Source organism: Antechinus flavipes, chromosome 6, assembly GCF_016432865.1.
Source record: "Antechinus flavipes isolate AdamAnt ecotype Samford, QLD, Australia chromosome 6, AdamAnt_v2, whole genome shotgun sequence".
Lineage (NCBI taxonomy): Eukaryota > Metazoa > Chordata > Mammalia > Dasyuromorphia > Dasyuridae > Antechinus > Antechinus flavipes.
This window is the reverse complement of record NC_067403.1, coordinates 258747227-258817352: the sequence shown is the minus strand read 5'-3', so window position 1 is coordinate 258817352 and position 70126 is coordinate 258747227. Positions and strand designations below refer to the sequence as shown.

Sequence of the window (70126 nt, the reverse complement as noted above, 5' to 3'; positions counted from 1 at the left end):
AGCTTTGGAGGCCCAGAGAGCGTCCTTAGCCCCCCGGCTGGTACAAGCTGGAGCCAAGGCCTCCCCGAAGAAGCCAACGCAAGCCCGGATCCACGTGGCCGCCCGGAGGCCCGTGCCCACTTACAAGGCCAGGGCCGAGGGGCCGCGAGCCCCGGGAGCCCGCCCCCACCATGCCCCGGGGCTGGAGCGGACAGAGGTGCATTCTGGGGTGGCTTTGGAAGAATCCGAAATAAGAGGTCCCAAACGCGGACTGTCGGGGTCAAGGATGGCGGCTGCCCTTTCCAGAGTGGAAATGACCTCAGAGAGGAGCCGGCAAACTGAGGGGGGAACTTAAGGGGATGCCGCATGGGGAAGCCTGGGGAACCTCAGAAACATCGGCCACACCCGCCACCCCGTTCTCCTCCTCATTAGTATTATGGGAGCCCCCAAATCGGGACCCCCCTCACTGTTTTATGCAAACAGGCCGGGGATGCTTTATTTGACTAGAAAAATGGGCTCTTCTGATCATCCCATCCGAAAATGGGGGGCCTTCCCCTCCCCTCTCCCCCACCCCACTCTCTCCCACCCCATGTTTCTCTCCACTCCTTCCCCCCACTCTCCCCTCCCCCTGCTCCTTTCCTTCTCTCCACCCCCACTTCATTCTCCCTCCTTTTCCCCTTCCCCTTCCCCCTTTCTCCCCCTCCTCTCCTCACCCCATCCATGTCTACCTTGAGCCCCCTCCCCCTTTCCCTCTCCACGCTCCCACTCCCCACACCATCTTCTCCCTCTTTACCGCCCCCCCCCCCAGCCCTTCAGCTTTTTCCCATCTGGCATTTCTGCCCTCTGGAGGGTGAGAGCCGGGCGGGGAGAGGAGCAGCGGGGCCGGGTCCCGACAGAGCCGCCAGCTGCCAGGCCCCGGGTCCCTGCTCTGGGGAGGGGCAGGACTTGGGGTCCCCTCTCGCTGCCCTGTGACCCTGAACTCCCTCAGCAGCCCCTCGTGGAGAACTCCAGGTTGGCCCAGGGAGCCCCTTCCTCTTGGGGCCAGAGTTCTGTGGGGCTTCGGGGTCCTTCTTGCTCCCGGGACAGCCGAGTGGACCGGGACCCACATTTAAATGGAAAGGCAGCTTTGGGGGCCGGCTTATCCGAATCCGCATTTTACAGAGAGGGAAATCGAGGCCCTGAAAGGGAAAGGTCTTCCTAGAGCTCCTACAGAAGGTCAAGAGAGCTGAATTTGAACTTAGACCCTAATTCTAAAGATAGTGCGCTTTCCACTGCCCCACACTGCCCCAGCCAAGGGCCCGGAGGGGAGCTGGGAGCTGAGCCCCGGAAAGCCCGTCAGCCCCAGCCCACCGCCCTCTCCCAGCACCCCCCCCCCCCAGCAGCCCCGAGCCTGCAGATGGCACTTTGCTGCCATCTCCTGGACATTGCTGGGTACTGCTGGTCAGCTGGTCGGCCGGCCAGACAAATATTCCCCCTTCAGGGGATCCAAGAATGGGAGCCGGAAGTTCACCCGGGCTCAGTGCTTTCGGCCTACGGGCCAGGAAACAGAGGCCCTGAGAGGGCAAGTGATCTCCCCAAAGTCACACAGCCAGTGAGGGTCTGGCCCAGTCTGCTCTCTGCCCAATGGGAAAGAAAGGGGTTCCCCTTAAAGACCCAGGGCTGGGCTGGGAGGGGAGGGGAGGGAGGGGGGAGATACTGGGATGGAAAAGAGCATTAAGGGATTCTGGTGCTTTGGGATGGGATGGGAGGGGAGGGGAGGGGAGGGGAGGACAGGGACGAGGATGGGACTGCATGGAGGGGAATGGGATGGAGGGGGATGGGATACTAGAAGCTGGGATGGAAAAGGGCATTTCGGGATTGTGTGCGTGGGGCTTTGTCCCCTCGATAAGCCAGAGGGACCCGCTTTTCCGTGCGCTTCCCACCGAAACCTCCGGCCGGGCGATCGGCGGTTCCAAGCTGCAGTTGTGCCCATTGCCAAGGCCAGATCTCTGCTCCCGGCAGCCTTTCTTCTCCCCAGGGACCTGACCAAAGCCCGGCCATTTCCTGTGCTCCCAGACCCCCGGGCCCGCCATTGTGAGCACACATCTTCCTGTCTCCAGTGTTCTCTCTCTCCAGTTCTGCATCTGTTCTTCTTTCCAAGTTGTCTATAGTATATGCTGATGATAAAGTTGTTCCTGTGTCTCTCCATTGAGGTTTACGCAAATGTTCCTATTCTGCATCGCCCTGAAAGTTCCTAGCTGGCCTATGTGATCATCAGGAGAAAGAGCCAGCCATCCCCCCCCCCCAGCCCCTTACATTGTTCCACTCAATCTCGGTAATACTTTTCCTTTCTCTTTCCTTTCCTTTCCCTTTCCCTTTCCCTTTCCCTTTCCCTTTTCCTTTTCTTTCCTTTCCTTTCCATCCCTTCCCTTTCTTTCCTTTTCCTTTCCTTTCCCTTTCCCTTTTCTTTTCCTTTCCTTCCTTTTCCTTTCTTTCCTTTTCCTTTTCCTTTCCTTTTCCTTTTCCTTTCCTTTCCTTTCCTTTCCTTTCCTTTCCTTTCCTTTCCTTTCCATCCCTTCCCTTCCTTTCCTTTCCCTTTTCCTTTCCCTTTCCCTTTCCCTTTTCTTTCCTTTTCCTTTCCTTTCCTTTCCTTTCCTTTCTTTCCTTTCCTTTCCTTTCCTTTCCTTTCCTTTCCTTTCTTTCCTTTCCTTCCTTTTCCTTTCTTTCCTTTCCTTTCCCTTTTCTTTTCCTTTCCTTTTCCTTTCTTTCCATCCCTTCCCTTTCTTTCCTTTTCCTTTTCCTTTCACTTTCCCTTTTCTTTTCCTTTCTTTTCTTTTTCTTTTTTTGTGGGGCAGCTGTGGTTAATCTATGAAGTATGAAATGCCTGAGGACAGATTTGAATTCAGGCCCTCCAGCTCCAGGGCTGGTGCTTTATCCACTGCACGGTCTGGCTGTCCCTAGGTAATACTTCCCTGACTTGGCACCTCTTACTTGTTGCCTAACTTTGCAAATTTGTAGCTGGATATTTGAGGACAAACATTCAGCTTTCCTGGATTTTGTCCTTGTGAGCTTCTGAGTGTCCCGGTTCTTCCTCCTTACAAAGGGCCCTTCTCTCTCCTTCACAAGGCTGCTGGCTCCCTCCAAGACTACCCTCAATTTACCCCATGAGTCTCTTGCTCGTTTATATCTGCCTGTTGTCTACCCTATTGGAAAAGAAGCTCCTCGATAGAAGGGACTGTTTTTTTTTTTTTCCTTCATATCCCCAGTGCTCAGTTCGCTACCTAACACACAGTAAGCACTTAATAAATGTTTATTGGTATAAACACATAGTAGACAGTTAATACATGCTTGTTGATGTCACTTGACAACATTGTGGTTTCTCTCTATAACTCTTCTATTTGTGTCTCCTTGGCTTTCGCTTGGAAACACTATCTACCAGGTTCACTTTGTTGGGATTGGGGGAGTGTGGGACATTGCTTTTAAGGTTTTTATTAATTCTGAAAATCCTCCTCCTCCTCCTCCTCTCCTCTTCTTCCTCTTCCTCCTCCTGCTCTTCCTCCTCCTCCTTCTTTGTCTTCTTATCTGGGGACTGCCACTTGTTCATTGCCCTAGTTCCAGCTGCTCATGTGCCCCATCGGTGTGTTTACTTTTACTAGTCAGCCAGGGGATACAACGAGTTCAAAACAAAGGCACTGAGTGAACCAGCCCGGGCCTCCTGTGTACAAGCATTTCTGGACGCTCCGCCTGCAGTGGGAAAGAACTGGAACCTAAGGGAAGTGCCTGGTGTTTGGGGAATGGCTTAATAAATCAGTGTGATTGGGGGGGACTCTATTGTGCTGCGGAAAATGCTGAGAGGGACTGAAAAACCTGAGAAAACTTGCAAGGACTGATATGGATCAACTTTCTGGGCTATTTCCATCCGGGCCTGAGGGAAGATGGGGGTCGAGGTGCTTAATTCGTCCTCTTGGCGCCCAGGGCCCTGTCTCTCCCTCAGGGTTCCTGACTGGCTGCCTGTCTTGCAGAGGTACTTATTAGTGGAGATGACGGGCCCTTCTCCCCGGGACTTGTTTCCCGGGATTGTAGCTGTCAGTATTCAGCTAGAAACAGGACTGGGAGTCTGGAGAGGTGACGAGGAGATGCTAATGCTTATCTGCTTGTTTGAGGCAGGTTTTTATTTTTATTTATTTATATATACATTTATTTGTTTGTTTATTGTTATTACTATAGCAATTATTGCTCATGGTAAGGAGGAAAATGGGCCCTTTGTCTACAAACACTTTTTCCTCAATGTTGGCCAGGCTGGAAGCAGGTGGTTTGGGGGACAATGATATTTCCACGTTTCTTCGGATTCAAGGTCTTGGGATGTCCCAGGATAGTACTGACTTAGGGTTAAAAGCTCACCTTCTGCTCATGTCCCTCTCCTGAACCATCACAAAAGCTGCCCTTTCAATGAGATTCTGTTTTCCACCACTCCCATCTCCACCCCCCAGCTCTGCTAGTCTCCCACGCAAATAAAAGGATATGGTCTAACAGATTGTTAGGCATTAAAGTTAAGTCTCACGGCCTATGATTTGCCCACCCTGTTCTCTTCCCCCCACCCCTTTTTTTTAAACCTGGGACATTTTCAATTCAATTTAATAAACATTTATTAAGCACCTACTATATTCCAGGCACTGTACTAAGGATTAGAGTTACAAATAAAAAAATGGACAAAGAGCTTCCATTCTAATGGAGGAAACTCCATGTAAGCAGCTAGGAAAACACAAGATACATAGACAGTAGAAACAGAAAGGGAAAGCCTGAGGAAAAGCATTAGGAGCTGTGTGTTCCATGGACCAGGAAGGTGCTTTGTTCCCTGGGCAAGGTTTTGTACCTTTTTTGTCACATTGTTAGTTCCTTTTTTAATTCTTTCTTAGATAGCTTTTATTTCTTCTCCCTCTCTCTGTCTCTCTGTCTCTCCCTCTCTCTGTCTCCGTCTCAAACATTCTAATTCCCTTAAAGATAATAGATTTCCCAGTGAGTAAACTCCATTATTACAAATGGGTATCTCTCCTACAAACTAGTACCTTAGAGAGTTTCCTAGAACATTGAAGAGTTCAAGATCTTTTTCAGGGTTACACAGCAAGTCCGAAATCAGGCTTGACCAGTCAGGTCTTCCCGACTCCAAGGCTAGTTCTCTGTCCAATAAATCTTGGGGACTCTCACCTTGAACATCAGTTAGCAAGCATTTATTAAGTCAGTACCAGCTGCCTGGACACGAAGGTACTTAAGAAATGTTTCATTGGGTCATAAAGCACAATAACATGGGGTTTTTGAGCTATTATCATGCATGATATATCGTGCCAGCCCCAGTCGGGCTCCTGCCATGAACGCCATCTCCTCTGGGGCCCAGGGCCGGCCAGCAAGTGTTTTATTTATTGGGATGGGCACAGAGCGGCTTCAGTGCTAATGTCAAGGAGCAGGGACACGATGAGGGTGTGTGAGCACATGGTCCAGGGATGGGCCCAGTGGCCCACAGAGCAAATAAGATATTTGCTCAGCATTTCTGAGCATGACTAGGGAGGAAGAAGAAGGGCCTGGCCAGGTCACAGGAAGCCAAGGGAAAAGATAGCATGGTGGACTGATAATCCATGCACACAAGCTCACATATGAGCATACAGTTATATGTACATAGGCATGCACAAATATAGCATCATGGAGACTTTCCTTCCTTCCTCCCTCCCCACTTCCTTCCTTCCTTGCTTTCTTCCTTCCTTCTCTCCTCTCTTTCCTCTTTCTTTTCTTCTTTGCTTTCTTTCTTCATTCTTTCCTTCCTTTTTTCTTCTTTCTTCATTCTTTTCTTCCTTCCATCCTTCCTTCTTTGCTTCTGCGATGTGATATCGCAGAACTCCCTCATCATTATGGGTCATAAAGAGAGTCTAACATGCCTTGCATTCACCCCCATATTAGCCCATTTATAAGTCCATAATCAAATTTTAAAGAAAATGTCCCCAAAGGCTACATGGATCCACATTAATTCAAATCTAATTCTAGGGGTCTGAGAACAAATTCAACAGAGGTGGAGTTAGGGAAGAGAGAGAGCAAAAGATAAATAAAAGCCCTTCTTAAAAACAGTATTTCAAATCAAAAAAGTTGATGTGGAAAACAGATCAAGAAGAGATAACTTAGGAATCACAGAATTATCTACAACCCACGATCATAAAAGAACCTGGGTATAATTTTTCAAGACATCATTTTAAAATTGTCCAGAAATATTAGAACAAGAGGACAAAGTAAAAATAGAAATAACCCACTGCTCATCTCCTAAAAGAAAGCCCCCAGTGAAAATTCTGGGGAAGCTTCCAAGCAAAATAAATAGCATCACCAACAGATGGGAAGAGCTCAAATGCCATGAGACCACAATAAGATCACACAAGATTTAACAACGTTGCTCTTTAAAGAAAAGGAGAACATGGAACAAGATATTCCAAAAGGGAAAAGATAGAATTCATTAACCAAGAATAAGCTGTTTTGGAGACACCAAAGAAAGTTTTCCAGGGTATCAAAGCTAGAATACATCAGGAAGCCAGCCCTATAGACCAGCCCCAACATTGCCTCTTGAACATTGTCTAGCTCATATTTATAGTATAACTGAGTAATGTCTATGAAATGTTAACATCTCGCCATATTCACTGACTCCTTCTCTAGCAGCAGTCAGATCTTCTGGGCTCATGGGCCAATTTTCAGGCTGGCCCATAGCATTCTCACTCTCTGTGTTGTTGTTCTCTTGCATTTTGTTTTCTTACTCATTTACTTTCTTTTTTTGATCTGGCTTCTCTTTTGCAGCAAGAGAATCGTGTAAATATGTTTATACATGTTGGATTTAATATATATTTTACATGTTTAACATCTATTAGACTACTTGCCATCTAGGGGAGGGGACGGGAGGGAAGGAGAATGGCACAAGGCTATGCAAGGGTCAATGTAGTCGAATTATCCATGCATATATTTTGAAAAGAAAAAGCTTTATAAAAAAAATAAAAAAGAATCTGAATTGGAGAGGCTGAGGGAGAAGAAAGCATTAAAGCTGGCTCTGAAGTCTCTGGACTGGTTCCTAGAATGACAGAGGTGCCCTCCCAAGAAAAAAGGAAACTCAGCGAAGGGGATGTTTGAAGGAGATTGGACCAGGCAAAGGCACGTCAGGTTTGAGATGGGATGGAATAGCCAAGTGGAGGCAGCCAGTGGGGCCATTGGCCATGTGGTCCAGGAGCTCAGAGAGAGGTGAGGGAAGCAAGGAAAAATGCAGGAGCTGTCATCTACCAGAACGGATGAGATTGTGGATTCTGTCCAAGAAAGGGTCCCCTTTTTAGGTCTCAGTTGTCATAACCATGAGAAGCAGCATGGGATGATGGGTTAAATCTGGACTTGGAGAAGTAAGCTAAAACATCACCTCAGACACTGACTAGATGTGCAATCATGGGAGCATCCCTTCCCCTCTTAGTGTCTCAGTACTTTCATCTGTAAAATGGGAACAATAAGATGTAGGGCACGTTATAATAATACACCTAAGTGTATTATTAGAACCAAGGGACCCTCGGAACTTCTCAACAATCGCTGATATGCCGACAGGAGAAAGGGAACACAGAAAGAAGTCTCTGGTGACCCAGGTCATCCGGCTTCTAGGAACCTCTGACATAAAGCACACTCGCAAGATCTTCCTTTTTCATTTCCAAAGTAAATCCATGTCACACACGACATCAGAGTGTGAGGTCCTTGAGGGCAAGTGAGATGTCTTCTATTCCCGCTCTCTCCAAGAGCATCGGGCTCATTGCTGGGTCCCTAGAAGTCACTGCCGGGTGTGTGAAATAATGATAATAACTGAGGTTTAAGCAGGTTTGCATCTCGTTCGGAGGGTGCCCAGGTCCTATCTGGGAAGTAAGAAGTTTGGACTGGAGAGCTTCCCGGGTGTCCTGAAGAAAGGTCCTACCCAAGTCTGCGCACTCATCCTTTTCAAAGAGCCCTTGGGCACCTTCAGAGGGGACATTACACAGATGAGCTCACATTAAATTGTCCACGACCCTCAGCTTCACCAAGGAGGAATGACCCTGTTTCAGAAAAGTGCCCGATGACAACGTAATACCCACAATCCTCCAGTGGGCAAAGCCCCCAATAAGACCGGGAGCTACCTCCCCCCAAGCCCTTCCCCTGGCTCCGGCCCCCTTGTCCAAGCATCCCAAAGGCACAATCTTGACTATTCACTGCCAAAGACAGCATCCGATGAGGGGCTGAACCCAGCAATAGCTGGCCGTGTCCCGGCCAATGTTTGCATGGAAGCCTCCATCATAGGACCAGCCCATCAGCCATCAGCCCAGGGTGACAGAGGGAGACAGAAGGGCCTGCCCCTTTCCCTGGATGCTGCCACAGAGGGTGGCTAAAGGCCGCAAGCTTCGGGCTCCCTTCCTTTCAAGCCAACTTCTTTCAGTGAATAATTTCAGGTAACAATAAGACAATCTGTTCCAAGAGCGTAGAAAGAGCTCAGAGGTCGGGAGTCTAAAGCTCTCTCGTTTTAGAGAGAAGGAAACTGAGGCAGGGGTGGAAGGTCCTGCATGTCCGCAGGAAGATTGGCTTCTGGGCCAGCGTTCCTCCCATACCACCTACATTAAAGTATCCTTGTTAATCGTTCCATCCTCGACTTAAAATGTTGTTAAATTGGCAATTTCTTTGTTTTTTTATTAAAGCCTTTTATTTTCCAAAACATCTGCGGGGACAATTCTGCAACTTTTGCCCTGTGTTCCAATTCTCCCCCTTCCCTCACGCCCTCCCCTAGATGGCAAGCAATCCAATGTATGTTAAACATGTAGAGATCTGTGTTAAACCCAAGCTGCGCCTACATCCAGCTGGCCGTGTCTGAAGGCTCGCAGCCTCCCGCAGCTCCGGGACTGGGGGGCCTCCACCAAGGCCCCTCTCATGCTGGGGTGGGAAGTCACTCGCTCCACGGGCCCTGGTGATTCAACTTTTACCGTCCATTAGGCGCTGGGCCTGCCGGGCCCCGGGGACACGAGAGCCAGGCTGGCGCCAGCCCCGCAATTTGGCCCAGGCTGAGCTCCCCCAACATTCGGCAGCGGGTGAGGGGCTCGGGCGCTTCGGGCAGCAAAGACAAGGTGGCTGCCCTCGGCATGCCCAAGGGCCCCAGAGCTCAGCCCGAGGCAGTGCAGGGAGGGGAGTCCGGGGGGGCACAGGGAGCGGGGCCTGGGGGGCACAGGGAGGGGGGCCCGGGTAGCGCAGGGAGCAGGGTCCGGGGGCACAGGGAGGGGGGCCCAGGGGCAGGGCCCGGGGGTGCAGGGAGCGGGCCCAGGGGAGACACGGGACAGCTGGCCAGGCGGGTGAGGCCATTTAGCAGGCTCAGCCCAGAGCCGGATTGTGTGTCCAGGAACATGGATGAAGACTCTGAACATCTGGCAGAGAATGTCGGAGCTGGGAGGGGGTCTTAGAGCAGAGAACATCAGAGCTGGGAAAGAACAGGGAACACAGGATGTCAGAGCTAGGAAAGGGCTTGGAACAGAGGGAGTAGCGTGCTGTGCTCTAGAGGTTCGCCGGAGCAGAGAACGTCAGGTTTCAGGGCCCCATCGGCCCCGAGAACGTCCGGGGTCTCACTTTTCTGAGACAGGGAGCAGCTTCTGTGTTCCCTGGGGGCCTAGGCAGGAGCCAAGGGCACGTGAGCAATGAGCCCCCGCCTCCCATCAGTCCTTCCCTCCTGGGGGCCCCCGGGCCTCTTAGCAACCGCGATCCCAAGGGGCCGGAGGCTTTTGCCAAGAAAACGGGGCCTGGCTCTTCCCGTCCCCGGCCGGCCTTTGCTCGCCACGGACATTTCTTTCGCTCGAGTTTCCTTTTTCGCTTTTCCCCTTTAAGAAGCGGGAGCCCCCGGCAGCCGTCCCACTGGAGACAGCAATAAAGTGACGCGCTCACCTGGGTGACAGGTGTTGCTGGGGCCTGGCCGGGCCCTTGGATTAGCCAACTGCTGCCGGAACCCAGCGTCCCGCCACCAGCAGAGCCGGGCTGGCAGGTGCGCTCGCCCCCAGCCCGCCCAGGGCCCCCCGATCGAGTTACCTCCTGACAGAAGAGCCCCATTTTCTTGAAACCCGAGGAGGGCCGGAGCCGGGCGGTGGCCCATCCCAGGAGGTGGCCGGCGCGGAGGCCGATCTGCCGGGCGGCCGGACCATCTGACGCTGGCCACTTTGATCTGAGGGCCACACCTCCGCCTTTCAATCCCCAGCTCTGCGGCTTGGGTTCTCTTCACACGCCCCCCGGCCCCCTTTTCATTTTTACAGCCTGGGATTGTTCTAGCCTCTTACTGGAACCAGCAATTATCATCCATGGGGGAAACCGAATACAGGTGAAAGGGAAGATTATTCTCTGCTGCGTGTGAAGGGTCACGGGCCACATGAAAGACTCGCGATTGACCTGGCAGAGACGGGTCGGAGGGCACAGCCGACAGCTGGGCCCGGAGGGTCGGAGTGGGCCGAGAACAGCCCAGGCAGCTAGGCCCGAGGTGCCCCCCAGCCCTCCCACTGGGGGCTCCCCTGCCCGAGCCCTGCTGGGACACTCCGAGCCCGCCCCCGGTTCTCTGAGGACTCGGACGGACCACCCTCCATGACCGTCCTCCCCCTGGGATCCTCCCTCCTGATGCCAGTAGGCACAGCCCCCGCCTCTCTCATCCCAGGGCTGACAGCCCCCTCTCTGGGGAAGGGAAGCAGCGTAATGGAAAGTCCCCAACCCTCCTCTCCTAGACCCGAACTCCATCCCCCTCCAAGAAGGAGCTGAAAGGGGGAAACTTGGTCAGATGAGGCTCCGAGCGGAAACGATGGTCTATTCTGAGTCCAAATGTCACCCACCTCTTCCTTCCTCTTTATGGTTTGTGAAACACATTCTAAATATTTCTTCTATTATCTCCCCAAGATCCTGAGAGACCAGGGCCATTGTCTCCATCTGACAGGAGGCCACGGAGAAACGCCCGAGGCAGGATTCGAACTCAGATTCCCTGCTTCCGGCACTCCAGAAGGGTCATTTCTAAGGGACCTGCCCCGTTTCCCGAGCCATGGGCTTCAGTCTCTTCACCAGGCAGGACCTCCAATCCCTCGTGTGGAAATGAAGCCATTGCCGGGATTGGGAGGTTTTAAACATCGCTCGGGGTCCCAGGCAATAGTCTGGGGAAATCTGGGGAGAACTTCTCCAAATCCTGTTTTTCAAGCCATAAAATAAAAGGCCTGGAAACGTAAAAGAAACAAACTCTGTTGCTAAGCCGTTATCGGCACTTTTTTTAAAGTTCCCGGCCCCGAGTGTAGAAATGGTGGAGAATCTAACGCTGGGATCCTGGAGTCCTCGATCTCTCCGGGGCCGGCGCCCTCGGCTGTAACAGGAGGGACCGGATGGCTCAGAGGGGCCTTCCAGGCCCCCGCCACCATCCAAGAACGCCAGTGTCCGTGGGAGCCATTGTCCGGGCAAAGCCGGAGTGGAAGGAGCCCCTCTGAGAGGTTCCCCAGACCTTTCTGAGCCACGTAACGGGAGCTCCCGCACCGAGTTGTGGTTGGGGGCTCACACTGAACGTAACCTTTGGGGAAAGGGGACTTTTCTCCAGGCTCCAGCTCCAAGCCCCGGTTACTTCCACCTTAGTAAAACGGGACACACAAACCGGGTCTGCATACGTGGGGTGTCACACGGGTCTCTACCACGTTTAACATGTATCGGACTCGCTGCCATCCGGGGGAGGGCGGGGAAGGGGGGCATTGGAGCACCAGGTTCTGCGGGGGCCGACGCTGCAGAATCTCTCCGTCTGTTTTGAAATCTCGATCTGTTCTTTGTCCACCAAATGAGCCCCGATTTCTTGACCCTTCAGTTTTCGATACTCTCCTCTTTTCCTCCATCTTGAAAACTTAGTTGAAAGCGTTGGGTTCACTCTTCCTTGTTCTCTTGTCTCTTCCCCCAATTATATCATTATGTTTTGAAAAATAAAAAAGCTTTAATAAAGGGGGAAAAACAGGACACAAAAAAAGAGAACAAAAAAGAACAAAACAAACCCTGCTTGCCCCTGTCCCCCCCCCCCCATCACCCCCAGGGAGGAAGCTTGCACGGGGTGGGAGAAGCTCATTTCTAGCCACAGCCAAAATCCCCATGCCCGAAACCCCCGAGGGGAGGAGGAGGAGCAGGCAGTCACCAGGGGAACCCCTTTGTTTGTGAGTAAAAGTGTCCTCCGGGATGCGAGGGGCTGGACCACAGAAGTTCTGGACAGAGGGAGAAAGCCCTGAGGGCACTTCCATCATTCAGCCCCAGGGAATCTGTGGGCCCGCTCTGAGGGCCCAGGGACATCCACGAGAGTCCCCCGGAAACAATCCCGCCCTCCGCCAGCTGCCCGTCCACAGGGGCCCCAGAACTGGGACCCGGAGCCACCCCCCAAAGCAGGGCTGCCCCGAGCCAGGCCCGAATGACCTCCTCGCTGTTCCCCAGCTCCCCATCACCCGCCTGTGTTCGGGACCGGCCTCCCTGCCGGGAATGCCCTGAGCTCCCTCCAGACCCTGCCAAGGGTCCTTTCCTGGGACACCGGACACCTCCCCGACTCCTCGGGGGTGAGTCTCTCTCCTTCCAACTGTCCCATCCACACTCACAGCTCACATGCCCTGATCAAGCGGCCCCATCTTCTAAGGCAGTTAGTCCGATGCCTGCATATAGTAGGCGCTTAATAAGTGCTTCTTCACCCCCGTCCTGTCCACACTCACAGCTCACATGCCCTGATCAAGCGGCCCCATCCTCTCAGGCACTTAGTCCGATGCCCTCATATAGTAGGCGCTTAATAAGTGCTTCTTCACCCCCGTCCGGTCCACACTTACAGCTAACATGCTCTGATCAAGAGGCCCCATCCTCATAAAGCACTTAGTCCGATGCCTGCATATAGTAGGCGCTTAATAAGTGCTCCTCACCCCCCCCTACACTGCCCCAGTAGAATGCAAGATCCCTATGCCCCCAAAGCAAAATATGCACAAGGGCAGACCCCCGTGTCCTCTTACATTATTTCTCTCCAGGGAACGGGAGCTCCCGAGGGAGCCTTTAAGCCGTCCTCCCTATACGGGGCACGAAGCGGGTGCTGACCCCCGGAAGGGCAGCCTCTGCCCCCAGCCAGGATCCCAGCACAGAGCCCGGCAGAGTCTGATCCCACGCGGGCTGATCCAGAGGCTTCTTAAACTGCCCCATCGGAAGGGGATAGGAAGCAGGCCCTAAGCATTTATTAAGCCCCTACTGGGTACCAGGCACTGCGCAAAAGACAATTCCTGCCCATGAGAAGCTTGCGATGTACAGCGGAGACAATGCGGGGACAGCTGGAGACATGGGACCGCTAACGCACAAGGCCCGGGAAGGAAAGCCATCCAGGCGGGGGGACGGGACCCCGAGGGGGGGGGAGGGGAATTCCTGGGACAGGGACTGGGGCGGAGGGAGCTCAGGCCCAGGAGAGAGCCCGGATGTCCCGGAGGCCATAGGGAGCCGCAGAGCTTGGCTGAGTCCAGGGGAGGGGAGGGGGAACCGGACGGGACCTGGAGGGGCGGGAAGCTCAGGCTGAACCTGCCGGTCCTGGGCTGCGAGATGGGACCTGGGGCAGACGGCGTCTCCGGTGATCTGTGAAATGGAGGGGCCGGGCAGAATGGGGAAGCTGGGAGGGGGCGGGGCACGGCCCCCAGCTCCTGCGCTTTAAGGTTGAATAAAAGGGAGAAAGAGCATTTTTTTTTTAATTTCGTTTTAATTAATTAGTTTAATTTTTAATTTTAATTAGATCCAGTTTGGAGTCTCGTGGTTCCCAATTTAACCGTGTATTTCAGCCCTTTCTCGTTTGATGCAATCAGAACGCGACTATTTTACACTTAAAGGGCTGAGTTGGGGGCTTATTTCCCCCCCTGGATTTGGTTCTTTTTCCACACAGGTTCCTCCCCACCCCAGACCTCTTTGCGGTAAGCGGGGTCGCCACCAGGGGGCACCACCGCGGAGCCAGCAGAGGGCACCACCCCGGAGCCAGCAGAGGGCACCACTGCGGAGCATCAGTAGAAGACACCACCCTGGAGCTACCACCAGGGAGCACCACCAGGGGGCACCAGAGAGTCGGGAGTTCCAACCCGCCCTCAGACACTTCTCAGCCACGTGACCCCAGGCGAGCCTTCCCACTCCGTCCGCCCCAGGCCCCGCGGCTGTGAGAAGAACTGGAGGACCGGCGCCCGGAGAGCCCGGATGGGTCACAAAGCGCCGGCCAGACCGCGCCGCGGAGCTGGAACCTGGTCCGCGTGATGGCGGGTCTCGAGGAGGGTCTGCTCGGCCTGAGGCTGGGAGGGAGGGGCCCAGGCGGCTCTGCCCCGCAAGTCTGGGCGGGGGGACCAGCCCAGGGGATGGAGGGACCACAAACGGGCCAGGAGCCAGTGAATGCGGAGACTGAGGGCAACCCCAGTCAGGAGGAGCGACGGCGGTGGAAGGGCAGGCTCCGAGGCGCCGGAATTTGCTCTACTGGCTTTACCCCCCCCCCCACCAAAAAAAACAACCTGCTGCTGCCTCAGTTTCCCCAACACACCCTCTTTCCATCCGGTGGCGTCAGGAATAAGCCCCTCCATCTCTCACCTCCGGGCATTTTGTCCGGCCACCCCCCAGGGCTGGAAGGCTCTCCCTCCTCGGCTCTGACCATCGACCACCCCAACTTCTCTTAAGGCTTCCTCCTCTGGGAAGGTGCCCTCCCCAAGGACCCCTTTCCCGGCACACAGCTCCCCTTGGTCCCTCTGCACTGTCTCGTGGTGAGCTCATCTTCTGCCTTTCTCTGAGCCCCCAGGGCTCCGAACCCCCTTTTGTGTCCCCTCAGCACCTCCCCACATCCCGCTGCACACAGCAGGTGCTTAATAAACGTGTGGGCTTTGGGGAGGTTCTCCAGATGCTCCTGCTTGTGAATGACTGTGTGTGGATTTGCTCGGTGAGGTCCCGGCACCGGCCAGCCCCAACCGCAAGGGGAGACCCAAGGGGAGGAGCCGGGGCCCCCTGCAGCTCCGAGGCCACCACCCACGACTTGTCCAGGAGCCTGCGTTAACACCCCCCCCCCCAAGCACACAACACACGCTGCGGGGGGGGGGGGGGATTCTCACTCCCCAGAGATCCCCCCCCATCTCTTTTTTCTGTCTCTCACACACCCACCCACTCACAATCACACATTCACACAAATCACCACAAATTACACAGTGTCACACTCACAATCACTCACAGAACAGATGCGAGGATAATAATTTCACCGGCAGATTTGTTGACACATTTGTATTGTTTTTCCCCTTTAATTAAAATGGAAGCAGCCCAACTTTGGGGTTCTAGGTGGGAGCCGTGGCCCAGGCCAGGTTGATTAGTATTTGCAATGATTGCTGACTCTTTTTATCTTTTTTAAAAAATCTTTGTCCCGTCTCTGTCCCTGAGGGAGCAGTTGGGGGGGAGCACCCCCCACCTATTGCAGAAAGATGACCCCCATCCAAAGGGACAGGGATGACTTCCCTCCCCCCCCTCCTCGCAGGGGGCACCAAACAAGGCGGGTTCTAGGGTTGGGGAGGAAGAGAAGCTAAGCCACTTGGACACTAGAAGCACTTAAATTCATCCGCTTCTTGCACCTGGAGAGGCGATGGACTGTGGATGCGGAACGGTGCATACAGTGGAACTCAATGGTTGCATCCTTCTCTGTGACCAAGGCTCTGGCCCATCCCGAGCGCTCACGGTGCAATGGCGCTGCCGAAGGAAGGAGCACGGGACGCGCCGGGGGGAGGAGAGGAAGGCGGAGAAAGCCCCGCGAGGGCCGCCCGGCAAGCACTGGCTGACCTCCCTTACGTCGGTGCCCAGGTTCTGGGAGGACGCAGGACAATCTGCATTCGAGCCCCTCGGGCCCCCCAGCGTGCCTCTGAGCTCCGTCCCCCCGGCCCAGGAGCTGGGGCACAAGGGCTACCCCCACGTCCGGGCGCCATTTCTAAGAGATCAGGGAGGATGAGGGAGGGGGCCTGCAGCGCCACGCCCAGAAGTGTAACAGAGACATGCGGCCTCCTCCTGCCACAGACCCGACCTCAATTAATGCGTATTAGAGATGGGGAGCGGGTGCAGAGGGGATGAGGGCAGAGACCAGTCTCCCCGGGCATGACCCCGCTGACCCCGCTGCCATCCAAGGCAGGAGCCGCCCACAAAGGCCGAGGGGACTATCAGGCGTGGGGGCCGCGACCCGGGAGAGACCCGCCCTGGGGACCCCTGACTGCCCCCCTCCCTGCAGTCCCCAGTCACTTAAAGTAGGCACAGCACGGCTGGCGTCGTCATTCAGGCTAAAAAATAAAGCTGGTTCTTCTGCAGGTGAGATGCCCAGGACCCCCCAGAGCCTCCCAAGGCACAGTCGGAGATCAGCCGCGCTCCGGCTCCGACCCCCACCAGGGGTCTCACACTCCTCCCGAGCACGGCCCCTCATGCTCCTAAGGGCTCGCAGGTGAAAAATGACAGGGTTGTTCTGCCGGCGGTGGAGGGGAGAGGCCTCCTGCAGGTGTCCAGAGCCGTCCTCCCCGCAGGATGTCCTCCCCGAGGGGCAGCCGCTCCTCCCTCCACACAGATGGGCGCCAGTGGGTTGCGGAATGGAAACAATTCCAGGGCGGGGAGCCCGTCCCCCTTTTCCCGGCGAGGACCCCACAAGACGATACCCGAGGCCGTGCCGTCCCTCCGGGGCGGGGGAGGCCGCGGGCAGGGGCCACCTCTGTCACCTGCAGAGGTGGAGGTGAGGATGCTGCGTCAGCTTCTCCACCAGCTCTTCTTCCGTCGGTTCCTCCAGGACATCCCTGCGGGGAGGACGGGCGAGGGTCAGTGACCCCTGAAGCCCACCGCCCGCTCCCCGTGCTCACCAGCGAGCACCTACTGCGTTTGGGGGTTACTGCTGGGGCCTACGGGGGAGGCAAGGTCTGGGCCCTGCGGCCTGGCACAGAGTAGGCACTTTAGTGAACATTCACTGGATTAGCCCAGAGGCTCCCAGAGAAGCGCCTCTGACCACAGGGAAGCTAAGCCTCCTGACGCCCCCCCTTCTCCCCACAGGCCGGAAGCAGGCTTTCTGCCAACCCAGGAACCCAGGTGGCCCACCCCCAACTCCCAGCGCCGCCTGGCACAGAGTAGGCACTTTATATGTCAACTGATCCCAAGGGCGGCCCAAAGGAAGGACGACTCCCACTTCCTGCGCTTCCCCTCCCCTCGCACTCTTGGATCCAAAGGGGATTGAAGTTAGAGCCCCTCCAGGCTTGTGATAAGAGACCCCCCCACCCCCCAATTCCCCAAAGGGCCTCCTTTCGCCCTGGGACCCCCATGTGCTCCACATGCAGAGGCTGGCCTTCGGGAGGGGGCGACTGGCCCTGGTGCCCCATCACCGCTCACCTGAACATGAGCTCCACCGTCATCTGGTAGGGAGCCTGGCACACCCCGGGGACGGGCTGCTGCTGGCCTCGGCGGTCCCACTTGTGAATGAAGTTCTAGGGTGGGAGAGGAGGGTCTGTGCCTGAGCCAAAGCTTCCCCTCTGGCTCCTCCTCCATCTGGTTCTTCCTTCCCTTCTGGCTCCTCCTTCTCCTCTGACTCCTCCTCCCCCCCCTCTGGCTCCTCCTTCTCCTTGACTCCTCCTCCTCCCCCTCCGCCCCTCACAGGTTACTGATTTAATTCTCTGCTAAAAGCACCAGAAGGGACTTAAAGGGGCACAGCCCCCTCACATTACAGATGGGGAAACTGAGGCCCTTCTCCCCTCTGTAATCTTAAGCCCCCTTCCTGGCCAGGGCGCACGAGGCCAGGAGGAAGGGGGACCCTTCCCCCACAGTGCTCCCATCCCCCGAGTCTCTTCGGACCCCCGGAAGCCTCATGCTTCAGAGGCGAGGACTCTTCCCCGCTTCCTGCGCTCACAGCCGATGCTGAGCCTGCCACTGTTACTGCCCCGACTCCCCTCCGCCCCCTCTGGCCGCTCCTCCATAATTAACAGCAGCTGGGGCCTCCGAGGCGGGCGCGGGGCCAGTTTGGGGCCAATGCAGCCAACAGGTTGGGGGGAGGGGCCTGGGACTTCACTGGCGATGAGTAGGGGAGGGCCCGGAAGGGTCGCTATGGGCATGCCCGGGGGTCCTCCTGACAAGCGCTGCCAGAGCACCGAGTGTGGGGGCCCCAGAGCGGCCGGGGCAAGGAGCGAGGCGCGGGAGCAGGGCCCGGCGGGCGGAGGTTCGGGGGCTCCTCGGTGTCCCAGCGGCCAGCTCCAAGCCCAAGAGAGGGGTTTCCCACACCGGGAGCTCCCCAGCTGGAGGCAGCCTGGGGCAGAGGACCGGGGCCCACGTGGGCGTCGGCAATGGCCCGAGGGGGGAAACTGCCCGAGCCGGGACCAGGGACAAGGCTCCCGCCGCCCCTACCTCCAGAATCACAGCCACGAAGAGGTTCATCCAGACCACGGAGGACACCAGCCACCAGGCCACGAAGTAGAGCTTTGACCACCTGCGGGGAGGGGCCACAGCCTCCTGGGACCCCGGCCCAAAGCCGCCGCCACTGGCCCCCGCCCCGGAGACCCCCCGCCCGTGTCCTCGGGCACGCTCTGTCACCAGACACGTGGGCTAGAGGGGGCCTGCCCGAAGACCTCCGGTGACGGGGAGCTCACTACCTGCCCAGGCGGTCCATCCCACCCTGAGGACCAGATCCTTCCCCTGCTCGGGAGCCCAGAACTGGACGGCCCTGCAGGTGCCCGTTCTCCTTAGCAGGCCCCCTCCCCCACGCCCGCCAGCCCCAGGCCCTCCCACTGACAGACGGCCCCTCGCCACCTCGGGACCCCTCCCGTCCTCATCACTCCCAGCTGCCCCGCTCGGGTCCTACTGCTTGGGGTGACAGGCAGAGAAACAGCAGGGGGGGGGGGGGCACTTACGGGCTGGAGTAGCGCGTGTAGGCGTCCAGGAAGACCTGCCAGTTGTTGACGACCATCACGTTCCAGAGAGTCACCAGGGCGGCCTAGGGACGGAGGGCGGCCGCAAGCGGTGAGATGGGGGGCGCGTGGGGGGAGGGGAGGAGGGGGGGCGGGGGGCGGGGCAAGGCGGGACTCACCGCGAAGTCATCAAAGTTATTGGACCAGTACTCCAGCTGCTCGAAGGTCCCGCAGGGCGCCGAGCCGTTGGCCGTGCTGTTGGCGTAGACCAGGCTGCAGAAACACAATGAGACTGACGGGGAGCGCTGTGGCTCAGTGGGCAGCGTCAGGGGCCAGGCAGACCCGGATTCAAGTCCTGCCACAGGCCGGGGGGCCTGACAACACTCAAGGGCAGCGTCTCACGCCGCAGGCTGCTGGGAGACTCCCGTGCTCGCGGGGCCGTTCCACGGCCACAAACGGATGGAGCCACGAAGGCAGGCCGTGATCCAGACCCCCGGGAGCCCCCCCGGCCCGGAGCCCCATCCCGACGCCAAGCCTCCGCCAGCCCACAGGGCGATCCCCCCCCCCCCCGCCCCAGGGCCACCCCTTCACAGCACGAGCTTGAGCACAGACGTGGGCGAGCGACCTCCGTGGGGCCGGGTCACGCCTTCCCTTGCGCTCCCAGCGCCCGACAGGGCGCCCTTAGCACCCAGGAAGCACTTGATAACTAACCGACCGGGGCAAAAAGCAGCAGGGAGGGGTACGGCCTCCCCAGGCCGGGCCCAGATCCAGCTCACGCCGGCGGGTGCCACATCCCAGGCCGGGGGCGGCCCAATCACTGTCCCGATGCGCCTCCCGCTGCCAGGGACGTCTCCGGGCCTGCGTGGCCGGGGCGGGAGGGATGGAGGCCAGAGGAGGAGGCCGGGGGCCTCCAGAAATGCTGCCCGTGGCCGCCGCGGGGCCAGCTCAGAGCGCGAGTCGGCACCAGGGACGAGGGCCAGAGCCGGGGGAGCGGCCCACTGAGCTGCTGACAACCCATCCCCAAATCCCGTCCCCGCCGCCCCAAGCCAGGCTCACCTGTGGTTTCCGGGAGGGGACCCGAGAGTGCCTTGGAACAGGCCGATCCCGACGATGGCGAAGCCGTAGTAAACCACCTGCAGGGAAAGCCGGAGGCCGTTTAGCCAGCCGGGACCCACTTTACAGAGGGCGGCGGGTCGGAGGGCCCTCGAGGGACCGGGCGACAGACTGAGGGAAGCCGCTGGGCCCTGGAACGGACTGGGACCAGGCTGTGGAAATTCCCCACCCAGGGCTCTGAAGAGGAGCCTGGGGAGCCTCGCAAAGGTTCCTTTGTGGCTCGGAGCCTCAAGCAGAAAGGGACCCTGTTCTTCCTGCACGAGCCTTTCAGCCGACAGCCACTAGGTGGCGACAGATGAGTGACAAAGTAGGGAACAGCCACCAGTGTCCCCCTCTCCAGCTGTCCCTAGCCCTGGGGGGAGGGTGGGGGGTCTGCCTGCCCCTTAGGTCCCCACTGCAGTATAACGAGGAGCCCTTGTTTCGTCAGCGGAGGAATTGCTCCATCGCTGGAGGTGGCTGTAATGTGGAAAAGGATTTCCGGGGCTCTCAGAGGATCTGGGTTCAAATTAAATTGCGAGTGATTCCTGGCAGGGTCTCAGTTTCCTCCTTCGTCAGAGGAAAAGCTGCCCTGAAGGCCGCGTCCCTTCTCAGTCCAGACGGAGGAGCCGATGCTCCCGGCAGATGGTCTGTTAAAGACGGTCTCCACGTCCCCCCAAATGCCCAGGCCAAAAATGGCTTCCATGGTTGGATTTTTTAAAAAGAAGGAGGCCGAGGAGCGGGAAGGAGGCCCCAGGAGCAGGAAGGAGGCCGAGGAGCGGGAAGGAGGCCCCAGGAGCAGGAAGGAGGGCAGACCCTTCCCCAGTCAGCTGCTGCCTGCCTAGGGGCCTCCCTGAGAGCTGATCCGGTCTCGGCCCAGGGCTTTGGAACAGCCACCCACCATCCGGCCCCCCAGCCGCAGGCAGCCTCCCCAGGGGCCAAGGGCCCGGACCCGGGCACAGGAAGGACCTGACTTACCACCAGGATCCCCGCAAAGGCTCTCATGTTTCTGACCAGGTCCAGGAGCGTCCCGGCCACCAAGGACATCAGCTGAAAAAGAGAGCGCCAGTCCCTTTCCCTGCAGACGCGGCCGCCTCCAGCTCCTCCTGCCCCCGGGCGCTGGCCCGTCTGCTCTGCAGCTCCCCGCTCCGCCCCCAGGGGACTCGTGAGCCCCTCCCGGGGTCTGGGAGCAGCCCCTGCCCGCCGCTGACCTTCATGTTGGGGATGATCCTTAGGAACCGAAACACGATGAACATGTTGACCAGCCTGGCCATGTCCCACAGAGACAGGAGGCCCAGCATCTCCGGCTTCCTGGGAGACACGGGGGGAGCCTGAGGCCAGAAGCCGGGCCGGGGCCCGGGGGGGGGCAGAGCCAGGTATGAGGAGCTCAGGCACAAAGCCAAGACCCGCCGGGCCCAGGGCCAGCGGTGCCCCCGCCCTCGGCCCGAGGCGGCCGCTCCCGGTCTCCCTGACCCCCACGCAAAGCCCCCTCAGCCTGATCTCAGCCAGAGTCCGAGCTCCGGAGGGCTTGGGGGACCCGGCCCCCAGGGTGGGACATCCACGCTCTCCGGCCACGGGGCTTCAGGGGCGGGACACGAGCGGCCCGGCAGCCGCAGGGAGCCGCCCATCCCACCGACGCAGAGCGGGGTCCGGACGCCCCCAGGGCGGGCAGCAGGGAGGGGCCCGGACCCCCATCTCAGCGAGGCGCCAGCCTGCCCCACCCCCACGCCCTCCGCCAGACCGGTGCCGCCCTGCCGCGGTCACCTACCAGCCCGGGTGGGGAAAGCCGTACACGGCCAGAGTGGAGATCTCCAGGACCTTTAACCACAAGAGAGAAGAAAGACCCTGTTCCAGTAATGCCGGGTCTGCGGGGAGAAAACCTCGCCCCGAACCATCAGCTGCCCCAAAGGGGGCCCCTGGGGAAGGCTTCGGCCTCCGGAAGGGACCCCCTGGGGGGGGGGGGCGGCTCAAATCAGGATCGGGGGAGGCTGGAGAGGGGGCAGTAAGGACATGGGGGGAGGGGCAGAGCCCCAGGCAGTCAGTGCCCCCCAGTGACCCCGGGACAGTCAGAGGCACCCGCCCCCTCCCCCCCCACCAGTGACCGTTACCAGCAGGATCACGGTGAGAAACCCGTCAAAGATGTTGCTGAAGAAGGCGCCGTAGCCCCTCGGGCCCAGGGCAAACACCTTGAGCAGCATCTCCAGCACGTAGTAGAGAATGAAGAAGCAATTCAGCACCTTGGACACAAAATGGGGAGACCCCAGTCAGGGGGGCCCAGAGGGGGGAGCCGCAGACAGGGGGGCCCTTAAAGCAGAAGTGATACAGACTGGGGGGGGGGGGGGCTGCCAGCTTTTAAAGACAGACGCCCTAACGTGAGCCCCGGCCCGCGGGCGGGTTCGCCCTCACTTGCAGATCCGGGTCACCAGATCACCACCAGAGAGGGTCTCGCAGCCCTCGAGAGCCTGAGGGGACCCAGCGTGCAGGGAAGAGACAGAGAAGGGCTTCGGGACGTCGGGACGCTCCTCTCTGTCCAACCCGCTCCCGAAGCTCCGACCCACAGAACACAAAGGGGGTTCGGGAGCTCCCACACGTGTGGAGCACCTCATGTGGCCGGGAAGGGACAAAACGGCCGGACGGTAGCCAGAAGAAACGCCCCCTGCAGCCAGAAAAAGCGCCCCCTGCCGCCAGAAGACAGCGCCCCCTGCCGCCAGAAGACAGCGCCCCCTGCCGCCAGAAGACAGCGCCCCCTGCCGCCAGAAAACGCAGACAGGGGCCCCGAGGCTCACCCCCAGAACGAAGTCATCCCGCTCGCTGGGCAGCTTGTCCGCGTTGACCACCAGGAACATCTGGGGGGAGGGAGGAGAGCGCGTCACCGGGCGCCGTCAGCCCCAGGCACAAAAAGGCCGCAAAGTCCCCACCCCCGAACTGTCTCGGGGGCGACAAGAACCGAGGCCAGACAGAACGGGAGTGAGACGGCGCCCCCTCCCGGGGCAAGGCTCACACAGATGGACGCGATGTTTCCAAGGGCGACCAAGTTCCCCAGGTAGTCGAAGTAGCGATGGCCGAAGACGGACTGCGCGCGCCGCAGGAGGGCGGAGCGGTACTCGGGCCGAGGGGGATGCTGGGAAAGGACAGGAACAGATGATGCTGCAGAGCGCCCCCGGCCCCGCCCCCGGCCCCGCCCCCGGCCGGGGTGGTTTCCCAAGGGGAGGAGCGCGCTCCCGGCCCGACGCGAGGACGAGGCAGAAAACTCAAGGCCAAACAGAGCAAGCCGAGTCACTGTTGGGGGGCCCAAGGCCACGCCCAGTTACGCCCCCCTCCATCCTCAGACACCTCCTTCAAAGAAAAGCCCTCGGCCCGGTTCTCCCACGTGAAAGGAGCCCGAGGCCTTCGGACTGAGGCCTTCACCCGCGTCAGCCGCTAAAGGACGATGGGAGTCGGGAAGCCCCTGCGGGCGCGAGGCGCTCGGGCTGCCGACGGGTCCCCCGGAGCCGACTCACCCCCTGACGTCAGAGAGACCCCCCCCCCCGACCCCAGCCCCAGGGCCCCGGGGGACCGACCTCCTTAACCGTGTCTTTGTCCAGCTCGTTGAAGACGTCCTGGAACTGGTCGGCCGACAGCAGCCCCCCGGCCTGGGCCCCGACAGCCTGCGGAGGGAGGAAGGAAACTCCTGAGGACCCGGGCTGCCTCGGAGGGCCAGGGAGGAGGAGGAGCCGGCGGGTCCGGGCTGAGCCTGGAGCACTGGCCCCGGGGGAGTAGTGAGCGAGCTCAGATAGCGGGAAGGGGCGGGGAGGATGCCTCTGCTCGCGGCCGGGGTTCCTGGCCGTGGGGGAGTGGCCCGGGTGACGTCGGCCCCCCCCTCACGGGGGTCCGCCCGGACCGCGACGCTCTCTGTGGCTCCCGGGACGCCCCGGCTAACTGGGGCAGAGGCCGGGCCGGAGCCCACTCACCTGGACGATGGCTTCCTTGCGGTAAAGCTTCATGTTCACTTTCTGGATCATCTGGAGGAACGTTTCTGGCTTAACCCCGACTCTGTGAGGAGACCAGGACGGGTCTGTGCCCAAGCCGGGGGAGCCCAGGGCCCCACCCCGGAGTCCGGCAGTCGCAGCCCGGGCTACGCCAGCAGAGCCCCCACAAGTCCGCCCCTGCCTCGGGGCTCCCCCAAAGTCACACCAGGCAGGTGGCCCTCGCAGAGCCTCGGGAAGGACTCGTGCCCCGGCCCCCAGCAGCCAGCCCCACTTTTCCCCAGGGTCCGGCCCCAAGGCTCGTCCTCAGAGCCCGGGCTGGGGGGGGGGGGCTCCCCAATGGATCCTGGAACCCTGCGGCCAAACCTGAGGGGCTCCGGGACCCACAGCAAGTGCCCTCACCCTGGGCCTGGGAACACTGTTTAAAACCTTTTGAAAATTGCCTTTCAGTCGGACGGGATCTCCTCAGGATCCTCCGCACTGATATATTTGAGCACATTATTCCCAGAAGCCCTTGGGGTGCCAAAGGTGGGGCCAGGTGGGACACAGAAAGGGTGGGGGGAGGTCTCAAAGGCCGGCCCTCCCACAAGGGGCGATTCCCCCCACCAGAGCAGAAGCTCCCCTTCCCCTCCCCCCCAGGACTGAAAATCTCAGGAGACCAGCCCAAAGGGGAGGGGCCTCCACCCCAGATCCCGAATGGGGCCCTGCTCCCCCCAGAAGCGCCAGCCCCGCCCACACTCACACCAGGGGGTGGATTTCTGCCCCTTCCAGGGAGCACAGGACTTGGAAGGCGGCTCTGATCCCCAGTCGCCTCCTGAAGAGCGAGGACTGGATGGCTTCCTGCCGAGGAGAAGTGACCGTGTCCAGCCCCACACGGGGGCTCCCACCCCACGAAATCCCAGGTTCCGGCCCCTCCCCCCCCAGAAAGGACCCCAGCCTCGATCCCCCCTAAGTCATCCAGGTCCATCCTGGGATCCCGGACCCCCGGGGCGGGAGGGAGCTCGGCGGCTGCCCCCGACTCACCATGAGGTAACCCCTGAACTGGTTGTAGATGATGGCGGTCAGTAAGTTCATCAGAAACAAGCTTCCTGCCGGGGAGGAGGCGGGGCCGAGGGTGAGCTGGGGGCGGGGTAGGGGTGAGGAAGGGGCTGGGGGGGCACGGTCCGTGTCCTGGCCCAGCTCATCCCATTATGGTGAAGGGGAGGTGAGCCGGAGGCGGGGGAGGGGGCAGTGTCCCAGGCGGTGCCCAGGTCCCGAGGGGCCAACCCCCCCCCCCCAAGGCCGGGCAGAACCGCCCCCACTGCACACAACCTGACTCACCTATCACAGTGAAGACGATGAAGAAGACGGAGTAGGCTCGGTGCTTGGAGTAGGCCGGGATCATCACTGGGCGGGGGGGAATCCGATTAGAACCACCCCAAATACCCCAAAGCTCCCAGAGGTTCCAGATTTATGTTGGGGGGGAGGGGGCGTGGCAGGAGAGAGGCTAGAGGCCAGCTTTGGATAAAATAAGCAAAGGAGCCCTCCCCCACCCTCACCCCCGCCCCGGCCCTGTCCCCCCTCCCCCCTTGTGACAATTCTGGACTGGGGAGAAGAGGGGGAAGTTGCAGGGCCCAAAATGTGGATCTGGGAGGTGGGGGGGGGGGGCTGTTCTGCTCGGGTCTGAGGAGGACCAGGCCCGGGAGCCAGACTGGGAATTATGGCCCAGGGTCCAGCCCTAGAGAGGATGTGGGGGGGGCGGGGGGAAGGGAGAGGCCTTGCTGAGGGTCCTTCCAGTCCTGGAGCACTGAGATTCTCAGAGCCCCCAGGAAGGAAATCCCGGGAAGGGCCCGAGCCTGCTGCCAGCAAGCCCCTTCCCAGCGAGCCCCCTCCCAACAAGCCCCCTCCCAAGAGCCCCCTCCCAGCGGACCCTGTGCCAGTGAGCCCCCTGCAGATGAGCCCAAGCCCCCTCCCAACAAGCCCCCTCCCAAAGAGCCCCCTCCCAGCGGACCCCGTGCCAGCGAGCCCCCTCCCAACAAGCCCCCTGCAGATGAGCCCAAGCCCCCTCCCAGCGAGCCCCCTCCCAAAGAGCCCCCTGCCGCGGGCACCTCACTCACCATCAGGGTTGTTGGCCGTGGTCAGGAGCACCAGGAGGGAAGTCAGGGACTCGGGAAGGTTCCGGAAATAGAGCCGCCGCTCCTGGTCCTTCTGGACATCCTGGAGGGGCGGAAGGGGGCGTTAGGCGGCTGGACGGGCGAGCGGGGGTGGCCCCCCATAACTGGGAGCAAAGAGGGGGATCCTGGCACAAGGACGAGGCGAATTTGAGGGTCCCTGAGACTGTGCAAAGACCCAGGCCCACCCTCGGCACCAGGGCTGAGGAAACACTGAGGGAGGAGGCCCGAGAGCCTGAGGAGCCAAACTGTGCCGCCGGGGAGAGGCCCTGCTCCCTGTGACACGGGACCTGCCGTGCCTCAGTTTCCCCCTCTGTAAAAAGAGCAGGGGAAGCCAGCCAGCCTCCGAGGTCCCTCCAGCCCAGTCCTGGGTCCCACGATCCCCGCCTGCCGCTGCTCTGGCCAAAAACGTCATCCCCCTGCGGCACACACACTCCCTCCCTCGCTCCGAGAAGCAGGAAGAGCAGCCAGGCTTTCCCAGTCAGGAGACAGAACCCCAGACCCAGACCCAAGGGGCCCCCACCCCCACTCTCCAGATTTTTAGGGGGAAAGTCGGAGGCAGAGAACAAGCACATTGGGGTGGGGGGGTGCTCCCCCAAACCCACCCTGCTCCTTCCACCCTGGCCCCGACCTTCCGCCCAGCCTTCCCTTCCAGCACTCCTCCCCCCTTCTCCTCTCCCCCCTCCTCCCCCCCCACCCGAAGCAGGCGGGGGCTCCATGCTTTTAGGCCCGGATCAGAGTTTTCATTCCAGCTGAATACCCGCTGCTCGGCCGTCCCAGCCCCCACTGCTGCCCTGCTCGGGACCCCCCTTTCCAGAGTCTTCTGGCATTCCATCCAGGGTCCCGGCCTCCGAGCGGCCCCGCCCCCGCCCCCCGGGAGGCCACCCCCACCTGCTCTGACCACCGGCTGCTCCGACAAGTTCTGACTGACTCGCTGCCTCCTCTGACTCCCCAGAATCTCAGACCTCCCCCCAGCGACCCCCCACCGGATCCCGTCTCTAGGAGGGCCCCTCCTCCACCAGACCGGGAGCTTCTCGAGGGACTGGCGTTTGCCTCGCTCTGAATCACCGGCGCCTGGCACACAGTAGGCGCTTCGTAAACACCGGCCGACGTGCCGCGCCCTGGACGGGTGGGTTCCCGCCCTCTCGGGGCTGGGTCTCCCCTCTGGGGCCCAGCCGGGGCCCTTCCCCCTTACCTTTTCCCGCATAAACAGCAGCATCCCCAGCATGGTGAAGAGGCACAGGTGCACGACCAGCAGCAGCGCCACGCTGTCAGGGAGAGCCCCGGGGGACACGCGTCAGCTGGGGGGAGGGGCAGCGGCCCAGCCCAGGGAACCAAAGGCCTGGCCCGGCCCAGGTTCCAAAAGCCCGGACTGAGGGACCAACAGCCCGGCCTGGCCCGGGGACCAGCGACTCAGCCTGAGGGACCAACAGCCCAGCCTGGCCCGGGGACCAGCGACTCAGCCTGAGGGACCAACGGCCCGCCCCAGGGGCCCTTCGTCCCGAGCGGACGGCAGCATCCCGACACCAGCAGCCTCCGAGGAGACCTCCCAGACAAGCGCAGGGAGAGGCCGAGGTCCCCGGCACTCTGCGTGGCTGGGCGCCTGCTCCCTTGGGGGGGAGGGCATTCCCGGGACACCCCCCCCGGGGGTCTGGGTCCGCATGACTTCCAAGCACAGAAGATGGTCCCACCCCCTTCCTCGAACCCAGATACAAACTAGGAGTCGTCGGTTTTATGACGCTCCCAGGGTCACAATGTGCTCTATCAGGGTGATCTCACCACCCTGAGGTAGGGGTTACTCTGGCCCCCATTTTACAGATGGACAAAGTGAGGCAATCAGAGGGGTGTCCACACCCCAACTCCTACCCACAGACCTGGCCATCTCGGGCAGCGTCCGTTTGATGCATTTCAGGGTCTTCTTCATCATGGAAGAGTTCTGGAGGAGGAAGAAGGGCCGCAGAGCCCGGCGGATTCGCAGCTTCTGAAAGACAGAAGGGCATGGGTCCCTAAGCCCCTTGGGCACAGGCAGTGGCAGCTAGGGACCCGCCTGGAGATGTGGTGGGCCAGGGCCAGCGGGGGCGGAAGCCACAGAAGGAAGCTCTATCCTAAAGGGCCGGCCTCCTCTCCCGTCCCCGGCCTCCTCTCCCGTCCCCAGCCTCCTCTCCCATCCCCGGCCTCCTCTCTCATCCCCGACCTCCTCTCCCGTCCCCAGCCTTCTCACCTCCTGACAGACAAAGCTCAAGGACACAGTCCAGTCAGCCACAGACACCACCAGGACCACGATGTAAGCCAGCAGCCACGGGTTTTTCAGAAATTCTTTCCATCCAATCAGGTAGCTCTAGAAGACCAAGGCGCGCCCTGAGCCGGCCTCGACACCTCCGGGGAAGGCTGGGCTTTTCTCCATCCCAGGAGGCAGCAGGGGAGGCCCGGGGGACGGGGCTCACATTATAGATTACAGATGAGAGTAGCGGGACCCAGCCGCAGGAAAAGCAGAAGGAGAGGAGGGCTGGAAGGGAAGGGAAAGGAAGGGAAGAGACAGATGGGGGTGGGGAGGGAGAGGGGAGAGGGTGTTGAGAGCGGGAAGAAGGAAGAGGAAAAGAAGAAAAGAGGGAAAGACAAAGGAACAGAGAAAGAAGGAGGGAAAAAGGAAGGGAGGGAAAGAAAAAGGAACAGAGAGAGAGAGAGAAAAGAGGAAGGGAGAGAGAGAGGAACAGAGGGACACAGACAAGATAGGGAGAGAGAAAAAAACAAAGGAAGGGAGAGGAAGGGAGAGAGAAAGAAAAAGGAAGAGAGGGAGGGAAAAAGAAAGGAAGAGAGGGAAAGAAAAAGGGAGAGAGGGAGTGAAAGAAAAGTCAGAGGGAAAGAAAAAGGGAGAGGAAAAACGAACAGAGGGACACAGAAAAGATAGGAAGAGAGAAAAAGGAATAGGGAAAGAGGAAGAGAGAGAGGAAAAGAGGAAGAGTGGGAAAGAAAAAGGACACGAGAGAGGGAGAGGAAGAGAGAAAAGGAGGGAGAGAGAGGAGAGAAAGAGACAGAGAAAATAGAAAGGGAGAAAGATTGCATCTCTTCTTTGCAGAGATGGGGGACTGCAGGTACAGAGCAGCGTATACACTGTCAAGACAAGGCTATCGTGTCAGTTCTCCTCTTTTTCCTTCTTTGTTACAAAAACCGGGAGGGAGGGGATAAGATGGAGGCAAAGTGCCTTCCTAACAAAAGATCAAGAAGCCCGTTTTAAAAGCACAAACACAAGGGTCAACCCGATGATTTCAAACCCCCAGGTCAGGCTAGCAGGGGGGCCAGCTCTGGGGCAGCCCTCCCCCCCCCCCCAGGCTCACCTTCATGGACACGTCCACTATGAAGACCAGGAAGCAGAGGGCCTCGATGCTCTCGGTCAGGCCGCACGGAGGCTCCCAGGGGGCCTGGCGGTAGCGGACATCTGAGGTGACCGTGAGGGAAGAAGGGATCTCGATGAAGGCCAGAGACAGGATCAGGAAAATGGTGAAACTCAAAATCCTTGGGGAGGAGCCAAAGCTCTGTTAAACGTCCGGCAGGGAGCCCAGATGGCCGAGCAAGCAGCGAAGCCATGACCCTCCCGTGCCCACCTCTGGGCAGCTACAGAGTAGACCCCGAGGGCCCTGGGGCAGCAGCCGGGAGGAGAGGAGGCAACTTTTTAACCCAGGAAGCCTGGAGGATCTGCAGAAGGATCCCCTCATCCGGGCCCTAGGAGGTACAGCAGGCACCCCCAGTGCCTTGGCAAAACTAGGGGAGCTTCCGTGTGCTCCAGCCTCAGCCAAACAGGCATCCACCATCGGCTAGACTGGCACGTGCCTCAGTGCAGCCCCAGGGAAACAAAGATTCACGTTTAAAAGAAAGGGGAAAAGGGTGGGAGGAAGAAGGGAGGGAAAGAGAGAGACAGAGACAGAGACAGAAGAAAAAAAGAGTCAAAGGGAAAAAAAAAAAAAAAAAGATCTGACCATAAAAACTAATTATGGTGACAGGGAAGACCAAAACACAAACTCGGGACAACAATGTCAAAACATCTATGGGCAAAACCCCAAAGAAAAACAAGAAATGATCTCAGATCCAGAAAGAACTCATGGAAGAACCCCAAAAGATGCTTAAAGATGATATGAGAGACACAGAAGAAAGACTGGGAAAGAAATGAGAGTGACATAAGAGAATTATGAAAAAAAAAGAGTCAAGAACTTGGAAAACTACTTTAAAAATAGAGGTGACCAAACAGAAAAGAAGATAGAAAAATCCACTGAGGAAAACAACTCCTTAAAGTACAAATGGCAAAATGAAAAAGAGAGTATGAAAGCTAATTGAGGAAAACACCACCTTAAAAACTAAAATTGAGGAAATGGAAATTAATGCCTCCATGAGACATCAAGAATCAATCAAAAAATTTAAAAGAATGAGTAAAATGGAAGAAAATGTAATACCTCATGGGAAAAAACAATCGACCTGGAAAATAGATCCAGGAGAGACAAAATAAGAATCATGGGAGTATCTGAAAGCCATAATCAAAAGGAGACGTGGACAGCGTCATCCAAGAAATCATCAAGGAAAACTGTCCTGATGTCCTGGAACTTGAGGACAAAACAGATATTGAAAGACTCCACTGAGATCCCCAAGTTTTTAAAAACTCTTAGGATACAAGAACCCAATTTCAGAACTATCATATCAAGGAAAAAATACCACAAGTGGCCAAAAAGAAACAATTCAAATATCAGGGAGCCACAATCAGGATTATACAGGATTTGGGAGCAGCAACATGAAAGGATCAGAAGTCATGGAACATATCTAGAAGGTGAATGAACTAGCACTACAACCAAAGATTACCTACTTGGTGAAATTTAGCATAATATTTCAAAAGAAAAAACAGTCGTTCAATGAAAGAGAAGGATTTCAAGCTTTCCTAAGGAGAAAAACAGAACTAGATGAAAAATATGTTCTCTAATATCAAGACCCAAGAGAAGCATAAACAGGTACAAGGGGGAAAAAAAAGAAAACATAAAGGATTCAATATAACTAAACTGTTACATCCCTACATGGGAAAATGATACTTGTAACTCTTAATACTTGTATCACTAATAGTACAGCTAGAAGGAATACACACAAGACAGAAGGTAGGGCTATCAAGTGAATTTGAAGAAATAACATACAATGTGATGAGATGGTGGCAGAAGGAAGGGAGAGCTAGAATGGTGTAAATTATTCACACAAATAGGCAAGAAAGACCTATTAGAGCAGAGGGGAGAATGGAAGGGTGGGTGATGAACATCACTTGACCCTTCCTCTCCTCTGTATTGGCTCAAAGAGGAAAGGAATACCATACACAATCGAGTACAGAAATCTATCTACCTGACAGAAAAGTAGGAGAAGGGGCAATAAGTAAAAGAAGGGGTGGTCACTAATAGAAAGAACGACAGATTAGGGAAGATGGTACCAGAAGCAAAACACTGGGAAGCAGAAAGAGGACAACCAGGAGGAAAAACAGAATGGAGGGAAATACATAGGTAGTAGTCATAATCATGAATGTAAATGGAGTGAATTTTTACATAAAACATGAATAGAAAGAATGGATTAAAAGCCAGAATCCTATAATATTTTGTTTACAAAAAACACATCTGAACTAGAAAGACATACATGGAATAAAGGTAAGGGGCTGGAACAGAATCTGTCATGCTTTAGCTGAAATTAAAAAAAAAAAAAAAAAAAAGGCAGGGGCAGCAATCCTGATCTTAAACAAGCAAAAGTCAAAATAGACCCAATTAAAACAGATAAGGAACCTTGCTAAGAGGTACCATAGATAACAAAGTAAAATATGCACCAATTGGTATAGCATCCAAATTTTTAAAGAAGTTAAGTGAATTATAGGAAGAAATAAACAGCAAAACTATATTAGTAGAGGACCTCAACTGCTCCCTCTCAGAATCCAATAGATTCAACCAAAAAGTAAACAAAGAAGGCAAGGAGTAAGTATAATATTAGAAAAATTAAATATGATAGACCTTTGGAAAAAACTGAATGGGTACAGAAATACCTTTTTCTCAGCAGTATATAGCACCTACACAACAGACTATGTAAAAGGGCATAAAATCCTCAAAATCAAATGTAAAAAGGCAGAATTCAGATCACGATGCAATAAAAATTACATTTCACAAAGGACAGTGGACTATATTAAAAATTAGAAGTGAAGTAATCCTAAAGAATCAGTGAATCAAAGAACCATAGAATAATTTCATTAAAAAGAATGACAACAATAAAACAACATACCAAAACTTATGGAATGCTGCCAAAGCAGTACTTAAGGGGAATTTTATTTCTCTAAATTCTTATATCAACAAAATGGAAAAAAATCTATGAATTAGGTATGCAACTAAAAAGACTTGGAAAAAAATTCAAAATCCTCAATTGAACTGCAAATTGGAAGTCCTGAAAATCAAAATAAGACTGAAAGTAAAACAAAAACTACTGAATCAATAATTAAGCCTAGGAATTAGTTTTATGGAAAAATAATAAAAATAAAACTAGATAAGTCACTAGCTAATTTGATTTTAAAAAGAAAGAAAACCATATTTTTTTAGTATCAAAAATTAAAATGGTAAAATCATCACCAATGAAGAAAAAATCATTAGGAAATATTTTGCCCAGTTATAGTCCATTAAATCTTGACAATCTAAGTAAAACTGATGAATATTTATAAGAAGTAGGTAAGCAGATCAGGAAATAGAATGCCTAAATACCCCATCTTAGAAAAATAAATTGAATAAGCTATTAACAAACTATGAAAAAATCCCCAGGGTCAAATGAGTTCACAAATGAATTCTACCAAACATTCAAAAAACAATTCTAGTACTATATAAATTATTTGGAAAAATAAGCAAAGAAGAAGCTCTACCAAATTATGACAGAAATATGGTAGTGATAGCTAAATCAGGAAGAGCTAAAACAGAGAACAAAAATTATAGAGCAATTGCCATAATGGATATTAATGCAAAAGTTCTGAACAAAATACTAGCAAGGCCATACCACAAGGACTGTACACTATGATTAAATGGGATTTGTACCAGGAATGCAAAGTTGATTCAATATTAGGAAAACCATCAACATAATCGAGCATATCAATAAGAAAACCAACAGACATCATATGATTGTCTCAACAGATGTCAAAGAAGCTTAACAAAATGATAGGATCCATTCCCATTAAAAACACAAGAGAACATAGGAATAGAATGAGTGTTCCTTAAAATGATAAGCAATATCTACATAATGATAATTATAAGCAATATCTACATAAAATGGGAAGGGAAAATTCAGAAAATCAAAATGATTTAGATATAAAAGGGGGACACTATAAGCAAATTAGAAGAACAAAGAATAGTATACCTGTCAGATCTACGGGAAGGGGAAAAATTGATCAAAACGAGATAAAGAGCATTATAAAATGCAAAACTGATCATTTTGATAATGGAGTCATGAACTGATACAGCCCTTCTGGAGAGCAGTTTGGAACTCTACTTAAAAAGCAACGGAACATACACATCCCAGGAACCAGGCCACCACTGCTGGGTCTGTATCTGGGATTACAAAAATGGGGAGGGGGCCCAGAAATATCAGAGCAGTCTGTTCACTGGGAGCTGAAGGGGAACGACTGAACAAGCCGTGGTACATGAACGTGAAGGAACACTGTTGTGCGATAAGGAACGATGCCCAAGCAGGTTTCAGAAACACCCGGAAAGACTTGACTGACGCAGAGAAATAAGCAGAACCAGGAAACATAGCGCCCAATATCGGTCACGCTGTGGGATCGTTAACCCCGAACGTCTCACTCTTCTCAGCGACACGATGGGCCGAGACAACACAACGGACTCCCGAAGGAAAATGCTGCCCATGTTCGGATGAAGGCCCGAAGGACTCAGAATCGGACTGATGCGGATTTCCCATTTGTTTTTTGTCCCCCTTTTGAACAGTTTGTTCTTTCACAACTGAGACTAATATGGAAATGTGTCTTACATGATAGGACACGCTCACCATCTTTGGAAGAAGCCAGGGGAGCGAAGGAGACAGATTTAGAACTCAAAATGTTGTAAAAACGAATGCTCTGATAATGTGGAAATACGTATCGAAGGAGGGCATGTGTCGAGAAACACGTTGGATGACTCGCCGTCCGGGGGAGAGATGGAGAAAAAGTGGGACGTGAGATTTTGCAGGGTGAGTGCTGGGAACTAGTTTTGCATGGATTTTGAAAAGAAAAAACTTATTTAAAAAAATGCTAAATTTTTTCTTGACATGAAACAGAGGAAAATAAAATGCTATTTAAAAAAACAAAAACCACGAGGCTGACCCTGCCATGAGGACAGCTGGCTGCCCACCAACCGCCAAGCCTGTCATGGAGCCGAGCCAAACTCTGAAATCCTTGATAAACTGGCTCAACACCCGATGCCCACACGGCTGACCCAGAGCCCCGCTCTGGAAGCATGGACAAGGCCCTGGAGTCCCGCGCCCCGCATGCAGACAAGGGCACAGCGGTCTGCCCGGCGCCAGCCCCACCAGAACAGGGAGAAGTCTAAGGTTTCCTCCCCAGCCCTTATCGCCACCCCCACCTCGCCCATCCATCTCCTGGCCTCCTCATCCTGCCCTAGGCCTGGAGCTGAGCTCCCAAGAAGCCCGGAGGGAAAACAGACTGGGAAGCCCCGGAGCACTGGGTCCAGTCGCACAGCAGTCCCTGGGGCCTGACCTCCCAAGCCCAGTATGGATGGGTCCCTGCTGCGCCCGCCCCCTTCCCAGTGAGAGCCTTTCCCTGAGCTGCCCTCATGGCCCCCCACTGCCCTTGTCCGTGCTGAGCCTGACATGGGGTCCCACGTGTCAAGCTAGAAGAGGTCTCAGAGGCCACTGAGTCCATTTCACAGATAAGGAAATTGAGATCTGGGGATGTAAATCATGTGGCCAAAAGCAATCTCACAAGGGGTGAGCATCGGAGGCATATTTGACCCCAAATCCTGGGAGTACCTCGGGTCTGTCTCATGGCTGACAGCCCCAGGAGCCCCAGCCGTCCTTCATTCACAGAGGAATGAGCCCCGAGCACGGAGTCAGCGGGGACCCCATTTTGAATCTTGGCTCTGGGGCGAGTCATTTAAGACTTGAGGTTCAGTTTCTTCATCTCTAAAATGGGCAGCACAAGCCACCCTCCCGGATCACTGGGCCAAGGACAGAAATGCCCAGGGGTCTTAAGACAATGATTCTGGAGAGAATCCAGCGGAGCCCCCCAGGAAACCCGCGAGCAAGGGCGGGAATTCTCACCCCTGGCAGATGCGTGAGTAGTGCCATCGGTAGAGCGCCAGCGACATGGAGTCCATGCGGTGATAGATGGAGCGGTACTGGAAGGAGAAATGCACGAGGTGAGGGGATGCCCCACACCGGGAGGACTGGGGAGGAGTGGGGTTACCCCTGGGAGGTGCCCAGGGAGAGCTTGGGGGGAGCTCAGGAGGGGAGTGGGAGGGGGACCCCATGGGTGACCTCAGGAGGGGAAGGGGGCCTAGGAAGAAAGCCCAGGGGGACCCAGGAAGGGGGGGAGCCCAGGTGGGGGGGCCCACAGACCCAGGTCCCCGCTGGCCAACCCAACTCAGGGGCTTCAGGAAAGAAACCGCCCCCGGCGCCCTCCATGCTAAACTCAAAGCCAAACTCGGGCTCCACAGACAAAAGCCGGGAGAGGGATGAGAGACAGAGGCGCCCAGTCCGGCGGGTAGAGGCCAGACCCCAGAGGCAGCCGGGCCCCAACAGCGCAGAGGACTGAGTCCGGCACACGGGGCACTGGGAGTCGCAATCATTGGAACTATCGTTAATGTTACAGTGGAGTTGCATTGTGGGCGGGAGACTCAGGAAGAGATTATTAAATTGGGGCAGCCCTGCTCCCCCCAGCCCTGAGGGCAGGAGGACACTGCAGTCATACTGACTCCACTGAGCCGGAGAAGGGGCAGCACCCGCTCCCCTTCCTGGAGAAGGGGCAGCACCCACCCCCCCCAGAGAAGGGGCAGCACCCGCTCCCCCCCAGGAAAGGGGCAGCACCCGTTCCCCCTCCCCAGAGAAGGGGCAGCACCTGCTCCCCCCACCAGAGAAGGGGCAGCACTCGCTCCCTCCCCAGGAAAGGGGCAGCACCCGCTCCCCTCCCCGGAGAAGGGGCAGCACTCGCTCCCTCCCCAGAGAAGGGGCAGCACCAGCCCCCCCCCCCCCAGAAGGGGCAGCACCCGCTCTCCTCCCCAGCTGGCCCCCAGGGGGCGTTGGGGGGGGGGGCAGAGTGCCGCAGACACTCTCGGGTCCTGCTAACGGGTTTGGTTCTGTTTCCTTCTCTTTTTTACTCCGTGAGCTCAAACTGAAGCTTGCCGGGAGGGGCCGGTGCGGTTCAGAATAAAGGGAGTCTCGACGCACCAAAGGCAGAAGGAGAATTAATGTTAAATTTTCAATAAAGTAAAATAATTTCATAAAAATGTAATCTTCGGAGAAATGAAAGGACGGTGCTGCCCTCCCAGAATGCCGTCTGTCCTTCCTTTTCCCTCCACAAGAGGGGGCAGCTGCCTGGACGCGGCCCAGGAGCCCCCCACCCTCAGGCCTTTCCCTCCCAGCGTCCCTGACTCACTGGGCACTTCACACTACTTCCAAAAGCTCACAGGCCCAGGCCCGAGCAGACAGACGCCCCCGTGGGGCCGGGGGGACGGCGCGGGCAGACGGGGCCGGGGAGCCGCCTGGGTCACACACCCCGCCCTCCCCGCAGGGACAGAGGCCGGGCCGCCCTACCTGGATGGCGTCCTCGATGAACACGGCCGCCTGGCTGATGCAGAGCTCCCGGTGGGCGTCGGCACCTGGGCACAGAGGAGAGAAATCGGTCACCGAGTGTGGGTCACCCAGCCGCTTTTACAGACAGGGAAACTGAGGTCGGGAGGAGTGAAAGGATTGTCGTGGAAAGGGTGCTGGAAACCGAGGCAGGAGGCCCGGGTCTGCATCCCGGCTGCAATATGATTAGCTGGGTGGCCTGGGACCATCTCCTCCCCCTCTCTGGGGCTCGGTTTTCCTTTCTGAGAAATGGGGTGAATAGTACTTGTGCTACTTGTCTCCAAGGTTTTGTGGGGTTGGGGTGCTCCCAAGAATCACAGATCTGGAGCTGAGGGAGACCTCAGGGGTCCCCGTTTGATAGATGAGGAAACTGAGGTGCTAGAGAGAGGAAAGGCTATAAAATCACAATGCAGAGCCTGAAGTGACCTGGGAGCTCCGGTCATTCACCCAGATCACACAAACAGCAGGCGTCCATGGCCGGATTCGAATCCAGGGCCTCTGGCTGCCCTGGCCCCGCATCCTTAGCAGTATGGGCTGTGGCTGTGACTGACACTGACTCTGCCAAGAGGGCGAGGCGAGACCTGAACTCAGGGCTCTTTCCAGAGCGCCCCCCATCGCCTCGGCTGACTTACTGCCGTTCTCTCAGCAACTGTCCCACTTCTGCAGGAAATAAAGGGGGCAGGCCCAGAGTCCTTTGCTCTTCGGGGGGCTCTTCTCAGCCCCCGCGGGGAGCGGTCACTCGGTCACGGGGCAGGCCGAGGGAGGGGTTCTCAGAGGCCTCGGCGGGCGGGCGGGTGGGTGCCCCTGCCCAGGAGGTGCCACGGGCTGGCGGGAGCCCAGGAGAGCTCGGCCGGCAGCGCTGCCCAAAGCCGTGATTCATTCCCAAGCAGCGTCGGCTCTACCGGAAAACCTGGCCGAGCCCGTTGGGAAGCGGCCCTGCCAGGCCCAGGGCCCGGAGGGGGTGAGAGAGAGAGCCAGAGGCCAGCGGCCCAGCCCCTCCACAGCACAGGAGGCACACGGGGCTTGGCCACGGAGCAGAAAAGGGCCCGGCCGGCCCTCTCTCCCCTGCCCCGGAGGGACTCTCTGCCCCGCCTTTCAGAGGGTCCCCCCCACCCCAGACTGCACACTTAGGGTCAGAACAGAGGGGTTTTAGCCACTGATGAAGGTGAAAAAACAAAGCGGGACCCGGTGATGAAGGGGGGGAGGGAGTACCAAGGAGCCATCCCTAAGGGATAAAGGAGCACACAGCTGCCTGCTGCTCTTTTCTAGCCTCCCTCCCTTCCTTCTTCTCTCCCTCCTTCCGTTGCTCTTTCTTTCCTTTTTTTCCTTTTCTTCCTACCTTCCTTCCTTCCCTCTTTCCATTGCTTTCTCTTTCCTTTTTTCTTCTCTTCTTCCTTCCCTCTCTCTCCCTCCTTCTATTGCTCTCTTTCCTTCTCTTCTTTCTGCCTTCCTTCCTTCCCTCCCTCCATTGCTCTTTCCTTTTTTTCTTCTCTTCTTCCTGCCTTCCTTCCTTCCCTCCTTCCATTGCTCTCTTTACTTTTTTCCTTCCTTCCTTTCCTCCCTCTCTCTGCTTTTTTTCCCTTTTTTCTCTGTCTCCCTCCCTCCTTACCTTCCATTTTTCAGAGCCCGGCTCCCCTTCTCTCCCCAGGCCGGTTGCTCAGTGGCCACTCCCAGCCCCAAGCCCCGCTGACTGACCCAGAAGCTCTGAGGGCTGGATGCTCCTCCTCCCCCCGCAGCTGATGACCAGCGTGTGACCACCCAGTCACCGTCAGCCCCGCCGCCCCTCAGAGCTCCCGAGTCCAGGGATCCACCAGCCCCGACCCTCCCGGCCGCCCCGCCTCCAGGGCACTTTTCAAGGGATGGAGGATTTTAAAAGAACCTTCCAGAACACTAACAACTGGAGAACTGAACATGAGAACAACTCGGAGGTCCTGCCTCAAACACACAGCTCGATCAGGAACGCAAAGGAGAATGACAGACGCCGGAGGCGGGAGCCTCTGGGAAGCAGCTCGGAACGGCCCAGAAAGCTCCGGAACTGTGCCCGTGCTCCCTGACCCGGCCAGACCCCCATCGGTGGCCCGGGGCCCCACGGCGGCCCAAGGAAAGAAGCAGCGCGCTGTCACCCCCTAAGTATCGCAAGCACCCTGCTGCGGGAGCCCCAAACGGGGCAAGGAGGTGCCCCCCCAGGAATGGCGTGGCAAACAGGGGCACGTGAGCCTTGCACACCAAGAGGAGCGTGCCATTCCAGCGGAATGGGGGGGAGCTCTGTGCAGGAAGAAGGCCCGGCTGGCCGGCAGCCCCGAGAGAAAAGAAGCCCAACGCTGCCCCGGGACCGAGCAGTCACCGCCTCCTGCCAGAGGGCGCGGGCAGGGGCAGGGGCAACTCGGGGCTCTGGGCGTCCGGGGCTGGGGCTGACGGAACATTTGAACCGCTCCATCCCTCGCTTTGCCTTTTCCTAGTTTGTTTTTGTGGGGAGGATTACAATTATTAATTATAATATTATATATATAAAATGTAATTAATATAATTATAAATTATTATAAATTAGAGGGAGAGGGAAGCTGGGGATAACTCGGGGGGCTTCTCGGCCCCCCTCCCGTCTCTGGCTCCCGGCCCTCTGAGGGAGGAACAAGTCAGGGCAGAGGTCCTGGGGACGGCCCAACTGTGGCGCTTCAGTGTACGGCCCGACAGAAGAGATGGCCCGTAGATATGGGCAGGGGCCGTCTTGTCCAAAGCACCCAAGCCTGAGGGGCCCCAGGGCTTTAGCAAGTCCCACAGGGGGCTGCAGCCCCCAACACACACACACACACACACACACACACACACACACCCCTTAGCCCACTCCCTGCCCCAACCCTCAGGGTGCACTGTCTGACCTAGTCCTGCCCTCTCGTGCCATTCAGAAGAGAAACACTTGGAGGCCACAGGGAGCGGGCGGTGCCCTCGGGCCCCTAGAACACGGCTGCCCCGTACAGGCCGGGAGGCGGGGGAGATGAGAAGGGGAGGCCCACAATCCCCCGGGGGAGGAGGGGAGGGGAGAGGAGCAGGGCCGTGTGTGCCCGGGACCCAGGGAGGGCAGAGAGAGCCCAGACACCCATCGCTGGCCAGAGGGGAGACGGGCTCCGGGTCAGGTGTCCCAGCCGGGAGGGAGCTGTGGGCACGGGTTGGCTCGGCAGCCACTCTGGGCCGGGACCCGTCAGAGGTGCCCGGAGCATGTGCCCCGCCGGGAGGACCGGAAGGGCAGACCTGGCGGGGCAAGGGGCAAGCCGACCCTGCAGCGATGACTGCAGCTCTCGGGGGAGAGGGCCTGTCCAAGGTCCGGCAGCTGCACGTGCCTCAGGCCACATTCGAACCCGGGGCTTCCTGACTCCAGAGCTGACGTAAGAGAGACACAATAACTTCTGCTCCCTCCTAGGCTGACCTGATTCTCGGTGCACCTTCAGTGTTCCCCAAATGCACTTTCACCGGTTTGCACAGGGAAGTGCCCTCTGCCGGGCTGCATGGAGCCCCGAGGCAGGGGCCAGACCGACCCCCGCCCACCCCTGAGCACCCCAGAGCCTCCATTCGAAGGGACTCCCACCACAGCAAGGTCCTGACACCTACCCCGTGCCGGGGGCCCCACGTTTGTAAAACAGCACTGGTTCCACGCCCTTCTCTCAAGACAAGCGGGGCCCATGGGGCTGATTCTGATCTCGCAGAGGAGGAAACTGAGGCACGTGCTTGCCCAGGGTCCCCCCCCAGCCAAGAAGTGCCCACCGACCAGTCAGGCAGGGGCTGAAGGTACAGAGAGAAGGTGACCTCTGTCAGGGGCAGCCCACGCTGAGCCAGTGCCCTGTGCGTGAGGACGAGGTCTCTGCGGCTGGCAGGGAGTGTGGGCGCCCACTGCCAAGGCAGATGGTCTTCGCGGGCCCCCAGGAGGGGTCTGGCTGCGGCCCGACATCCGCCACCTGGCCGGAAGGGTCAGCAGTGGGCCCCACCTGGTGCCGGGCCCAGAACACGGCCCCCTCCCACTCAGAGCCGGAGCCAAGAGGTGGGCACCGGGCACCCGGATTGTGAGGCTGCGCCTCCTGCTTATGGGAGGCTGGCACTTGGGCAGGCCTCGAGGGCACAAAAGAGAAATCCGTGGGGCCTTTCCTAAGGGGCCCCGAAGTCCAGCTGAAACCAGGGGCCAGACCTGGGGCTGCGGGTTCTGACGGTCACCATGGGCCACCAGGGGGCCGGGCACAGCATCCTGGGAGCCGGCACTCCCGCTGTGGGAGGCGGCAAGGACTTGGGACGCAGGATCCCAGACTCCAGCAGGAAGGAACCTCGGCTGTCAAAGACCTGACCTCTGGGATGCCCAGGGGGCCCCCCTACCCCTGCTCTGACAGAGGTCACCTCTCTGTACCTTCAGCCCCTTCCCGACTGGCCGGGGGGGCACCGCACCAGCTTCTGCCCGGCCCCAGAGGGGCCTCAGAAACTGGCCAGAAGCTGCAGAGGCAGATCCAGGCTAGAACTAGCTACCAATGGAATGGGGTTGCCTTAAAAGGTAGCGAGTTTCCTGCTCGTTGGCAGTATCCAAGTTGAGACTGGCTAACCTGTCCCAGGACGCAGTAAAGGGAGAGCCTTGCTCCGATACAGATTCCTTTCCGACGGGATCAGTGCAGGGCAGCTCAAGGATACGAGGCAGGGCTCCCCAAACCCAGCCTGGGGCCCCCCTCCCTCCCTCCCTCCCTTTCCCCTGAGGCCCAGGCCAGGGCAACAGCCTCCGCTTGGTCTTCCTGCCTCCCAACCTCCAGAACCTTCTAAAGACCCTTTAGATGGGGCGATCCTATCCCAAGCACTCGGCAAGCAGGAGTATGCAGTAAGCATGAAATAAATGCACATTGCATGGATGGATCTAGATGAGACTGAAGGTCATAAATCTGGAAGGGAAAGGCCCGGCCCGGATCATCAGATCCTCCTGCCTCAACAGACAGGCCCAAGGAGGGCAAAGGGCTCCCCGGGCACCCGTCAGAGGCAGGCTCTGGTCCCACCCTCTGAAGCCAATCCCAGTCAGACGAGCTAAGCTCCTGGAGCCCCTGCACCCCCGGAGAAAGGGGACTCTGGGGCTCCTGGGAGCCGGGAGGCCCCGATAGCAGGGGTGGGAAGGTCAGCAGGCAAGGGAAGGAGGGACCGCCCGGGCGTCCTGGGCACAGGCGCAGAGCTGAGACCTTGCCTTTGCGGACAAACACAAGCCCCTGCGAGTGGCCGCCGGCTCGGAGGGAGGGTCACCCAGAGGCCTCTGGGAACTCGGGCTTCCCTCGGGAGCCTCGGAAGCAGGGGACGCTGAGGTCAAAGCCTGGAGCTGGGGATGGGGCGCCCTGGGCGGCCCCGCCTGCTCACTCACGGCATTTGGGTACCGGCCAGTCCCCCCCCCCCCAGGGCCCAGGGGACCATCTCCCCGGCTTAGCTACAGAGGTCACCGACCGGCCGAGCTGGGGAGCGGGAGCCTTGCCAGCCCAGCCGGTGACCGGAGCACCCGATGCCCGGCTTCACCTCGGGGACCTCAGACTGGGAGGGGGGCGTCCAGGGTTGGAGGAGCCTCGGGACAGAGAAGAGAGAAAGTGGGGCTGGCTCGGACTTCGGAGCTGGATGCAGGAGGGAGCCCGGCCCCGGGCGGAGCCCCCTAAAGGGGCCATGAGGAAGCGCCCCCCCCCCCCAACTTTGGGTTAGTCTGGGCCGAGCCTGGGCCGGGCCTGGGGCCAGAGCAGGGGCAGTCTCGGTCCGGATCCGGGTGGGGGCTGGGAGGGCTGGGGGACAGGAGGGCGGGACCGCCAGAGGAGCCGGCGCCTCCCATTCATCCTCCTGCCCCCCCCCCCCCCGCCGCGGCCCCTCCCCCTCCTTCCAGGGGCTGCAGCCCTTCCGCTCAGTCCCCAGTCCTTTCGAGCTCCGGATCTCAGCAGCCGACCCCGTCCCCCAGATCCCCTCCCGGCCCTACCTGCGTCCCCTCCCCCCGAGCCCTTTCCTCACTGCGCTCCGCCCCACCTGTGCCCCGCCCCTGCTTACCTGGTTCAGCCCCGGCGCCATAGGAGCGCGCTGGGCCGGGGCCGCGGCCCCCTAGCGCCCCATCCGGGGGACCCGAGCCCGAGCCGCGGGGGTTGCGAGCCCCGGACAGCAGCGGTTCGCTCTCCTCCATGGGGCCGCCGAGACCGGGGCAGCCGCCACGCGTGTGCTCGCCGCCGGGCCCCCGCCGCCGCCCCGAGCGCCGTCCCCGGCTGCGCCTCCGCCGCCCTCCCGGCCCAGCCTGGGGCGGGGCCGGCCCGTGACGCCACGGGGCTCCCCTCTTAGAGCTGCCCAATGAGCGCGGGGGGGATCCCGTGACCCGGGAAGCGGAGCCTCCTTGCCCCGCCTCCAGGCCGGGAAGGGTCCCCTGGAGCCCCCCAACCCGGCGGGAGCGCGCTGGAGGCTGAGCCGGGCAGGAGAACGGCGGCAGCCCCCCCGGAACCCGACTGAGAGGGAGAGTCGGGCCCTGTTACTGTATCAGGAAACTCACCAACTAGTCAATTACTGCCGGCCGGAAGGGGGAGGAGGGGGATGGGGACGAGGGGGAGGGCGCCCTTCTCGACCCTCCGGGGTCTCCGCCGGGCGGGGGCGGGGAGAGGGGGCCCTGCCAGAGCCCAGGAGCCGCCACTTTGCTCTGCCTTAGTTTCTCCATGTGTAAAATGCCGGGATCGTGGAAACAGGATCCAATGAGATCTGGGCAAACTTGGCGAATCTTGACGCGACACAGAAATGATAGTGAGACACTGAGAACTCAAGCTTAAAAGGGAACCCACTGGAGTATTATGGGGGGAGGGAAGGGAGAGAGAAGGAAAAGGGGAAAAGAAGGAAGGAAAAGGAAACGAAACGATTCCTGCACCTCGGGAAGATTTTTCTGAGTGTTTTTCCTTGTGTCCTTCATTTGCTATGGAAAATAGCGAGCGGCCATCCCCAGGTCCTCTCGTAGACCGCTAGGTGGCAGAAGAGATCGCATGTTGGAGTCGGGAAGACCTGAGTTTGAATGTTGCCTCAGACTCGGCGTGGACGTCATCTCCCCTCTCTGGGTCTCAAGTGTCCTAATCCGTAAAATGGGAATCACAGTAACTACCATCTCCCAGGATGACTGTGAGGATCCAGTGGTATAATCTCTAAAAAGTACTTTGCAAACCTTCAAGCAATATATGAATATATATATATTTACAAATATATAAATAAATAAAAATTACTGTTATTGTTACATTAAAATACATTTAAATCCTCTACTTTTAGAGGGAACTTGCTGGAGGTTAAGCAAGAATTAGAGCTAGAGATTTGGGATTGCAAGAGAGCTTCCGGGTTATCCAAGTCTGATCCTTTCTAGTGGATGCTTTAAAATCAGCCCCCACCTAAAAAAAAAATTAAAAATTAACCTTTTAATTAAAAAAATCAGTTCAAACCAGCTCCAGATTTCCAAGCAGACTTGACCCTATTGGACTTTCCAATACTATATTTTCCACAGGCCGATCGGCAGTCCTGCGTGAAGGGAGTCTCCCAGCGGCATCTTCCCGACAGCTCATTTCCAGCTCCGCCATTACTATTCTGCCTTTCGTGATGGTGGCCTGTGATCAGCGATCTTTGACGTTACTATTGTAACGGGGCAGAGGCCGCCTCCCAATACCGTGCCCGTATGAGACAAAAATTGCTCCAACAGCCCCCCCCCCCCCCATCAGCAGCCATCAGCACCGGGGGCAGAGCCTCCACCAGCAAAGCAATTTTGACTCCCTGAGGCTCAGGTGTGGATTAGCATTTTTTAGCAATACATTATTTTTTAAATGAAAACACTTGTTTTTTTCTAAGACATAATACTATTGTATCCTTAATAGGCTACAGTATAGTATAAACGCAATTTTTGTATACACTGAGAAACACTTTATTGCGATATTGGCTTTATGATGGTGGTCTAGAATTAAACCCACAATCTATGGTTCATAGACCTAGAACTGAAGAGGGGGGGATTCTGAGAGTCAGAGTCTAACTCTGTTTTACAGATGGGGAAACTGAGGCAGACATGTTCCGTGGTTTGCCCAGAATCACACAGCATCTGAGGCTGGATTTGCACTCAGTTCTTTCTGACTCTTGACTTGATGTTCTATCCACTGAATCCTATAGTAGCCTTTCTTCTGTAAATCCCAGGCCTCGATTTAACAGATATTTATTAAATGCCTATTGTATGACAAGCGTCATGTTAAACTCCACTATAGAAAATCTGTGACACTCCCTCTCCCTCCCTTCCAGTATTTTCTCAGCTTTCGTGATTCCCCCTTTTGCTTCCTCCCACCCACTGACATTTATATTTGGTATTTCTCTCCTGGATCTATAATGTGTCCCCAGCGGAGTGGACAGCACACTTCAGCTTTGGCTTTCTGCTGTCTGTAGCACGATGCCTTGCATACAGCAAGCGCTTAGAAAATGTTTACCGATGGTTGAATCGAATTTTGAAAAGTCGGCCCTCAGTGCATGTGTAGATTTTCCTTGTAAAGATTTTATAGAAATAATAAAGTGACTGTATTACTCAATAGTTATTGGTTCCTTCTTAATTGTCCTGTTTTTAGGTAGAGAAGATTTAAAATTATTATCCAGAATTATTTCCATCTTTTGGAATTTCCCCCTAGCACCACTAGCTACGTTTGAGTTTTCTCGACCTTGACTTCCTACTTTAATGAGAAGATAGAACCCACTTACTGTGGATAGCTCCCACTTTCCTGTTCTCCATACTTTGGAGCCCTTGACATCATTTCCTGCTTACTCTTCATTTATTTCAGTCTCTGATAAGTCATTTAGCATTTATTAATTATCTACTGTATGACAGATAGTGTACTAAGTGCTGGGGATATTTTTTTAAAAAGCCAAAAACCAAGTCTCTCTCCTTGAGCAGCTAACTGATCATTGAAATCGATCATTTCCTCTACAAAACCATCACTTCCAAATGTGTCCTTGATCTCATTCGCCCATCTACTTCTCAATCTAGCCTTATCTACTAGTTTCTTCCTAGCTGCTTTCAGACACATCCATCTCCTCCATCCCTAAAAATTAACCTAGATCCCTATAGCTCTTTTTCCTTTCATAGTCCAATGGCTAAAAAGAGCTGTCCATTCTTATTGCCTCTGCTTCTTCTCTCTTTCTCTCTTCTAAACCCCTCGTGATTGGGTTTATAACTCATCCCTCAACTGAAACTGCTCTCTCCCACGTTTGTCTGTAGACAAAAGTATTTATAGAAGCCCTTTGTGGTGGTAAAGAGCTAGAAACTAAGGGTGATGTCCATTAATTGAGAATTGGGCCAAATTAAAGCATTCAAATATGGTGGAATATTATTGGATTCAGAGAAACCTGAGGTGCTTTATGTAAAATGATGCAGAACGAGGTAAGCAGAAGTAGGAGAACTGTTGTTATACAGTGACTAACATTGTGAAGACAACTTTGGAAGACATAAGCCTTCTGAACAAGGTGATAGCCAGAGGTGTGCTGGACCCAAGATACTGAAGGAAATCATTTTGAACATGGCCAATGCAAGATTTGGTTTTGTTTGACTCTACATATACATCACAAGGACTTTGTGTTTGTTTTTTAGTAGGGGTGGGAAGGATAGAGGGAGAAAAAAAGAGATTTTTGGCCACTGAAAAAAGTGATCTTTAAAAAGTGACCCATGATCACTTACGTGCTGAGTCAATGTCATTTTCCCACTTCCCATTTTTCTTTCTTTCTTTCTTTTTTTTTTTTATGGGTATCTGGAATAGTAAAAAATATATTTTTTTTTCATTGGATCCTCCCAATACCTTTATTTTTTTTATTTGTTTTATTTTTATTTAATAATTACTTTATATTGACACTCGTTTCTGTTCCGATTTTTTTTTCCCTCCTGCAATATTGGACACCATTGATTACTCTCTTATCTTTATTGCTTGTTCCTCTTTCAATATTAGCCTTGTGACTTCAGTTCCTTCTCCATTCAACTGCCAAAAAGAGCTTCCTACGAGATTAGATAGAGCTATGTGACCCTAAGCAAATCACTTAATCTGGTTGCTTCGATTTCCTTATCTGTAAAGATGGGAATGATAGTGGCACAAAACTTTCAGGGTTCTTGGGAGGATCAAATGAGATATTCCAAAAGTGTTTTAGAAACCTAAAAGTGCTATATAAATGCTAGTGCTGATCTGACCACATTACCCACTCCCTCCCTCCCACAAACTTAATAAACCCCAATACCTTCCTATTACCTCCATAGTCAGCTAGACAATCTTGTGTTTGGCTTTTAAAGTCTTTTATAATTTTGATCTTTTATATCTTTCCAGGTTTTTTATACTTTATTCCCCTCCAAATTGTAATAATTTTGATATCCCTACTCAAATTAATCAACATTTATTTGATTTGTTGTGATTTGATGGTATCAATGACTTAAGTCTTGTAATGCCGGAGAAACTGAGGCAGGAGAGAGATTAGAGAGTTTTAATATTTTTATTAATGGGAAAGTAAGATTGACTGGACAGGACTCTCGTCTCAGATTATCCAGTCAGACAGAGATAAATATACTGGGACCAAGGAATCCATATTGGTCCCAGGGCTGGAGGACCCAAAGAATCCAGGGTCCAGCATACAGCTGCCAGATGCCATTCTCCAGCAATGAATGAAGGAACCCCAACTTCTTAAATACCTTTTTGGAGACAAAGAAGAGAAAGGGAGGGAAAGTTTTTATCAGGGAGGGGAAGCCATAAAACCTAAAAATTCCAGAGACAAAGAAGTAAAGATATCATGGGTTGATCTTGGAATATTCTAAAGGAATATTGTAAATCCATAAAAGAGTTGGGAGATCTACTCTTTTATCTTGCTAATTTACAACCCGAGAGCGAATAATCCTTAGTTTTACTGGGTCAGAGACAGAACAGTTAAGGAAACTGAGACAATGAAACTGAGTCAGGACAGTTAAAGAAAACTGTGGCATAACAGTCTGAGGTAATTATGTTAGTTAATGCTGTTAGGATAAGAATTATGAATGATTAATCTACTATTTATTGATGATCACAGTATTTGATTTATCCCCTGGCTTCATATTGTTAGACACAGAATAAGAATGTAATTGGTTCATTTCCTACCCATCCCCATCCCCACTCTGTCATATGCCGGAACAAGATTTACAAGCTGGTGCAATATCCCATCACCCCTATGAATCACTGCCATCCGCTCCCCGGTGACCTTTGTTTCAAACCCACAACTTCCTGTGGGTCAAACACTAAAGTCTTATGACTTAGGGGAGGCCTTGAGATGTCGTGGAAGGGGTTTTAGGACCTATGGAAAGACCTTCCTGAGATGAGTAGTGGAAGGCCGATCGACAGAGTGATTCTGATTGATGGACATCGTCCTTAGCCAATCATAAATTTCCCCACTTCTAAAATCAACCAGTCATGAAATTGTGCTGCCTCCTTCTATTTTTGGTTCTTCCTCAATGGCTATACATTTTTTTTTCCTTAAGCAGAGGTGTCCCTGATCATGAGGAAGAACTCAGAGCCAATTACTAGGATTTCCCGCGCTCCTTCATAAGTCCTCAGTGACTTTCATTACAGATTGAAATTTCACAGTCCACAATGTACAATATAATTCAGTGACAAAGACCTTCTCATTATTTCCCAAAGAAAATACTCCCTTTTCCAGCTTCTTCCCTTCTCACCTCCTGTCCCCCATGGCTGGCGTGCTCTCCCTCCTCACCTTCAAACCTCCGCTAAAATCTTACTTTCTACAGAAAACCTTTTTTTTGCCTCCCTCAATGCCAGTATCTTCCCCGCGAGATTATCCAGTTTACCTTGGATAAGCTTCTTTGTGCACAGTTGTTTGCTTGTTGTCTCCCACCTTAGGTAAACTCCTTGTCTTTTGCCTCCTTTTGTATCCCCGGCACTTAATAAATGCTTGTTGATTTGACTGGACTTAATTCTCTTCCAACCTCTCAACCACATCTTCTCAGTTTTCTTCATTAGGTTGTTATCCAGTTCCCTCCCCCCAACTCCAGGTGAACCCCCAAATTCTATCCTGATCCAAATCCTCTTTTCTCTCTACATTCCCTTAGCTACCTTATCAACTCTCACTAATTCTATGATCACGTCTCAGCAGACGACTCCCAGCCCTATATATCCAGCCCCATTTAATCTCTTGAGCTCCACTTCTGCATCTCCATTTATTTTCCTGTTGGACTTTTCAAACTGGACGTCCCACAGACATCTTAAATTCAACATGTCCAAAACTAAACTCATGAACTCTCTTTCCAAACCCACCACTCCTCCTACTGTCCCTGTCTCTGTCAAGTGTGCCACCACCCTTCCAGTCGTTCCCCCTATCTCTAATTTTCATGCCTCTGTCACCTGGAACCTCTTGTTATTTCTCATCGGATATATTCCAAAGGTGCCAGTATTTGGCAATTTTACCTCCAAAACGCTCTCTTGTATTCTTTTCTTCACTCATACAATCATAGCTCAAGTTTGGGCCCTAATCATCTCTCCACTAGATTCTTATCTTATCATATATATATAGAGAGAGATATAGATATAGATATAGATATAGATATGTGTGTGTATTTGTATATATGTGTATATATGTATATGTGTATATGTGTGTATATGTATATATGTGTATACGTATATATGTATATATGTTAATATATGTCTAATATACATACACAAACTCATATACTACAGCTACACTATACCTATATTATGTATGCAAATATATACTAAATTAGTCTCTTAATTGGTCTGAATGAATGAATTAATCCATGAAAATCTCTATGATTGGTAGATAGCTGCTATTGTATCCTATCTTATCCTTTCCTTGGGATGTCCCCTGGGGCCTAACTCATTCCGAAGTATTTGGAACCCCTGGAACTGATAGGGAAAGGCCAGGCTGTTAGAGAAGTTTCCTCAGGGCCGATTGTCTTTGGGGGCAGAGTCCAGGAACACTCTTAGCCCGCCTCCTTTCCCAATTCAAATCTGCTTATTCATAGCTCAGTCATTAACTAAGATTAATGGTCTGAATTCCTGCCCCAGGGCTGGGGAAATAATCTTCAGCAATGCATTTAAGGAGTCCCACCTTTCCTAGAGGTCTTTTCTGATGAAGAAAGAAGCCAATGGAGACATCTGGGAGTCCAGTGTCTAGTCCCCAGATTCAACTTCCATTGCTGCACTCGACCTACCTCCCAGTCTTGTTTCACACTCCCTAGCTGCAGCTAAGAGTCGCTAATTCTTCATTTCTCCTCGAATGCAGAGCCCAAAGCATTCCTCTGCTAAGGGTGGGAAAGGGACTCCAAAAGGTTGGGGTCACAGGACGCTGTCGTGAGGTGTCTCAAGAGAATTTTTAGGCTTGGGTGGCGCAGTGGGTAGAGCCCCAGCCCTGAAGTCGGGAGGACCTGAGTTCAAATCTGGCCTCAGACACTTAACACTTCCTAGTTTTTGTGACCCTGGGCAAGTCACTTAACCCCAATTGCCTCCGGTGGAGGGGGGGAATAATTTGCAGGCTTGAACCATACCAAGTCAAGGGCAAAATTTTATTGTAATTGTGGCACCAGTTGTAGCGGGCTAGGTCCCAGGAGGGACTAACAAGGAACCTGAGAGCATGAGATAGATTTGTAGGGCAGGATTGGTCAGAGCTTCGTATCACTTGTTGTCTAATTTTATGGTTTTCAGGTAGGTCTGAGGGGTGGTCTCAGGAGTTGGGTTATCACTGACCAGCAGCCCCAGGACTACCCTGAGGCCTGAAGATTTTGACATCATTGACAGGCAGATTGTTAGAGTACAAGCACTTCCTAGGTCCGAGGGCCTCAGGATCACTAATGCATCTTCCCAAAAATCTCAGAGAGAAATATTATATTCCCAGGCCAGGAGGCTTCCTCTTAGGTCAGAGGGCCTCAGCATCACTAATCCTCTACAGCTATTGACAGACAGGATTGTTCCTTCACCCTCTCTCTCTCTTAGAAGCTGTATTCCATCACCTCTCTGACCTCTAGGGATTGTGACATACCCTGGATTTCAGACTGGACCGCCTCCCCAGAGGGTGGGACCTGGAGCTAAGCTGATCCCATCAGAGCCTTCTCTCTGTGATCTCAGAGATTAATTTTTAACCTCCCCTAACACTGAAGATCTCATCAGTCTGAGAGAGCCAGCTAAGGCTCTAGGATAATCTTCCACGTCCTCTGCAGGTCCCTGTTTGGAGCTATGGTGGGTGTGTCGTTCATTGCCCTTCCCAACCCCACTAAGCTCCCAGAGGACTCTTTTTGCCCTTATTTATGTCCTGGGGGCTCTCACAGTACCTGGCTACATCTCTCTCCTTCCTCTTGTAAAGGGCTGAAATTCTTGAGTCAATGCACTAAGGTTGGACAACTGAGCACTTAAAGCTAATTACCGATTGGACAATACTCTATTAGCATATGCTTGGATGTGGGAGCATATGCTCCCACTATCCTATGCTGGCTCAATAATTGGTGTGTACAGAGAATTGTGGGAAGGATTAGGGGGTGGAGTAAGAGGAGCCAGGGTCACTTCTGGGCAGGAGATGAAGAGGAGGGGTTGTGGAGATTCTGTGTCCATCCAATTCCCCTAAAGACCAAGAATAAAGACCACAAACTTTTGCTTATCTTGACTCCGGCTGATTCTAGGGTATCCAGGGCACTAACTCGGTCTTCACATCCTCTCTTCTCACACATTCAGGTCCTTGCAATGGGTCTTCTGAGTCACTGTACACGAGAAACTGCCCTCTCCAAAGTTACCAGTGGTCTCTCCTCAGAGCTGAATCTGCAGGTCTTTTTTCACCCCTTCCCAAGCCCATTTCACAACACTGAGCTCCCCCTTAGTCATTCACGTGCTACTCCCATGTTCCCTTTGCTTCCTCATGTCCCTTAACTGCAGGTGCTTCCCAAGATTCTGCCCAAGGTTTCTTGCGTCCCTCCATGCTCCATGGTCACCTCATCTGATGCTGTGAGTTTAACTATGGACTTTAGGCAGATGACTATCAGATCTATGTTTCCAGCCCTCGTCACTCCACCTCCTTTCCCCAGGTCTCAGTCCCATATCACCAACCACCTGCTGGATATTTCATACAGAAGGTCCTGGAGACATTTTAAACACAATTGGGTTCACTCTCTACTTTAAGTGAAAACCTAACCCCGTCCCTCTTCCAAATTCCCCATTTCTGTCTGAGATCCCAAGGTTCCTCTAGTCGTCCCCGGTTCATTGTTGAGTCATTTCAGTCATATCTGACTCTCCATGTCCCCATTTTATTTGATCAAAGATCCTGGACTTTTTTGCCATTTTCTTCTCCAGCTCATTTTATAGATGAGGAAACTGAGGCAGGTAGGATAAAGTGATTTTTCCCAACTGCTGAACATACCTGCAATTTTTAGTTCTTTGCCACCACAAAGGCAGGACCTATAAACATTTTAGAACATGTAGTTTCTTTTCCTTTTCCCCTAATGATTTTTGGAAATACACCAACTAGTGATATTGCTGAGTCGAAGGTACAGATAGTTTAATAACTATTAGGTAATAATTCCAGATTTCTCTAGACAAGGCATTTTTTTTTTTAAAGCAAAAGGGCTTCATTTATATCTTGGAGAACAAGAGGGGGCATCCCAAACCTTTGCCTCTCTACTTTTTGAAACAATATTTTCTAAATCTACCTGTCTAGGACGCTGGGTGGTATAGTGGATAGAGCACTGGGTCTATGGTCAGAAAGGTTTGAGTTCAAATCCAATCTCAGATCCTAGCCATGTGACTCTGGACAAATCACTAAAATTCTTCTTGCCTTAATTAACTCAACTATAAAGTATCAATATTTATAGCACCTATTTATTTAATAAATTTTAATAAATAATAAATATTTAAACAGTACCTAATATAAAGTAATCACTGTATCAACATTTATTTTCTTGCCCTTTGCCTTTCTCTCCCCTCCAAACATATACACATGCACACACATATATGTGAGTATACACATATATGTATATATACACATCCATCCATATACATGTGTGTAGATAAATGATTTCCCTGTTCTTCACCATCTCTGTCGGTCTTTGAATGCACATCTGCTCTCAATGTGAGCTTGCCCTCCAATCATATGCGTCCATGCCGTCTGTGAGTCATGTCTATATATTTATGCAGCTCACAAATATTTATAGACTACATGTGCATTGCTCTAAGCATACCCATCTACCCCCAGTCCAAGCTCTCGGAGAGTCGAAATTGCTTTCTGTTTTCTTTGTCCTCAATCTCCGGCAGAGTTCCTGGCTCGTAGTAGGTGCTTCACAAAATCCTCTTTGATGGATCCTTCTCCATTTGATTGAAGAGTATCGTGAGGTTAAGACAGGGAGAGTAACTTGTCTAACTTCATTCAGAAATGCACCGTCCGGGCAGGACTCCGATCCAGATTTCTTCCAGGATGCAGCATACTATTCTGTTAACTAAAACTAACTAACAAACTGTGCTCTGTAAGCATATTTCCCAGGAATAAGGTGTTGTGGATGCCAAATGACTGGGAAAGTGTCTCTCACCGGGAATCCCTGCCTAAAGATGATGATGTAAGGGAAGAAGAGAGAAGGACCTGAGCGCCTAAAGAGAGCATGAGGAACAGTATCAGCTTCTGCTGTCGGTTATGGCTGACCTCGCATCTTGTTTTGGCTGAGGCGGTTGGGGTTAAGTGACTTGCCCAAGATCACACAGCTAGAAAGTGTCTGAGGCCAGATTTTAACTCAGATCCTCCTGACTTCAGAGCTGGTGCTCCATCCACTGTGCCACCAGCTGCCCTGTGATCTAGCATCTTTATCTCTATTTGCCTACAAGAGAGAATGTGGTAAAGGCATGTACATGTGTACATTAACACATATTCAGTAATACATATACGACTCTATATATGTGATTACTATAGTTATGGGTGGGAATCTGGGCATAAACATGCTTTCACATGAATACACATGTGTATCTTTCTGTAATGAATATTTGGGCTAGAGTAATACTGCCTAAGAATAATCTCTTCATATTTGAAGGACATCCTGAAATTCGATTAGAGATTGATGAATAAAGATAGGTCTGGACTGAACACTTCATTCGAAGCCTGTTCAGATAGGTTTGTAGAAGGAAGCCAAATCCCCCATGAAATTAAAGAAAGGACAAATGAGAGAGGAAATGGTAGGTGAGTTGGAGATTGATCAGAGAAGAAAGGAGAGACAAGTGTACCCCTAAACTTCTCATGAAGACTTGTTTCTATAACTGCCACAATGACAAGAGAAAAGGGGGAAGAAGAAAAGGAACCAAGTTTTTATTTTAAAGGCCTACTATGTGCCAAGCACAATGTTAAACGCTTTATAAATATTATCTCATTTGATCCTTTGAAGAACTCTGGGAGGCTGAGGCTATTATTGGTCTCATATTACAGTTGAGGAACCTCAGGGAGAAAGACGCTAAGTGATTTATTTGTCCAGCATCCACAGAGCTGATGTGACTGATGAAAAGCCCGGGAGACATAATTTTGGGGTTATTAATGATTAATTTATTAACTATGACTAGCAAATAATAGATTGAGATCAGCGGCCCTTTTAAAAACCAAAAAGGCCCCTTGGAGAGTATTATATGCTTAAAAAGCCCTTAGGAAAAGGGGGTGTGTCTGAGACTGGGAAGTCAATTTTCATTGGTTAACAATAAAGGAGGAGGTGGACAAGGAGGTGGCTGAAAGCCTTGAACTCCACCTACCGAGGGCATGAGGAGGTTCAGCTGCCTTCAGTACTTGGGCAAAACCATTCATCTCTACCCAGTCAATGAATCATGAATAATGGTGAAGTAATAATAACAGCCACAGAAACTTCTCTTTGGAAGACGTTCCAGTTAGGCGGGGGTCTCCCATCGCCCCTTCCCCTCGCCATGACAGAACAGCATGGACCTGCAGATTTGGGCAATCTCATCCCTCAGCAATGTTCTTTAGAGCCTGACTGAATAACCTACAGGGCACTGGTTTCTGAATGAGGAAATAGAAAGGGAAAACCTTCCCCATTAAATCATCCTTTCACTGGTAAGGGTCTGAGGCTAGATTACAATTCATTTCTTCCTCGAGGGTCAGAGCGCTGTGGCTCCACCTAACTGCATCCCAGAGAGAGGCAGTGGGGAAGAGGAGTCTCGACAGAAGTAAAGCTAGAATTATCTCTCATGTCCTTCTATGTTTTTTTGTCTGTCTGTCCGTCTGTCTGTTTGTTTTCCCAGAACATCTGAGAGGAGCAGGGCTTCCTGGGCTGGGACATCCACGTGGGTGTCCTCCACATCTGGAAAGTGGGACTATGACTGGCAACGCAATCGACAGAAATGGAAATGAGACTTCATTTTTGCCACAAACCGAATTTGACTCAATTTATTGGATAAGAAGCCTCTCGGGGTGATTCTTCAGAGGGCCCTGAGGGAAGAGCAAGAGTTGGGAGATGGGATGAGGGACAATACACACAGCAACAGTCAGGAGAGCTCTTTGTGAGACTAACCAAGATATTCATATATGGGAGCCCTGGAAATGAGCCCTCTGCCCCAAGCCTAGCTCCAGTCCCCCTCCCACCTCCTTGGAAGGGAAAGCAGGACTCTCTACCTCCCTTATATTATTATCTAGGGCTTGTGAACAAACATTTATCAGGTGCTTACTGTAGCGCAGAGGATAAAGCTCTAGGGTCTGGAATAGGAAGAATTGAGGTCAGATCCGGCTTGAGCCACCAGCTCTGTGATCCTGAGCGAGAAGAAAAGGGAAGGGAAGGAAATGGGAATTACTAAGTGACTACTATGTGTTAGACACTATATTAAGAGCTTTATAAATGTTATCTCTGTTGATCCTCACAAAACTGTGTCTCTTTCATGTTTGAATTCTTTTTTAGCTTCTTCCTTAGTTTTTTTTTCCCCCTATGCTTTCAACACCATTAGACTTGGAGCTCCTGGAGAGAAGGATCTACTCTGGTGTGTGGTTGTATGTACGTATGCCTTTCTTTTTGTTTCCAACGCTTAGAACTAAAGAATTAATATATGCTTAATAACTGATTGATTGAAAATCCTTCATCAATGTCTTGCATAGTTTTACCTTCATGACCTAATACCTAAAAAGTAGGTGCTAAGCAGAAAACTTAACAATTTCTTTTCAATTTCATGTTTTTTTAAAAATAAATGATCCAGTTTGCTAGCTTTCTGAAAAGCTAGAAAGTCATATGGAAAGTCCATAGGATCATATGATCATAGGTTTTAAGGTACTTCAAGATGCACTGAGTCTATCCCTCCGGTTGAACAAGAAAGGAAACCAAGATCAAAATAATTCAGTGACTTGAACCTGATTGCAGATCTGATAAATATGAGAATGTAGCATTCTTATCTTTTTTTGTATTCTGACTCTAGGATCAAGTATCCTGCCTCTTGAATGAGTTGACTGTTCATTTGCTTATCAAGTCAACTACATGTTCATTAAAATTATTGATAAAAATGTAAGGGAGCCCACAAGATTACTTAAGATATAGTTGTGCAAATGACTATTTATTTGGTCAAGGCACTTAAAGTGTTCCAGCTCCTTCTAGCTCTGTTTTTTCCTAAGTATTTCATCATCATTCTCAAGTAATTTGTCTTATTATCTCTGACATTTTCTACCTACCACATTCTGGCCTACCACATGCCAGGCTTTTTCTATGTCGTAAAAGTTATTTAAGCCTGTTTTTACTAATACCTTAAATGCTAAATTTATAATTTCTCAATTTTGTTAACATTCCATGCCAATTAGAAAAAAACACTTATAAGACATAGCATTTTTTAAAATTGTATTCCTATAAGGTTTAAATATGCTCATTCTTTATAAAAGCTAGGCATTATGTTAAACACTCCACAACTGTGTGTTTTTTCCAACAACCCTGGGAGATAGACATAAATATTTATTAATCCTTTTGTACATTCAAGAACTGATTAGTTCTCTAATTTATTATTATTACAACATTATCAATTCAATCAATTTTGATTCATAATGGCTAGGTGCAATAACTAAACTTCATTTTGCACAAGGCTCCATGGTTTTTTAGTTAGCTAATATTTTTAAAAATTCATTCATTTAAAAAAATTCTCTCAACTTCCCATTACTGCTTCTCTGTTTCTTAAGTTAAACAGAGCCAAACCATTTCCTTTAAGTTTTCTAAATTATTAATCGTTGATCACGACTATTTAAACTTGAGCAATCTCTTTATCAATCAATTAGTTAACATACATTTTTTATGAAACATATTTTACAGTCATTGGTTGTGAAGAAAGACATGCAGTCACTATCAAAGGGCATTGCTTTTTAAAAAATGCCTAAATCTTTTCTTTTCAAAGCTCCAAAACTCTTTACTTTCAAACCCTGAATTTACACTAAAAGTGTATGTTTCTAATATACCTAAACAATTGATTTAAACTTAGTTGGATTATTAAATTTCACTTACAGAAATTTAATAACTAGTTTCTTTGTTTTCTGATTTCAAAACAAATTTCCTTTTTCTGGGAGGACTTTGGGATTTACCCTCAGTCTGGAGTCTCAATTAGGACTTGTTTGGTGCCCTAAGGTTGAATGTTTAGAGCTCAATATTTGAAAAAAAAAATTACTTGGAAAACTAGAAAATAGTATGGTAGAAACTAGTCATGAACCAACATCTCACACCCTGTACCAAAATAAGATTGAAATTGGTTCATGATTTAGACATAAGGAATAGTTCACCTGTGAGATCTTTGGAGAAGGAAGGAATTTATGACCAAAGAAGAACTAAATAAAAAATTTAATTTTTTTTCTTCAAAAAACAACAACAACAATGTAATCAGAATTAGAAGGTAAGTAAAGAGGTGGGAAATTATTTTTATAGCCAGTGTTTCTGATAAAGGTCTCATTTCTAAAATACATAGAGAACCAAGTCAAATTTATAAGAATATAAGTCATTCCCTAATAGATAAATGGTCAAAAGATATGAAGTTTTCAGATGAAGAAATTAAAGCTCTCTTTAATCACATGGAAAAAATTATGTAAATTACCATTAATTAGACAAATGCAAATTAAAACAACTTTGAGGTACTATCTCACACCCATTTAATTGGCTAAGGTAACAGGAAAAGGAAATGATAAATGTTGGAGGGGAAGCTGTGAAATGATCTATCCATTCTGGAGAGCAATTTGGGCATAATGAACTATACCCAAAATCATGTTGTGAAAGAAAACAGCTCTACATATACACACACACACTTACACACTCACACACACACACACCCTCAAGAAGAATAAAGTTTTTTAAAAAGAGGATGCTTCGGTCTATCTCCAGGCACAATCAGTTCTTTTTCTGGATATGGACAGCATTTTTCATTCTAAGTCCTTCAGAGCAGTTGTGGATCATTGTATTGCTAGGAATAGCCAAGTCATTCATAGGTGATCATCCCCTAACATTGCTATTACTTTGTACATAGTACATTTCACTTTGCTTGAGTTCATGGAGAACTATCCAGGTTTTTCTGAGAGCATCCTGCTCATCATTTCCCATAGAACAATAATATTCCATTATAGTCATATACCGAAATTTATTCAATCATTCTCCAATTGATATGCATCCTGTCAGTTTCCAATTCTTTGCCTGGAGTAGAGAGCTGTTCTAGTAGGATTTATGCCTACTAATGGTATTATTGGGCCAAAGGATATACTTTATTTTATAGCCCTTTGGGTATAGTTAATTATCATTTGATCTTAAGGAATGGTTCTTTTCTTTTTATAAATTTGACTGAGCTTCCTATACATTTGAGAAATGAGACCTTCATCAGAGAAACTTGCTTCAAAAATGTATTCCCAATTACTGTTGCTAATTGTATGCTCCCCCATTTATTCTATTCTCTTCTTTCACCTTGACTATCCTCAGAAATGTTTTGCTACTGATCACCCCCTCCTGGAATATGATCCCTTCTATCACTTTTATCACTTCCTGTATTCCCTTCCCCTCCTATTTTCATGCAGAGTAAGATGAATTTCTATACCCATATTGAGTGTGTATGTTATTTCCTCTTTGAGCCAGTTCTAATGAGAGTAAAGTTCATTCCATTCACTCATTCTCCCCTCCCCCTCTTTTCCTCTCCTGTAAAAATTTTTTTTTCTCTTTTCTGGCAGATACTTTACTCCATTCCATCTCTTCCTTCCTCATTCTCCCAGTACATAACTCTCTTAACTCTTAGTTTTATTTCCCCTTAATATTCAACTCACATCTATTTCTTATATTTATATATCTATACTTTCTAACTGCCATAATAATGAGAAAGTTCTGAGTTACAAGTATTATCCTCCCATGTAGAAATGTAAACAGATAAACCTTATTAAGTCCTTTGTGATATCCCTTTTCTGATTATTTCCTTATGCTTTTTTTGAGTATTGTATTTGAAAATCAAAATTTCCATTCAGTCCTGGTCTTTTCATCACAAAGGCCTGAAAATCCTCACCCTTTTCTTCTGAAGGATTATACTCAGTTTTCTGAGTAAATCATTCTTGGTTGTAACCCTAGCTCCATTGCTTTCTGGAATATCATATTCCAAGCTCTTTGGTCCTTTAATGTAAAAGCTGCTAAATCTTGTATTATCCGAACTGTGACTTCACTATACTTGCAATGTTTCTTTCTGAATGCTTGAATTTTCTCTTTGACCTGGGAGTTCCAGAATTTGGCTATAATATTTCTGAGATCTTTCATTTTGAAATCTCTTTTGGGAGGTGATTGGGAAAAAAAAGATTTCTTGTGAGATTGGTGCTATTATTGAGGCCAATTTCTGGGTAATTAATAATCGATTTATTAATCATGTTTAGCAAATAATAGATTGAGGTCAGTGTCCCCTGAAAGCCAAAGATACCTCCAAGAGTATTGAATGCTTTAAAAGTCTTTGGAAAGAGCTGTATTCCTGAGGGTGGAAATCAATTCTGATTAGTTAACAATCAGTTCCACCTTTAGAGGGCATGATGAAGTTCATCTACCTCCAGCTATCTGGACAAAGCTATCTATCTATTTCCAGGTAGTCAATGGGCCAAGAACAATGGTGAGGTAAGGCTAACCACTACATGTATGTAAAGTCTTCTAATACGGTGGAGTTCCACTTATGTTAGAAAAACAGGTACCCTGAAGATTTGGGCAATCTCAATCATCAACAAAATCCTTCAGAGATTGGCTGAATCCTTTGTAAGGGACTGGTTTCTGAATGAAGGAATAGGAAGAGAAAGTCTTAGTTCTGATTAGATATTTGGTTATGGATATGAATGAAATAATCCCTTTTCTCACTAGTAAGATTTTTAAGACTGGATTTTAAGTCCTTCCTTCTAGGCTCACATCTCTGTGCACTGTGATGTCACCTCATCCTAGAGAGAAGAAGTAAGGAAGACGAGGCTCTAACTTTTGAAGAAAGAGATGGAAGTAAGTCTCTGGAAAAGTCCCTGATGCTCTTCTACATCTTGGTGTCCCTGGGATATCTGAAAAGAGCATGGTTTCCTTAGACAGGGACTATCCACCACTGATATGTCGTCAGTACCTGAGTCCTTGCAATATGTTAACGACAACGCAACAGAGAGAAGTGTAAATGAGAGTTCAGTTCCTAGGACTCAGGCACCCGGAAAATTTTTATTAAGTTACTGTATTCAAATCCCTTTTCTTGTCATTTCTCGGGTTAACAGCAGCTCCCTGTGGTTCTTGGGCTTTCACATCCAGAGGAACTCCTTGGTCAACCTGGCTGGAGCTGATGCCCTCTTCTTTTGCTGCTCCATTCGGATCTCCATATATGAATTATATAAAGATGTGTTTGATAGTTTAATGTACAACTTAATGCTCTGCCTCAAATACATGTTCTATACTTTGGGCCAGAGACTCTTGGCTGCAATCAGCATCAAGCGCTGTCCATCTGCACTCTTCCCCATCCTGTACCATGGTCCCAAGCTGTGCGCTGGGCTCTGTGCTCTGACCCGGATGCTCAGAGTAGCACATTTTTTCTTTTATATTTCTGGGAATAGTCGACATTTCTGTCATGACTGCCTCATCATCCACTTCCTGTGGTTCCTCCTCCCCACCTGTGTGCTGTGTGTCCAGTCTGACTGCTGCTGAGGGTCCATTAGCGCTCCCAGCGCTGGCAGCCCCCCAGTCTCCACCTCCTGGCCTAGCTCACGGTCCTCATGTTCTTGCTCTATGGCCTGTCCTAGGGGATCTGGGATTTCACAAAACACTTCTACAAAATTGTCCTTCCTCATTGGCTCTGTCAGCTCCTGGTCTGTGTGAAACAGCAGCATGAACCTGGGCAAAGTCAGAAGAGGAGGGAACCCTTTGGGGTGATTCTCAGCCCTGAGGGATGAATAAGAGTTGGGAGGGGGAATGAAGGGGCACACTCCCATACCAATACCTCAGAGACATCATCCTGAAGTTAAGAACATGATACTTAAGACAATTAGTACAATTATTTTTCCACCTCTTACTTTCTTTTTTAATATCATAACATCAAAGTCAACATATCCCCACCCTCTGTTTATGTATACCCCTTATAACTTCCCTAATAAAGTCAAAATTTTTTATTTTCTCAATAGTATTTTATTTTTCCAAATAATGTAAAGATAATTTCCAACATTCATTTAAAAGACTTTGTATTCCACAATTTTCTCCCTTCCTCCCTTACATCCTCCCCAAGCAACAAACAATCTGATCTAAATTAAATATGTACAGTTCCTTTAAACATAATTTCCATATATATAATCTTTCATATTATATATATATGTATATGTATATATATATTCATATATGTAATGTTGTGCAAGAAACATAAGACAGAAAGAGAAAAAACATGAGAAAGAAAAAACAAACCAACAAACAACAAAAAGGTGAAAACACTAGTCTTTGATCCACCATCAGTCTCCATAGTTCTCTCTCTGGATGCAGAAGGTATTTTCCAACTCAAATATATTGGAATTGCCTTGAATCTACCATATTTTTTAGAAGAATCAAGCCCATCACAGTTGATCATCACATAATCTTCTTGTTACTATGTACAATGTTCTCTTGGTTCTGCTCACTTCACTCATCATCACTTCAAGTAAAAAAAAAGCAAAAAACAAAAAGCACAATTCTCAAGAATTGCAAGTATCATATTCCTATGTAGGGATGTAACCTTTGAATAGTATGCTGTTTTTTCTTTCCTGTTTACCTTTTTATGCTTCTTTTGAACGTTGTATTTGAAGATAGAAATTTCTCTTCAGTTCTGGTCTTTTTATCAGAAATGATTGAAAGTTCTTTATTTCACTGAATATTCATTTTTTCCCCTAAAAGATTATGTTCATTTTTCCTGGGCAGTTGATTCCTGGTTGTAAACCAATTTCATTTGCCTTGCAGAACATCATATTTCAAGCCCTCCAATCCTTTAGCATAGGAGTTGCTAAATTCTGGATAATCATCACTGTGGTTTCTCAATAACTGAATTGTTTCTTTCTGGCTGCTTGCAGTATTTTTCTTTGACCTGATAATTCTGGAATTCGACTGCTATATTCCATGAAGTTTTCAGTTTGAGATTTCTTTCAGGAGGTGATTGACAGATTCTTTCAGTGACAATTTTATCTTCTGATTCTAGGATATCTGGGCAGTTTTCTTGATAATTTCCTGGAAAAATGCTAGTTAGGCTCTTTTTTGATCATCACTTTCAGGTAGTCCAATAATTTTTAAATTATTTCTCCTGGATCTATTTTCCACATGAGGTATTTTACATTTTCATCTATTTTTTCATTCTTTTGATTTTGATTGATTGTTTCTTGATATTTCCTAAAGTCATGGAGTTAACTTCCAATTTGCCAATTCTAATTTTTAAGGAATTTTTTTTTTCATTTAGCCTTTGTACCTCCTTTTTCATCTGAACAATTGTATTTTTAAGGCATTGTTTTTGTCAATCAATTTTTGAACTTCCTGTTCTAAGTTATGGAGTCTCTCTTGCTTACCTCTCATTCTTTCCCCAGTTTTTCTTCTACTCTTATTTGACTTTTAAAATCTTTTTTGAGTTCTTCCAAGAAGACTTTTGGGTCATCTTTTTTAAGGTCTCACCTGTAGACATTTTGTCCTCTTCTGAATTGGTGTTTTGATCTTCCCTATCACCATAGTAGCTTTCTAGAATTAAGGTTGTTTTTTGTCTTTGTTTTTTACTCATTTTTGTCTATTTACTTCTTGAAATACAATACAGTACAAAAAAAAACAAGCTTTTTGTGATATTCACTGGTTTTGAGAACTGGGGCTTCAGGTGCTGATGACTTGCTTACTGAGCTGGAGTACTAGAGCCTGTTGTCCCAGACTGGCAATTTTCCCTCTGGTCTGGGGCTGAGGGCTCTACCATTGACCTGCTATGACACTGATATGTTGAGCCAGGATCAAGAGGCCCTGGTTCTCATCTATTCTGTGGCTAGGTGTAGGTTCTATTACTCCAGAATCTGTCTATAGGCTTGATTTAACCTTTCTCCTGAGGGAAGCTGGGGAGAGTTTATGCAACTTCCTGCCTTCTTTCCATTATCTTGGTCTATTTTCCTCATTTAGACATTGGGAAACTCAGAAAGTCTTAAAGAAAATGCATTAACTTCCCTGAGTCACACATTTAGTAAGAAGCAGAATTTAAATCCAGACTTTCCTTACTCCAAGTCCAAGAATATCTTTACTATCCCAGAGTCCCTCACATAATCCAGGAAACCAATGTAATAAGATTGAGGCATGTATAGACAGAACAAGCTTGTTCTAAAATGATGGGACTGTTCCCAGATCCAAGAAAATAATGAGTAAGATTTCTGAATCTGCATTATTGTCAAGTCACAGATAAAAGACAAGGCAATTTGTATGCTTACTATTTAGTCATTTTAAAATGTCTTCATTCAGTCTTCATTGTTCAAAAGTCTCCAACTTTTGCTATAAGACTGTTAATAAAATGAGCCAAAACTTATACTATTCTCTGGTTAATAGTTGCCTTTGCTGATGAAAAAAAATTTCCTTGTTCCCAGCCAGGTGCACTCTGGTGTTTTTCTTCATACATGCTTTATAATTAATTTAGATATTTATAATATTCAAGAATAATTATTCAAAGTTGTTCTTAAAACAATATTATTATTAGTGTACACAATGTTCTCTTTATCATGTTCATGTCCCTCTTCATTATTCTGTGCAGGTCTTTCTATGTTTTTCTAATATCATTAAATCAAAGCTCCTTTGTTTTATTAATATCAAAGATGAACTAAGTCAGTAGTTTCTAGAGGAAACTGAAAACTAAGAGAAAAAAATTGTGGCTAATCACTTTGATTGAGTTGAATCCTTCTAGAGCCAAAAGACTCATCCATTGTACAAAATGGATCATACCTCTCTGTACCTCTAAGTGATGAATTAGGGTTTGATTCAGGAAAGCTGGAGAGAGCTCTCATTATCACCTAATGGATACTTAAGAGTTGAAAAATCTCCTTCCTGTTTTCCTAAGTCATTTCTAGGGTAATTACCTTCAGGAAAGAAATCTTGGGCAAAATCTCTGCCTGAACAAGAAATGTTACTGGTTTTTTTTTTCTTAAAATGTTTTTAATTTTTAGAATAAAATAAGAATATTCATTAAGAAGCACAATTTAAAAGACCATCATATATGGAAGCCCTAATCTTCATACAATTTGCTATTGTTTTTAAATATACAACAAAATTATGTAATTTTTTTTCTCATTTTTCTATCCATTATTTGATGCAAATCTTTCCATGTTTTTCCTAAAATCATTGAACTCATCATTTCTTATAAGACAGTAATATTACAAAACAATTATATACCACAGTTTGTTCAACCATTCTTCAATTAATGGCTATTTTTGCAATTTCCACTTCTTTTCCACTACAAAGAAAGCTGCTAAAAACATTTTAAGACTAGTAGGTTCTTTTCCTTTTCCCCTAATCAGCTTAAGGAATAGACCAGGTAGTAGAATTGCTGGATCAAAGGGTTCAGGTAGTTAACTAATTCTTTGGCCATAATTCTAGATTGTCATAATTCTAGATTGCCCTCAACAAAGCATTTTAAAAAGTAAATAGGCTTCATTTATGCCTTGGAGAAAAAGTGAGGAGCATATATTCCTTTGTCTCATTATTTCTTGAAACAGAAAGTTTCTGGAGTCAGAAAGGCCTGAATTCAAATTCAACTTCAGCTATGTGATTCTGGGCAAGCCACTAAAATTTTTCCTGACTCAATTTACTCAACTATAAAATAGTGTTTAATAATAATATCTATCTTACAAGGTTGTAGTGTAGATAAAGTGGAATGATATTTATAAGATCTTGAGCTCAGTGCCTGGCATACAGTAAGCACTCTACCAATGCCTATTCTCTTGTTTTTTCTAATTCCCTTTTTATCTCTCTCTCTGTATATATGTGTGTGTGTGTGTGTGTGTGTGTGTGTGTGTATTTATTTATTAATGTATGTACATACACAGTTAATATGTATATTTACATATTCATATATAGATAACAGAATTTAAAAACAAATTATTTCCCTTCTCACATTAAATAATTGCTCTTCAGGATTGTCCTGGTTAAATAAACAAGAGACAATAACATGGACAAAGGGAGGGAAAATGGAAATAAAAAGTAATAATACACCTATTATGTGCAAGCACTTTATAAATTATAGCTCATTTGACCCTGACAACGAACCTGGGAAGTAGATGTTATAATCCCCATTTTACAGTTCAGGAAATGAGATACAAATTAAGTGACTTGTACAAGGTCAGCCAGGAAGTGTTTGAGTCTGGATTTGAAGTCAGGCAGGTCTTCCTAAGCCCAGGCTGGTTCCCTAGCCACAGCACTACCTCGCTAACCTCACTGAGTAGTGTGACCTGCTCAGTTCAGTGCCAATGTCTCTGACCTAGTCTTCTTGGTCCATAGATAAGAAATGTTTAAAAAACCTTTGTTCTTTATAAAGCAACATTATGAACCACTTGTGAGTAGGAAGGGAAGAAGATCTTGCCCAATACAATAAATTGGTAGATTTATGAACAGAGAAAACTCAAGGAAATCGGTGCTTCTGACTCTGTCATTCCTGAGGCAATAAGTGGAGGCAAGAAACCAAGAAGTATCTAAGGATTAGGAAGTAATGAAGCAGGAGATGTCAGGCTTGAGCTGGGAATAACCAGACATAAAACTTTGGGGCCATCTTGGGCTCTTCATTCTCATTTCATAAATTTAAACTACACCAAGTCTTGTCCTACATAACATCACCAGCTGCTATACCTCCCATTTACCTCCCATATCTCCTCTCAAACAGAGACAATCATAGGTCAAACCTTCAGAACTCAAATGTGTTTTTCTACAAGACAAATTTATACATCTCACTCTCTAATTTTGATAAACTCCAATGGTTCCCTCTCATGACCAGGATTCCCCATTTGGGATTAACAGCCATTCCTAACTGTCAGAACCAGCTTCCCAGATTTATCAATGCCCCCTCCCCTCTACACTCACACTAGCCCAGCTAGAATTACTTCTTGTTGGTTCTCATGTCTAGCACTCTCTCCCACAATGCCTTTTTGGTGACTGTCCCCAATGCCTGCAATACACTCTCTCCCCAACGCCATTGTTCAGAATCCATCAAGTCAAGTAAACCTTGACTACATGAACCATCCTTCAATTCCTATTGCTTTCCATCCCAATATTGTTATTTTTTTTAAACCTAGTTTTGTCATATGACCCCATTGAGGAATAATCCAAAGCTAGATCTCCTTGTGCACTGTGTGTTTCTATTGAAAGAAAGGCCTGGCCCTCACCTGAAGAGTGAATGCTGACCATGATGTTTCATGTCTTACCATGAGGATTAGCTTGGGGTGATTTAAAACTGGTTAATAGAGACCCTCCAGGAGGTTAGTTAAAGACATTGAATGTTATCAGGCCCTTTAAGCTGCAAACTGGTTTGAAAGCCTAACTCACCATGTCCCTTGAGTTCCAATTGTAGCCCTAGAGACTACTAAGAGTTTATGGAATATCCAAAATCTATTTATGAACCCAAAGCTAAAAATGCATATAAATAAATATAATAATATATAATAAATAAATAACATAATAATATTATTATATAATATAAATAAATATAAATACATGCATGTACCTGAGTATGAATATGTGTATATTATACTATATGCATAGATATGGACATTCCTATATGCATACATATGTTGTATGTGTGTATTTTGTGAATAAATAAACCTACACACAATCCAGGGCTCCTGTCAGTCCAAGTCTCACTCTAATATCCATCTGTAATTTAGGAAAATCTGAGGTTCTTGAATCTCCATGGAAAGTTCAGACAACAGAAGATGCAATTTCACTTTCAGGAAAATTCTATTAGAGCTAGAAAGAGAGCTAATCAACCAAGCGGCCCATAGGGAATTTTCCTTCCTTAAATTGTAGCTACCATGACTTATAAGTATCCAAGGATAATGGGAAAGATCAGTGGATCGGGGATAATGGCCCACACCAATCTAACAGTAATTTCTCTAATGCCCTTGTGTACAAGTTGGTGCTTATAGAGAATCAGGTCTTTATCAGAGAAACATCATTTAGGAAGCTTTATGTGGACTTCAAAGCTTTGGGGAGTTCATTACTTGAGTTCAGTGTTTAAGAAATCCTCACCCTTGGTGCTTGAAAGCAAATAGAAAGTCATTTTGGCTAGGCCGATGTGATTGAGAGAAGCGGGAGGGGGATATAAGGGTAAGAAAGAAAGTGTCCTGAACTCATGCCCAGCGTCCAGTCAGGAGATCCCTGAGCACAGGAACCTGTGTTCACAATAGCACCAGGCACAGGAACCACCTGGAGAGGAAAAAGGGAAGATATTAATCTGGGGCCTTTCTTGTGATTCTTTGTCATCAGTGGATCTACTGAAGCTTTCTTTGTAAGTTTAATCTTTTTTTTCTATATTTGCATTGATCACTTTAAGAGACACATCTGCAAAATTGATCAGTCTGAGAAATGGGGAACTGCAGAAGTTTCTGTCGCTATGGTCTTGTTTTTGTTTTCCTTTAGAGGCAAGGAAGAGCCCTAAACTTTCAGACACTTTTTAATTCAGACACAGCAGGGGAGGGGGGTTTGATTTGGAATGTTTCAGAAACCCCATACAGCCTGAGGATGGGAAAGTTCTTGCTCTCAATCCTCCAAGCCCAGGTTCTGGTTAAGGGTGGGTGAATAGTACATTTAGAGAATGGACTGGAGATACAAAAATAAATTGGAGGACTTTCCATGTGGTTGGTCACCTCCACCACACTGAGCTTGGCCACCATGACAAGGAAAAACAAGGGTGGAAGGTCTCTAGTTAGCTTCCGAAGAGCATGCAAATGAACTTACAAGTATACAATTATAATGTGAGTAATGTAAAGTCTAAGAGACATAATTTCTGGATAATTAACAATCAGTTAATTAATGGTGGCTAAAAAAGTTATAAATATTCAAAGGCTATTTGAATAGGAAGGATCTCAGCACCTACTTTAGGTCCACACCTTTGCATACTGTGGCGCCAACTAGCTACACCCTCGAGAGTGGGAGTGGGGATGGGAGTAAATCTCCCGCAAAATCCTTGAAGCCCTTCTATACCTTTGTGTTCCCAGGGTGCCTCGGAGGAGCCAAGCTTCCTGGGGATGGCCGACACAACTGAGGAGCTGGACTATTTTCCTGTCAATACAACTGAGAGAAGTGCAAATGAGTGTTTCATTCGTAGGAATGAGACCCTTAAAAAAATTCATTTGCATTACGGGATGCGGATCCCCTCTCTGCTCATTGCCCTCTTTGGGCTGCTGGGGAACGGCACTGTCCTGTGGCTCCTGAGCTTCCGCAGCCAGAGGACCCCCTTCTCCGTCTACATCCTCAACCTGGCGGGGGCCGACGCCCTCTTTCTCTGCTGCTCCTTTCTGATTTTCATAGAAAGATTGGTTAGATATATTCATATTCCGTTAATACTCAACATAATAATGTGCCTCAGATACATCTCCTACACTGTGGGCCTGAGCCTCCTGGCCGCGATCAGCACCGAGCGCTGTCTATGCGCTCTCTTCCCGCTCTGGTACCGATGCCACCGCCCCAAGCACACGTCTGCCTCGGTCTGCGCCGGGCTCTGGGCTCTGCCCAGTCTCCTCAGGATAGCACGTTTTATAGTTTGTGTTTTTCTGTGTATCCGCCACTTCTGCCCCAACTTCATCTACATCCAGATTGCGTGGTTCGTCCTCCTCACCTGCGTCCTGTGCGTGTCCAGCCTGACTCTGCTACTGAGGGTGCAGTGCAGCTCCCAGCGCCGGCAGCCGCCCAGGTTCTACCTCCTGGTGCTGCTCACGGTCCTCGTGTTCCTGCTCTGCGGCCTGCCCATGGGGATCAAATATTTACTAAAGCGCTTATTCAAAATCTCCTTGTCTCACAGGCTCCTTTCCCTCCTGGCCTGTGTGAGCAGCAGTGCGAACCCCATCATTTATTTCGTCCTGGGAAGCCAAAGGCGTAAAAGGAGGGAGCCCCTCAGAGTGGTCCTCCAGAGGGCCCTGGGAGAGGAGCGGGAGGTGGAAGGATGAGGGCCACCCACGCCAACAACCTGGAGACATCATTCTGAGGCGAAGGACAAGATCCCCAGAGACAAGGGCCTCCCTCCCTGTTCTGCTCTCCATTTTTTACTTTAACTCGCCCAACAAAATTGAGCATAATCCTCCATTTAAAAAATGAACTTCATTTAATGATCTGAAAGGCTTTCAGGTGCTTGTGACAAAAAGACCCAAACCAAATGAAAAAAATTTTGATATAAAAGATTCAGAAGAAATATCAAGAAAACATTAAAGACTCTGAGAACATTTAGTTTAAACATTTCGTTCTTAGCTATGAAATTGTTATCGGTATTTTTAACATTTCCATCCTTACCAAGATAGCTGGAAAGAAATTGGAGGACTTTTATTATTATTATATAAATAATATTTATTATTATTATTATGGGTGATTTTTACAAAACAAAATTGAGGAGGTAAAAAGCAAAAAAAAAAAAAAAGAAGAAGAAGCAATTATCTCATACAAAAGAAGCATGAAAGGAAAAACTGATACAGAGAAACAGGTGTAAGGGAGGGATTTGGTAGTATTGGAACCTTACTCTCACTGGATGTGGGTTAAAGAGGGAAGGAA

General features: G+C 50.8%; 2 protein-coding genes across 3 annotated transcripts; one reads left to right on the top strand and one right to left on the bottom strand.

Annotated features, from left to right (window-relative positions):
• Nucleotides 1–15246: 15246 nt before the first annotated feature.
• On the bottom strand, nt 15247–43135 carry TPCN2 (two pore segment channel 2). 2 transcript variants are annotated; one of them, XM_051964220.1, is made up of 25 exons: nt 42952–43135; nt 36889–36953; nt 35398–35474; nt 29424–29601; nt 28310–28426; nt 27963–28069; nt 27284–27356; nt 26035–26134; nt 25259–25324; nt 24962–25026; nt 24681–24778; nt 23924–24005; nt 23534–23620; nt 22975–23094; nt 22760–22819; nt 22082–22210; nt 21742–21791; nt 21185–21284; nt 20952–21023; nt 19941–20017; nt 19064–19157; nt 18888–18970; nt 18385–18466; nt 17380–17474; nt 15247–16796 (listed from the first exon to the last, which is right to left on the bottom strand). In XM_051964220.1, exons 1-25 carry the CDS (start codon nt 43079–43081, stop codon nt 16718–16720), a joined length of 2286 nt encoding a protein of 761 aa, XP_051820180.1. In that variant the 5' UTR covers nt 43082–43135; the 3' UTR covers nt 15247–16717. The 2 variants fall into 2 exon arrangements, with proteins under 2 accessions (XP_051820180.1, XP_051820181.1); XM_051964221.1 differs by having other exon boundaries at nt 29424–29524; nt 42952–43067.
• A 16873-nt stretch (nt 43136–60008) lies between these two features.
• On the top strand, nt 60009–69531 carry LOC127541715 (mas-related G-protein coupled receptor member X1-like). The gene is made up of 3 exons (XM_051966933.1): nt 60009–60016; nt 60640–60937; nt 68584–69531. Exons 1-3 carry the CDS (start codon nt 60009–60011, stop codon nt 69529–69531), a joined length of 1254 nt encoding a protein of 417 aa, XP_051822893.1.
• The last annotated feature ends 595 nt before the right edge of the window (nt 69532–70126 follow it).

Bases quoted from the DNA above. Each gene is read 5' to 3' on its own strand.
- LOC127541715 (XM_051966933.1), top strand. The intron at 60,938-68,583 runs GTAGCACATTTT...TTGTGTTCCCAG, and splicing joins CTCTGACCCGGATGCTCAGA to GGTGCCTCGGAGGAGCCAAG.
- TPCN2 (XM_051964220.1), bottom strand. From the start codon at position 43,081: ATGGAGGAGAGCGAACCGCTGCTGTCCGGGGCTCGCAACCCCCGCGGC. The intron at 28,070-28,309 runs GTGAGAAGGCTG...TCTGTCTTTCAG, and splicing joins TGAGCTTTGTCTGTCAGGAG to AAGCTGCGAATCCGCCGGGC. The intron at 16,797-17,379 runs GTGAGCGGTGAT...TCCTCCCCGCAG, and splicing joins ACGGTGGAGCTCATGTTCAG to GGATGTCCTGGAGGAACCGA.